This window comes from Chenopodium quinoa, unplaced genomic scaffold (assembly GCF_001683475.1).
Source record: "Chenopodium quinoa cultivar QQ74 unplaced genomic scaffold, ASM168347v1, whole genome shotgun sequence".
Lineage (NCBI taxonomy): Eukaryota > Viridiplantae > Streptophyta > Magnoliopsida > Caryophyllales > Amaranthaceae > Chenopodium > Chenopodium quinoa.
This window is the reverse complement of record NW_018743292.1, coordinates 11,163,299-11,235,387: the sequence shown is the minus strand read 5'-3', so window position 1 is coordinate 11,235,387 and position 72,089 is coordinate 11,163,299. Positions and strand designations below refer to the sequence as shown.

General features: G+C 34.1%; 4 protein-coding genes across 5 annotated transcripts in view; 3 read left to right on the top strand and 1 right to left on the bottom strand.

The window, feature by feature from the left end:
* The window catches only part of LOC110737019 (probable nucleolar protein 5-2), a 4,378-nt gene extending 3,738 nt beyond the window's left edge, over positions 1-640 (top strand). Inside the window, exon 9 of the mRNA XM_021917367.1 lies at positions 1-640. This exon is cut by the window's left edge and continues 101 nt beyond it. Within this exon, the coding sequence (XP_021773059.1) occupies positions 1-337 (337 nt within the window). The 3' untranslated portion in view covers positions 338-640.
* A 21,051-nt stretch (positions 641-21,691) lies between these two features.
* LOC110737018 (probable serine/threonine-protein kinase At1g54610) lies at positions 21,692-29,650 on the top strand. 2 transcript variants are annotated; one of them, XM_021917364.1, is made up of 8 exons: positions 21,692-22,107; positions 22,214-22,751; positions 22,872-23,156; positions 23,273-23,590; positions 23,992-24,219; positions 25,830-25,930; positions 27,200-27,314; positions 28,967-29,650. In XM_021917364.1, the coding sequence occupies exons 2-8, from the start codon at positions 22,332-22,334 to the stop codon at positions 29,282-29,284; spliced, it is 1,785 nt and encodes a 594-aa protein (XP_021773056.1). In that variant the 5' UTR covers positions 21,692-22,107; positions 22,214-22,331; the 3' UTR covers positions 29,285-29,650. The 2 variants fall into 2 exon arrangements, with proteins under 2 accessions (XP_021773056.1, XP_021773057.1); XM_021917365.1 differs by having other exon boundaries at positions 21,704-22,107; positions 28,970-29,650.
* Positions 29,651-33,070: 3,420 nt separating this feature from the next.
* On the top strand, positions 33,071-46,956 carry LOC110737017 (protein HASTY 1-like). Its single transcript, XM_021917363.1, has 22 exons — positions 33,071-33,862; positions 34,641-34,742; positions 36,502-36,645; positions 36,727-36,807; positions 36,938-37,007; positions 37,390-37,460; positions 37,563-37,726; positions 37,805-37,876; positions 37,966-38,206; positions 38,965-39,027; positions 39,111-39,389; positions 40,862-40,975; positions 41,188-41,314; positions 41,406-41,575; positions 41,681-41,782; positions 42,563-42,666; positions 42,754-43,036; positions 43,421-43,665; positions 44,373-44,876; positions 45,108-45,402; positions 45,521-45,704; positions 46,385-46,956. The coding sequence occupies exons 1-22, from the start codon at positions 33,752-33,754 to the stop codon at positions 46,462-46,464; spliced, it is 3,606 nt and encodes a 1,201-aa protein (XP_021773055.1). The 5' UTR covers positions 33,071-33,751; the 3' UTR covers positions 46,465-46,956.
* An 11,913-nt stretch (positions 46,957-58,869) lies between these two features.
* LOC110737015 (protein TRANSPORT INHIBITOR RESPONSE 1-like) lies at positions 58,870-63,571 on the bottom strand. The gene is made up of 3 exons (XM_021917362.1): positions 62,759-63,571; positions 60,286-60,778; positions 58,870-59,988 (listed from the first exon to the last, which is right to left on the bottom strand). Exons 1-3 carry the CDS (start codon positions 63,280-63,282, stop codon positions 59,131-59,133), a joined length of 1,875 nt encoding a protein of 624 aa, XP_021773054.1. The 5' UTR covers positions 63,283-63,571; the 3' UTR covers positions 58,870-59,130.
* Between the last annotated feature and the right edge of the window lie 8,518 nt (positions 63,572-72,089).

Sequence of the window (72,089 nt, the reverse complement as noted above, 5' to 3'; positions counted from 1 at the left end):
GAAAGAAAAGAAGAAAAAGAAGGATGCCGTTTTGGAAGACAGTGTTGCTAATGGTGAAGATGAAAATGTGGAACCTGAAGTTGAAATAAAATCCAAGAAAGAGAAGAAGAAAAAGAAGCAGCAGGTAGAGAATGGAGACAAAGAAGCAGATGATGAAGAGACGACGAAAAAGGAAAAGAAGAAGAAGAAGAAGCAGGCGGAGGATGAGGAAGCTGTTGAGGCAGGAGAGAAGGATAAGAAAAAGAAGAGAAAGCATGCTGATGCTAGTGAGGAAGCTGAACCTGTGAGCGAGAAGAAAGAAAAGAAAAAGAAGAAGAAGAAGAGCAGTGAGGATTGATTGAGGTATTTGTAGTAATTCGGGCAAATCAAACAATTTTGGCCATCTTTGACAATGGATAATATTTTTCGTTTCTGTATAATTTGCTCTTTGCTGGGGTTTTGTTATAGGAGTATTTCTTGTTAGAGTTAGTCTAGTAATCTTATGCCTCATGTATGTGACTGAATGTTTGTTCAAGGATTATAGCTGCAAATCTTGTTCAAGATATTTTATCTTTGATTTCAGCCATTGTGATGAATTACATGGCTGAGTACTGGCTGACTTGAAAAAAGTTATTTATTTATTGGTTCTGATGTTTATTGAGTTCTGGTTACAGATTGAAAATTCACTTACTGAAGCTAATAGATACTAGTAGTATCCTGTACATACGCTTGAGCAAGTCTAGTAAGTTATTGTACTATTGTTTCATGCAAGATTTTGCCTTCAAGGAAAACTTGTATAGAATTTCTATGGGTCAATCTAAGTCCCATCATCTTCATGGTGATAGATCTAGTAGGAGATTCTTAAGGAGAGTAGAGCTCCAAATTTTCGCCCAATTACTTTTCAGTTGACATGGAAATAGGCTGGATCTGGCCCAAGCCTGACAGACACATACCCACTTACCCAGTCCTACTTTGTAAGTGGACCTAGATTCAACCCGTATATGTTGAGTCTTAGGTCTTGTTTGGTTGAATGTGAAAAATGCAAATTTCTTGAAAATGTATATTCCCAATTAGAAATTCCTAAACACCAAAAAAAAAAAAAAAAAAATTCCTAGGAAATGCTAAATTGTGTTTGGTTAATCATGAGAAGTGGAAATTTCCAAGGGAAATTCCACTTACCTAAGTCTCCCTAGGTAATTAAATACCTCCATTTTGTGGGAAGTGAAAATTCATGGGAATTTCTACTTCCCATGATTTTGTCAACCTAACAATTCCAAAGAATTTCAATTCCTAGTAATTTCAACTTTCCATGTTTTTATTTGTCAACCAAACGAGGCCTTAGAAATTCAGACCCACACCCAAGTTATTGTGTCTATCAGGTTTAGGGTTCTAAATGGGTCTAGATCTTTTATTTCTGGGAATACATTTAATCGCTCAAATAGGGGGTTCAAAAACTGATCTTTATCAAATTGAATTAACCAATCCGGTCTCCGAGTCGAGAAATTAATATTTTCAGTTTTTGGTAATATTTGAAATCCTTTAAATACCAATATTAGACCGGGGTGGCTTTTTTTTTTTTTCCCTTAAAAGTACACCTAAAATCTTTAAAAGTGATTAAGATTATCCTTAATAAGTTTGGAAAACGTTAATCATGTGAGTTTTTTAGATTGTACTTGGAAAAATGCCATATAAAAAAATGTTTTCGTTTAAAATATTTGAGTTTCATTTTTTTTTTTTTTTTTTTTGAAAACAAAAATATTCGAGTTTCATAATAAAATAGAAAAAATGTTTTTTGTTTAAAATATTCGAGTTTCATAATTGTCCTTAAATTATTTTTTTTGTGAATAGTAACATGAACCTTTTTTTTCCTGAGTAAAGATGCTCTTAAAATGAAATCTATATCTATATTAATATTTTAAAATAGGAACTTTTGCATGTCATACAAAGTGCCACGTGGCATTTCTCGAATATCAATTTGTAGTTAAATCTTTTTATATTTTTTTATTACTTTAAATGAAACCTTTTCATTCATGCCTTTTCATCATATAGTTTTTGATTTCCTTAGATAAATATTCTCTTTCAAAGCTTATTATGAATCTTGATGGCCTCCAATAATAGTTACTAAAAACTTCAATTTCTAAATCATACTCATTATAAATTAGAAATTCTCTTCCTTTTCCCCATTTTATTTTCATGTCTAAAATTTATTTTCCTTCCTATTTTTCTATTTTGAATTATTACACCGCAATTGAGTTGATTTCATTCCGTCATACGAAGTATTTCTCTAATTTGATTTATACAACCTTACACCGCAATTGAGTCCGGCCATTTCATAATTTTGTAAGATAATTTGGCCAAATTTAGTATTGATCAGTTTCATACTTTCATCAAATTTGTCACAAAAAGGTTTGTTTTCTCTAAGTTTAACTCCCTCTTTTTTTTCAATTTGCAATTTTACAATTTTGATCTCAATTATAAATATTGTGATAAATTAAACAATATGTATGGATATTCAAAATTTATGACCAAATGATGTTATAGTTTTATAAAAACTGAATATTTATTGGGTCTTTAAAATCAGTGAATATTATTTTTGCAAAATCAATCATGTGCATTGTTTTTTTTTTGGAAAATTCCTATATACTAATTCGTATATAGCCAGACTCCTAAATACTACTTCATATATAGAAGTTGGTCAAATCTATTCATCCTTCTTTTGTAATTTGAAATTTTAAAATTTGTGGGTTTTGAAGTTTCTTGTACTCGTATTTATTTTATTGGTTGTTGGATTTTTTGTGTTTTTGGAGTTCAAATTTGCTAACTATTGAATTTTAATTTTATGTTTCAAATTTCTTTTCTATTCATAATTCTACATTATTCGAGCTAATTAAAAAAATTAAATAAAATAAAATCTCCCAAACTTTTTCAATCTCCTAATAAATGACCAATTTTCATTTGTGTCTCTTCTTGGTTTTCCTTTATGTCCCAAACGTTTTGATTTTTAGTGTTTTTAAATACTTATTATTTTTGCTAAAATTTGAAATAAAATGGCAAAACAAAATTTTATTTATTGGCAGAGTTATTTTTTTGCTTGATGCAATTTATTACTTAATGTTACATATAATATGATGTATTTCTTAAATGTTAAGAATATATTGCATTACATTTATGTACGTAGTATTACATTTTAGTTTGCTAAAAAAAGTGCAGTTTATATTTACAAATGTTTTTTATTTTCTTTCAAAAAAGAAGTTTTTAATTAAAAAAAAAAAAGTCAAAATACATGTTTAGATAAAAAGATTCTTCCGTATATCGTACGGGGTCAATACTAGTTACTAATAAATGAAATACCTCGCCGGTAATCATGCGGAAATTTAGGCAGACCCATATCAACAGTGGATGTGGTAAAAATGGTAAAATTACATCTGGACCCTCATTTAGAAAAGAGTATACGTGTTAGCATCTGGTAACTGAATTACTGAAACAAGAATATTGGGATTCGGAAGTCGGGACCCTGCACAGTAGACTGTGCCGCACTCGTCAAATGGAGCGGGTCAATAATATCGAGTTAATTTAAATAAAAAAAATAAAATAAAAAAAGAAGAAGGGGACAAAAAAGCAGCATAACATGTGACGTTTCAGATGGAAAAGTAAATTACAGACACAGTAAAATAAAGTAAACCCAGAATCTATTTCTATAGAGTGCCAACCAGCTTCCATACATTTTTCTCAGTTATTTGAATTATAGAGTTTAATGAGAGTAAGAGATAGTTTAAATAGTTAGCATTTTTTTTTTTTTTTCGATTTTAAGAGATTTTGGTGTCGATTTTCATTACCTGTCCTTATGGCTCTCTAAACACTAAAAAATTAAAATTATAAAGATTTAGATATTTGTTAAAAATATACTCATAGTCATATTGATATATTCTTTTTAAAACGATAAGGAGAACGACTCTGACCGTACTTTAATCCTTATTGTTTTTTTTAACCATTATTTACGGGTTAGACACTTAAAGTGTGAGGGAAAACCGGGAAAGGGTAAAGGATCCCCACCCTTTAAGTGTCTCTAGTGATAGTTGAACCCCTAACTTCAAGGTTGGAAGGTGTAATCTTTTCTACTAAACCAACCTTAGTTTGGTATATAGTCATATTGATATACTTAGCTCACATAGTTTCATGTACGAGTAAATGATATAACTGGTACCTGTTGTATGCAATTATATACGTGCAATAGCATATTAACACAACTTGATACAATCCGAACTGAAAAGTAACCAGATTCAAAGACAACTTGATACCACCTAAAGTCCTAAACCTAAAAGTTAGCCGAAAGGGTAAACGACCTAATATAACTTAGACCGAACTTGATTCAATTCAAACCTAAACTACATGATCTGAATGCTAGATTTACCCAACTTGACCCAATTTAAGTTCGACCTTACTTAAACTTGACTTTAAAATTCGAATTAACACCTCTATTTGCACCTATAGAATTGGAATTATTTATATTTTAAGATATCCGTATCTCAAATAATGTGAATAGTCAAACGTAACAAATAAACAGTGATAAGGAGAACATTTTTTTTTTTTGGTGTTTCATCCGGCTCACACTTTGGGCTAATCCGAATTCGGAAATCAGATATAGGTGGTTAGATTCCAATCCCCTCTCAATTGTTGTTGCGGGGGATCGAACGCACGGTCCTTCTTATCAAGTGCAGTTCCAATCACCAATAATCCACTACACCAACATCTAATTGGCAGATAAAGAGAACATTAAATAATTTGAACGTGTTGATTCAAATTTTAACACTCCTTACAAAGAACAAGAGATCAAAATATTTAATTCCTATATTTTTTTAAAAAAAATTCCTAAATAATATTATTCCTCAATAAATTTGATTATGAGTATAAGATTCATTAGAATCATTCCTATCTGATTAAAAGTACGAGTATAAAGAAGGTTAGTGGGAGAGAGAAATATGGAGTAAAAGGTATTGGTTCCAAATTAAGAAGTCATGTTGTAATTATTATTCCGTATGAAAGTGATGTAAAAAAAAAGTGTTGTAATTATTACGAAACAGATAAAGTAATACAGTGTATTAGGTACTTGATATTATAATAGGAAACCAAAAGATTGGTATGAACCAGAACCACTCATCTATGATCCACTTTAATACCATTAAATACACAATTAACCAAGGTAGACTAATCAACCCCCACTCTCTTTTATCTCTTGACACAGTATAACTTTAGGGTTATATGCAGAGTATAACATGACTTTAGGGTTATTATATAGACACATACATTCACTCATTCCCTACATATATATATATAGACATCACCATAACCTCACTCTCAGTCTCACTCATTCTGTAATATCTTTTTCTTGGTATTTTAGGGTTTCATTTCTTCCTACAAATAAACAAAAAACTTTTATTGTAAGATGATACAAAGCAAATCTTATTATGATAATAATCTCGCGTTCGTGTTCGTGTTGAAGTTAAGGCGGAGTTGGGTAAAAGTAGAGCTCCTTGAAGTCCAAAAGAAGGCCTAACTAGGGCATAATACTGCTGTTGATATATGGTTATCCATAGTCCTATCCATTTCTTTTAATTGATGATAGGCCTTTGGTTTTGCATATCTCAGGAGCTGTCATTTGCCCTTTTTCAGGTTTGGTCATTTTTTGGATTGAAGGGAGCTCTACATCCCCCTACTTTCTTTCTCTCTCTAAACTTGTCTTAATCTTTTTTTTTTTTTTATTTAAAAAAAAATCATTTTATTAGTAATTTATTTGGCATTTTTTGTGATTTTTTTTTTCTTAATTATTGTAGCAAAATATTGGGTGGTTTTGATACATGATTTTAATTCTTCAAAATTTCTCCTTCTTTTTCTAAACTTGTTTATTTTCCATAATATTTGTTACATTTTATAGTTTTTATTATGTGATCCCTTTTTTTTTTACAACTATTATATGATCCTTAAGTAAAGACATTTGGTGTTAAAATTTATGACTTTGACTAATTTGGGTTTTAGATCTAAACATTTGTTTTTCTTATATATCTATTACATAAGATAGGCCAATTCAAAATTATGTAATAGATCTACCTTTGTACACCTTGTATCTTATGAGATCATGTTTGAAGTTTTGTTTTTTGTCAGGATGAAGCTGTGTACCATGATTCCATGAGTTCAGGAATGAAAAATATTCTTTCCTTTTAGCTTTAATTGTAAGCTAATTCTTGTAATTATGAGATTCGTCTTAATTCTACTACTATGTAAAATTATACACGACAGGTATTTTGAATTGAATCCGGATTAGTCAGAGTTTAACATGTGTCCGAATTACAATTGGAAATAATATAAAGATATAAATTTTGTAATTTTTTTAGTTTGGAATGATGAAAAAATTTATCAGTATTGAGTCTTGAGCATGTAGCTAGATCTAAGAAATATAATAGTTCTGACATATTTACTTGTTATAGTTTATTTTTGTTAGATATTCTTGAAAAAAGTTGAAAGAACATAAATGGTTGAGCAGTTTATGGGTAACCCGTGTCTCTGTCTCTTTATCTTTCTCTTTCACTCTCGGTTATCAACAATTGGACAACTTTTATGACTTAACCATAGTTAGTTGAATCTGGTTGGGTTTAACTTTTTTTGTGAACGGTAGTTAAATATGGACAACTAAATTATTCATGGTAGATGAAATTTTGGAGGAAAAATTATGTTAGTTATGTAACGTAATTGAGCTAATGGTCAAAACGTAAATGAGGCAAGTAAAATGGAATAGAGAGAGTTGGTAAGATAATTCTTTAGTTGCCCATGAATTCTCATCAAGGCAATCAAAGAACGTTGAGAATATGTTTTGATTATTGTAAAATTTAAATGTTTCAATTATTCGGAGACTCAAGGAGTAGGATATAACGACTAAATGAGTCCGTTTATAATTTTTTAGAAACGGACTGAAGTGAAAAATGTTGAGATTAAATAGAAACAGACCATTATGTTATGGGCCAGGTTACAGCCTTTCTGGAATCCCAATTTGAATTAAGGTATTAAATGCTGGGCTTTTTAGGCGGGTCACAGACTAAAACAATTCAAAGCTTAGCCTGAAAATCAGCCCTGAAAGTTTTTGCACAAACATGCGAGTGATGAGAATCGATAAACTCTAACTGCCTTACTCTCAAATTGATTGTAAATTGTAAATTTAAATACATACAAGTAATTTGTTTATTTGATTGCAACATCAAGTGTAACCAACTTTTAAAAGTTACCCAAAAACCTTCAAAGCTATGCACAATACTTTTGTATAAATAAATGGCTTAATTCATAAACATTGATTTAAAAAAATATACTCTGTGCTAAAAACTTGCTTTACTAGCTTTTGTAAAACACTACTCCAAAAGTTATGTTTAAATGTTGTAAATAAATCGTAGTATTTGAAGATTTGAAATGAATAATACAATTTGTAGTGGATATTCAGGTTGTCCCATTATGGCATTATAATTGATTGTAGGGTCACAAGCTCACAAGGTACACTTTTGCTAATATTGTAAATTTGAAATTGAAACTAATTTCCTTTATTCCTTCTCCATGCAAGATTGCAAGATGATGAATTGTAGTCCAAATGAATGAAACAATTTTATAACGCAAAGGTCTTGTCTCTCCTCTTCAATATCAACTCAAAACTTTTTTTGAGATGTATTTTATCAATTTAATTTAAAAAAAAAAAAAAAAAAACAAAATCGTCTCGTTTGGATTATACATACATATTATAAAGTTCTTACAAACCTTATTGGTTTCGTAGAATGAATTTTTTCTATTTCGTAATAGATAAACCTATTCAACAAGTAGATACTCGTCCAGGTTTTTTTTAAAGATGAAACTAGTTTAGTTCGGAGAATTAATTTGAATCTATAGGTTCAAAATAACAAAAGAAGAGTTTCTTTTTCTTTTTCTTTTTTTTTTTTCATCTTCCACAATATGGGCCTTGGGCCACACACAAGGCCCGTTTGTTTCATGGATATTTGATTATTGTTCAAGCATAGTAACACCCAAATTAATAACTAAATTCAAATGGTAGAAAGAGACCATCAACGTCACTTTTAAATGCTGTGATGTATTGCAGTGAATTTGGTGATATGTGTTGCTTCAACTGATCTGTTCTTTAGTCTTTCACCTGTGCTGACAAATATAGTTGAAGATTTCATGGCTGAAATAATGTTATTTGGTCAATATACTCAATATATTGTTCAACTACCAAAAACTTCTTAAATGCTTGCTAGTTTGTCTTTCCAAGTAAACTGTATCTTCAACAAGAAATTAGCTAAAATATTTAAAATTACCTCGGATGTGTTGGAATGAAAGTCAACAAAATTAGATTAGCCGAGAAAATTAAAAATTTATATAAGTAAATAATATAAACTTTCACTCATATTACTCGATCTAATTGAGATTCTTTTGTATAAGCTAAACCAATCGCATAATACATTAGTTTTACGGTGCTCAATGTGACAACTTATTCCGAATTTGTAAAAGTTTTTTTTTCTCTAGACCAAGTGTTTACTAGAAAAATAGGAACTAGCTAATATACAATAGTGAATAAATTGCAATGGTTATTTTGTTTAATAGAAGAAGTACTCCCTCCATTTATTAAAACACTTTGATTTATACACTATTTACATTTTTTTTTACTTAATCTTTTGACTACTATAAAATGAATAATATTACAAGTATTATGTAATACATCATTAGATTAGTTACAATATCTATTTTTATAATTTAATTTAGAAATTTTAGAAAATAACACCACAAATTTTTCAAAAATTGGATTATAACACCATAAAATCTCAAACTTTTATTATAACACCACAAAAACTGAAAATTTGGATTTTACCACCACTTAACGGATTCTTGGATGGAATTCGTTAGTGGGACCCACTCTGGACACGTGTCAATAAGCGATTGGTTTAAAAAATATAAATTAAAATAAAAACAAAAATTTAAAAAAAAACGTAAACCTTAACCCAGCCACTAGCCCATCACCAGAGCCGTGACCCCACCGCCGGAAACCCTAGCTTTTGCCGGCAACCCTAGCTTACCGCCGACAACCCTAGCATACCGCCGGCACCAACCCACATCTCCACCCCCAACACCCTCTCCAGCGTGCCTAACCACCGAATCCAGCACCCAGACGCAACCCACACAACTCTACCTCATCGGCGACGATGAACCACCCTATTCCTACCCACGAATCCATCCGGCGAACCAACCCCAGCCCCGCACATAGACCCAAAAACCCTCCTCCCCCTCTCACTCTTACCCTCACCCCTTAACCCACCCAAATCCGTACCCAAAAACCGAAACCCAAACCAAATCGGGGCTAGGGCTTAGGTGTTTCAAGGTTGGGAGCGTTGCTGGTGGTCGACTATGACGGCTAGGCTGATTTTGACGGTTTACGAAGGGGCAGGGGGTGCCGACGGCGAGGGTTGGACTGTCGCCGGTGTGGGTTAGTGTTGCCGGCGGTGTGGGTGGTGGCTGGGTTAGGATTTTAGGGGTTTTCCTTTCTTTTTTTTTTTTTTTTTTAATTTTTCTATTTTTTTAACCAATATATTAGTGACACGTGTTTAGAGTGGGCCCCACTAACTGATTCCATCCAAGAATCCGTTAGGTGGTGGTATAATTCAATTTTTCGGTTTTTTTGTGGTATTATAATAAAAGTTTAAGATTTTGTGGCGTTATAATCCAATTTTGATAAATTTGTGGTGTTATTTTCTAAAAATAACCTTCAATTTATTTAAGGGATTGTTAAACGACGCCCTCATTTTATCCGGTAATGCCCGCATTTAAACATGAATGGACGAACATACCCTCGCCTGTATTCCACGTTTTTCTCATCCAAAGTGGTTTGTTAGCATGAGAGAATGTTAAAATATTGAGTTAGAGGGAAGAAAAATGAGGTATATATGCGAGGTTATGTTCGCCCATTCATATTTAAATGCGGGCGTTACCCGATAAAATGAGGGCGTCATTTTGCTTTTTACTTTATATTTTATAATTTTAACTAATAAACAATTACGGAGTAAAATATTAATAATCAATATTATAATGATACAAATTACGTAGTACATATTTTCTCTTTTCTTCCAACCAGTTAATGATAATAGACTTCATAGTCATATAGTTGTTCAAGTCTGTCCAAATAGAAGAACAGCTGAATGGCCCACTAATATAATCCACAGTAAGCAGTCAACAATTAGTTAATAAAGCAGTCCAACTTAGCTTTCAATTGCTTAGAATTTGTGATTTGCTAGTAAATCAGCTTAAGACCAAGCATATTAATAATTTATTAATATTGGTAGTTTGGTATTGGTCGATTGTAAGCTTATAATGTACTGATTAGTATAGCTTTGTTTGGCAAATGGCTATTGGCGGTTGATTGGTTTACTTGGCTTGTTTGATCAGATGGAATGTTTGACTTTTTATAATGGCTTTTGAAATTGGTTGTTTAAGCTGGTTGTTTAGAAAAGTGTTTGGTAAATTTAATTGTTGGCTATTTATTAGCTAATTTGTGGGCCAACAAGCCAAAAGCCAACAAAAAAAGCTACTCAAAGCAGCTTTTCATTTTGGCTTAAAAGCCAGCTTTTTCGCTGAATGAAAAGCCAATTAGGCAATTACCAAACACTTTTTTTGGCTGTTTGACCACATAAAAAAGCCAAAAGCTAACCAAAAAGTCATTTACCAAATATGGCCTATATCTTGTACTTGTATATATTAACACATACTCCCTACATCTCTATTTACTAATTTACTTACTTTATTTCTCGGTGTAAGAAAATGAGACTTACATATTAATCTCATAAGTTCTTTTTAAGTGCTTTAATTTGACTTTTGCATTATTTATATATGAATACATTAGTTTGGCTTTGGCCTGACAAATGTTGGCACCTGTAATACTCCGTATTTATATATATAAAAATTATTTATTTTATTTATTTTTATACATCAAAATGATTTATTTCATTTAAAAAGAAATTAATTATTTAAATATTATGTAATTGTATATAAAATAATATGAGTAATTAATTGAGGCAATAAAAGTGTTTTGAATTGAGTCATCTTTATTTAAATAGTTAGATCAACTTGTTGGGAAATTGAGGACACTTAAGAGCACTACAAGTTGGCCCCAAAGGAAGAAGTTAAAGGGAGTAGGATTTAGTAATGACAATCTTGTAATTATGAGTTTTTGTTTTAAAAGGGGAGTATAAATACTTCAAAACCCCAAGGTTTTTCACTCAAAAATCATAATTGTCATATTTTACAAAAATCCCAAAAGTTTTTCTTTATTTTCTCTCTCCTTTTTCTCTTTCTTTTTCCTTTCTTTTTCTCTCTCTTTCCATGCCTCTCTCTCTCCTCTTTTCTCTCCCACCGGCGCAACCACCGTCCACTGACGGCTAGCAGTAGCAGTCGGTTCTCTCTCCTCCTTCCCCCTCTTTTCGGTTTGGTACACAAAAAAAAAAAAAAAAAAAAAAAAAAAAAACTCTTTTCTCTTTCTAATTTAATTCTATTGTTTTGTATTTTTCAAAGCATGATTATGTCATTTTGATTGTGTTTTGGTATTAATTTTGGGTATTTGGTGTTGTTAAATTATTCATATAATTTTCAGATTTTAATTAAATCAAAAACCCTAATTTACAAACCCTAGAATTTGGGAATTTATTGTTTATGGTTAGAGTTTGATCCTAGGTTGTTGTTATTGTTTAATTAATGGTTAAAGCCCTCAAATTAATGCTGAAATTTATTTATGCACACTACTTTTTAATTATTGAGTTAGGGTTTGATTACCCATAAAAGGGAAAAAGGTTTTAATGATTTAATTATGATTTCTTAGTCTATTAGTAATGTTTTATATTAAATAAGTATGCTGTAATTTTATTTAAGTCATAAAAACTAAGTCTTTTTGAAAGGATTTGAAATACCCATTTAAAGAAAGGGTTTAATGGCTTTTATGTCATTAAATTGGGTTAATTAGCAAGGTTTAAAATGTATTATAGTTGCTGAAAATTTGTGAGAATAGTAGATTAATTACAGTTATGTATTCTTATTTGTAGGAAGCTTCGAGCTAGGTGATTTCTAGCGAGTGTGGTCGAGTTTAGGCATTATTCAAGGTATGTATGTACACAAGAATATTTGTGTATGCGTAGTATCATGCTAGGATTGTAAAGTATGATTTAAGTGATGAGCATGAATTGTTGTGCAGGTATGTGAATATGTTATTTGAGGCATGATACAAGTTAAATATGTATGAATTATGGAAGTATGTTTTATTTTCAATTATCAAGGAAGCATAAATTTAATAAGCAAAGCTTATGTATATTTAAAGGAGCTAAAATTAGAATTATTGAGCATGATTCATGAATTTATTTCTCACCCATTTCTTATTGGTGTTGAGTCAAGAAGTTAGTTTATTTATTTACTCACTCATGTAAGTTGAGTTTGAGTCAAGGAAGCTTAGTAGTGCATCTTATGCACCAAGGTAGTAATTGTGCAATTTTGTGCACAAATCTAGGCAAGAGGAACCCTAATTAAAATAAATAATATGTGCTCACTAATTAATTCAAGAATAAATTGGAGTATGTGTTGATGATTGTTATGTTGTATTCTTGATTGATTGGTTGGAGTCATCACAAGTTAAATTGGTAAATCACGTAAAGTGTAAGAAGATACGCACCAAAACTTTTGAAATGTATATACCTGGAGTATGAACATATGGGGGGAGTTATGGGGTTTTATATTTAACCATAGCTTCTACAAAGGTACAGGCGCTGTACTTTTTTTTATTATTAATGCGCTTGAATTCCGTCACAAGTGTGACATTGTAGGTGCCAATTGGGGTAGCTTTCTGATTGGAAGCTCAATATTTAAATGGGCTATTTTCAAGGAAGGAAACCCGTTCGATGCGTAATCCAAAATTATTATTAATAATTAATATTGCTAGTTATGAGTCAAAGGTAAGTTGACTTGTAATTGTATGGCGAGTATGTTTTAATTATTTTATTTTGATGCTAGGATATTCATGTTAGTGTGGTGCATATGTACTCAGCTTTTGCTGATTCGTACTTTTGTGTTTGTGTTTGGCTTTCCTTTGGATTGACCCAACTATGACCCATTTATATGGTGAGTAGAAGGTTGAAATAAAGAGAAAGTAACAGGTAGTTGAAGTATGAAGAGCATGAAGGGAAAGAGTGCAGAGAGTTACTTGTTATGTTTTTTAGTTTTGATATTTTTGAATTATTGGTTTGTTATGGACTAACGATGTTGTGTTTATTTTTAATTGGTTTTTAAGAAGAACCATGTTTGAATTGGTTCCAACTTGTGAATGTTTTATTCTACTTTTGTTTTGAGGTTGTGAACTCAAGTTTTATTTTGGAAGTTGGTTTTTATTTTTTTACTTCCGCTGTGTGACTTTGAAAATTTAGCCTTAGCCGTTATCACGGTGGTGGTAATATTTTGGTTATTTCCTAAAAAGGGTTTTATTTAGATTAGAATGAGTATTTTTAAAAGAAGGAAATTTTCAGGGTATTACAGCACCTAATGCATAAGATTAAATATAGTTTTCTTTTAGGTCTTAAACGTCATTCCTTTAGAAACTCATTAGCTAGCAAAGTAGTCGTGGGTGAATAGAGTTCTTTAGATTGGGTTTGCACTTTTCATTGTTAAGAAATTATGGTCGAAGCCATTGACTTTAGTTCGGTTGCAGCTACATTGCTTTCGTTTCGTTGAATTCCTGGGAACGCCGGAGAAAAAGAAGTAAAAGACGAATTGTTGCATGTTCGTTCGTATCACTTCGAAGATTTACTTGTATTTACAACAATATTTTTTCGAAAAAATGAACATAACAAAAAGTAACTGTGACTTAGTTAACATGAGAAAATTACCTCGATAAGTTTGACTTACCTTGTAAGTGCTTTCCAAAATCTCCCTGCCCAACATAAGAATATCTCTAAATCATCCATACAAGCATACATCATCTTCCAATAACTAGTGATGAAATTTGTCGTAAAAGACAAGCTATAATAATTACGGAGTAAATAAGTCTAGAGTGTAGATAATTCTGTATAGTAAATTTGTGATCATCAAGCTTATGTTAACCCAAATCCCTACCTTTTTAAAAATACGAGTAAACTCTTATAAATAGTGTTGAGACGATTATATCCTTAAAAAAATTTATTTATGTATTTACCCCTTTTAAAAGTATGACCACACTTTTATGAATAGTGTTGAGACGATTATGTCCCTAAAATGTTTATTTACATATTTGCCCTCATTAATGTCAATTGTTTTTTTTTTTGGGAACTCTTAAGAAATAGTGTGTGGACATTTATACCCCTAAAAATATGTGTTAAGTGGTGGATCCAAGATTTTCAATTAGGGGTAACATGTAGTCGTTTAAAAAAATTTTAAACCCAAAATAATATTGAATAATTGAAAAATCAGACTTCATAGGTGGTTATATATAAAAATTTCGCCAAAAAAGGTTAACAAAATAACATACTGAGTTACTGATGTAATGTAATGTGATGTTAATTGACTGAGAACTTATTCAAAAAAAAACTGTGAACGGGATATTAAATTTGTATTTTTTTTTTTTATAATTAATGCTAGTAGTTTTCAAATGTAGCTAATTACCATTACAGTTAACAAAATATTTCATACTCTTAAAATAATTAAAGTGTGAAAACGGAAAAAAAAAAAGACTTAGAAAGGAAAAAGTCAATGAAGAAAATGGAAATTGAGTGGGTCAAACCCCGATGTGCCACACAATACCCAAAACTTAACTAAAAGCCCATTTACCACTGCAGCAAGCATTGAGATTAGTTCTAATTAAGCAGTTTTGAAATTTTATGCCAAATTAGTTACTTCGTAGATCCGCCAATGTATGTGTTTACATATTCTCCCTTATAAAGCTATTAACAACTAAAATTATAACATAACGCCAAATCGAAAGAACTTCTCGTGTATAGCCAGCTATGCGCGCGTTAGCCGCCCTAATATAGAAATAAGTACAATTTATTACAATCATCTACTAAGTCACCAACCTATATAAAACAAAATAATGCTCAGTTTCCAGACATCATTGAATATCTAAATAAAAATCTAAAATATGACACTCTGATCTTCAACCTAATCATTATCATGATTGATAGTGCCATTAAATTGACGATCAAGCATGAAAGAAATCGTTGACATCATACAAGAAACGGCCAACTTTAGTCATCAATACGATATCAAGATGAATAATTCGTTACATGCATTAAATAATACTTGTACTTGTATGAAGTTTGGTTTCAGTGTTTGATTGCATATGAATGAACCAAACCCAATACAAATTTAAAGATTACGGTTTAGCTTATACGAAGTATAATAGAGATATTACTCGATAAAATTGGGGTCATTTAAGTTTAATTGTTCAATAAGAAGCAATAAGTCCTTGACAAAAATGTGATAATGATGACCATAGTTCACCAAAAGCAAATTTACACCAAAATATGTTTGTTTTACCATTACATTTTTCTAATCTAATATTTACGGGTTAAGTATTTGGGACTTTGAGAGTAGGGCCGGGGGAAATGAAGGTGAAGAAATCTCCACCCCAAACACTCTCACTTAGCGAAATTCAAACCCTATATTATTACTCTTATGTTGTTATACAATCTATTAACTATTAATAAAACAGAGTATGCTGACGTCATCACTGCTTACATGTTGCTCTCTTAATAAAAAAAATTCCCGTTTAAGTGCTAGGATGATGTCATCTTTTTTTTTTCTTTTTTTTTTTTGGAGAGCTATCATATTTAACATTTTTGAAATTTAAATATTAGAAGCTTATACATTACTACTAAAACCTATCACTTTATCCTAGGAAATTGAAATAATTTTGAATTATATACTAATAAATTGCCTTCTACATTGAAATATGTTTTAAGTGACGTTGAATTGGTTTTATATCATAATTTTGATGAAAATCTAAAATTTTAAAATTACTCATTTTTTTCGTACAAGGTGCATAATTCTTATATAGATTTTATATAAACCGTGCATCGCACGGGTTCTAACCTAGTTCTAATACAAAGTATAAGTAATAAAGGATGGGTTTCCATACTGTTGTAAATTTTATACTACTATACTGTTTGTTTGTTTTTTATTTTTTTCCTTTTGTTATGCAAATACTATATTGTGTTTGTGCTTGTACATCACCTTGCTTAACAAAGAAAATAAAATAATGATTTGAATTGAACAATAGTAATAAGGAGTGTGTTAGACTGTTAGTAGCAAATTATTGTCGAAAATGATCAATGCTTTATTCTTAGGTCTTGTTTAAAGCTTAATTTACATTTCACTTAGTAAAAAAAATCCATATAAATACTAGAAATTTAATGTGAGCAGCTTCAATCCCCCCCTCCCCCCCTCCTACTAACCTAACAAACACACAAAACAAAACAAAACAAAGCCCTATAATTATCATCTTAAAGGCATTAAAAAAAAATAGAAAAAGCATCCATTTATAATTGAATAATATTTCGCTTAACACATCAATTGACATTGACCATTGTACACCCGAGTGTACATGCAATGCATTTGAGAATGGAAGTGTGCTACAATCAATTGTGAGCGGCCAAATTTTGAGTTTGAGGTAGCAATTAGTCAATTCACACCAGTCATTACCATGCATTCATGACACATGACAAATTAAAATGAAGGATTTATACAATCGTAAAATCATAGCAATTAACCCAGCTTAAACATATCTGAAATTTTTATAGCTGTTCTCTAAGCGTTTTCTATCATTCTTATATCCTTTTTTAATCATATATAAAATAAATGAATTTTAGATGATACATAAAAAATAAAATAAATAAAAAAATAAAAAATAAAAAAAGATTTTACAAAGAATATTCCTTGGAATATTTTTTCATTGATCAACGCTATTACTTATTCCTTAATTAAATTATATAGCAATAATGGTTCAATATCCAAAATTCCTTATTGTTATGATTGTGTTTCAATAAATTTGATCATTTTTTTTTCTTTCGAAAAAAAAAAAAAAATGATCATTTTTTTTAACAGTCCATAAATATGTTACAAAAAATTACTTACTAGAAAAAGGGGATTCGAACCTTTGACTTATATTATACATAAGTATTAAATATACACTAAAAAATCGTATAAATTTAGAAAATCATAAAAATATAAATATTAATTACACTGATTTACGTGTATTTTTGTCATGAATTTCTAATTTTATACAATTTTCAAGAGTGTATTTAATGCTTATATATAGCCCTAAGAGCTACATATAGCATTACCCTTACAAGAATTACAACATAAGAAAATTAAGGGTTTAGTGCTTTAATGTTTGTTTTTGAGGCTGCTGCTTTTTTTTTTGGTTTTGTGTAGCTTGAGTGTTTTAAGCTGCGCTTGTCTGTTGACCATATTGTACGTACTTTAATTAAACTCTTTGGTATTATTATAACTTCTATTTCCCCCCCCCCCCAAAAAAAAAAAAAAAATTAAGAATTTGAGATTTTAAAAATAATGGTGAAGAAAGTTGACAAAGGGAAGAATTAATTAAGTAAATAAACTATGGGTTAAGTACATTATTTCATTTATAAATACTTTGAGACAGAAGAGTTGAGCTTTTGAGTTTTAATAATAAATCACACATTTCTTCCATTCTCATTATTAAAACCATGTCAATACTCGTTTATTAAAATAATGAACAAACGTGAACAAAAAAAAATGATTAAGCTCGCTAAATATATGTGTCAAACTCAAGCAACTTCATATGGACTTGTCACTTATGAATGTTTGTGAACTCATTTACATACATTTGATTTGTATATTGTTCTGTATAGCTCATTCAAAACTGGTTCAAACTTAAAACAAAATCTCTTGCAAATGTAGCACTTAAGTACCTTAGACTATCTAATACGGGCGAAAAAACTTTTACTCCGTATCAGATTGAATGGATGCATGCATAAGATCTTTTAAAAAATAGTTTGTACTCCGTATCATTTTATAAAGATAAGTCAAACTAAGATTTGTTTGTTCTAATTTTAACTTAATTTGAATAATAATTTTACATAATTTCAAATAAAATAAGTTCTGAAAATAATTTCATATTAAACAAGTTCAAAAAAATATTTTTAGATAAATAAGTTATCTAGGAAAAATAATTTCACATAAAATAATGAAAATTTTACAGTAGTCATTTGAAATATGACTACCATAATATTTTAATGATTATATAATTCATAATTGACATATTTTTTCCAATAATTAATTATATTACTTTATTAATGGTATTACATAGTATTATCAACATTTTTTTGTTTTATCAAATTTTTAGTTTCATTTATGTAATTTTTATTCTTATTTTAAGTTTCTCAAAAAAAAAAAATATTTTTATTAGATTAAAATTTTCAAAATTTATATTTACATTGTAGATATTATAAGACTAATTGTGGTCATTTTATAACGTGAAAAAATGAACAGATCATATTATATATCATTAAAATAATATGGTAGTCAAACCGCGGTAAAATCATCAATAAAATAAACTCAGATAAGTTAAAATAAGTTCGGCTAAAAAAAATAAGCACATATAAAATAAAATAAGTCATATAAAATAATTTCAGACAAAATTAGATGAACCAAACAGAGCCTTAAACTCAATAGGCAAACTAGCTCATTCACAAGCTAAACTTGAACAAGTCAAACACTTTATTATCTAATCAAACAATAATCTAAAAAAAATCATTAAAGATAGAGATAGTTCGAAAATATTATTTTTATCAAGTTTAAGTTAACCAAGACATTACTCAACTTGTTTTTATTGAGATAGGAATGTGTACGTTGATATGATATTTCATATGAGAATAAAAATATTATTGTGATGGTATGTTGTGTCATATCAACATATACATTCCTATCTCAATATGTTTGCACACCTGCATTCAAATCTTGATCCAAAAGAGATCTATCATTTAATTAGGATATGTCTTTTTATTTATTTTATTTTTTTTTGAAAGAAGTCCTAAAAGACGCTATATACGACATCTACAATTGACAATTAACGATAATAAAAACAGATCTAACAAATTTAAACAAGGATTAATCAGGAAAGGGCTAAAAATCCAAATACATAAATATAACAATTCGGCACATTCTCGATTTTTTGTCTTATACAACTTTTTAAGTGGATCCGTCGCCGCTTCATAATTTTGTGAAAAAATAAATTCTTGTGCTGATTTTGTACCCTAAATCCGAGCAATAATCAATCGTAGCCCCACACAACTGGAGACCAAATTAAACGCAAATAACATCTTGTCTTTCGAAGGAGTTCGAAAAACAAGATCGAAAAAACCTTGTCTTTCGAAAAAGATAAACCCTTTCTTTCAAGAGAGACATTATTATAACCTAAGAAACAAGAAAAAAAAAATTAAAGGAAACAAAGATTGGGGCTTTCCACCAATGAAATCCGATGGAAGCCCCTTTGAAATTAACAATAAAGGCTAGAGTTTAGAAGAGAGAAGAGAGAGAGAGGAGGCTAGGGTTTTTTTTATAGACTCTATGTCTTTTAAAATTTTCATCTATATATATTTAGATAAAATAAGTTCAGGTTGAAAAAATAGGTTAATGTAAGTTGAAAAATGTTACTCCATACCTCCTAATTCGTTGAAGATGATGACCAATTGACCAATCTTGCATCAGTTGCATGACTTGCCTGCCTGACAACAAAAGTCCAAAGCAAATATTTGTAGAATACTTTGTGAGGATGACATGGTATATTGGTAATTTGGTATGGGTCTATATAAACGACTAAAACTTCATAAACTAGTTTTTCATATTTCTATAATAGACAAAGTGGGGGTGAAGGGAAGTTGGAATTTGAAAGTGACAAAACAGGAGTCAAATCCCATTCAAGGCTTCAACTTCAATTTTAGGGTGTGTTCTTCCCATTTTACTTAGAGTTGTTACTTAATAAGTTAATATAAGTTAAAATATGTTTAGACAAATTTACTTATTCAATCAAAATTATTTAATAAGATTGTAATTTTGTTTTTTTTCGGAAGATCAAGATGATATCTACAACCCATAATGGCTAGAATGTTAGTCATCAAGAAACTATCAAATCAGTTTTTTTATAATAGTAGCTTAGAACTTCATTCTTTTATTCACTTGAAATAAAGTGTTTTAGTATGATTTTCATTACTTTTGGTCTGAATTTCTTAGTGTGATCTATCTAATGTGTTATTATAAACTATTAGCCATATTTTTACTCAAATGTATCAGAAAAACGTTATCTTGTGGTGCCTTGTTAGATTCAATTAATGTCTACTTTTCAAATATTGGTATGTAACTTGCAAGGTTTATATTACTCCGTAATACACAATTAAATATATTATAAATAAGAATTACATGTTTTTGTTTGATTTGAGTTGAATAATGTGATTTGGTTAGATTTTGACAAAAAAAGTAACATGTTTCTTAAATAAGTTGAAAAGAGCATGTTCTTACACTAATGAGAATGAAGGATTAAATGTTTACAAATAATTGAATCGAGTGAATTTGATTTACCGTGAGTTTACTCACCCAAAGACTAATATACATGACAAATGACTTATATGAATAAAAAAAACTTATAGAAAATGTCCAAAAATTTGTATCTAAATTTTAAAGATTGAGATGTTAAAAAACTTGTATGATATGAAAGTAATTTATGTTAGTCTCTTCGTGAATTCAGATGTCTAGTTATTAGAGGTTAGCTGATTACTAAGAGTTGGTTGCATTAACTGACTTAATTAGCTGATTGCATTAGATGCTTTGATTAGGTAATTTTATTAAGTGTGTTAAAAAATGTCTGATAAAAATTATTTGATCACCTGTATAGTTGTATCTATTTTGTTACTGAAACATGTAAAATGAAAATAAATACTATATTGAGGTTATAAATTGGGCTAAAATTTCTTTAGTACAAATTTGTCATTTAAGTAATACATTTTACAATACAACTAGCTAACATTAAAAATAAAACCTCATTTTCCCAATTTTATAGAACTTAGAAATTTGAATGAATACATGCAACAAACTCATCAAATCAACTCTTTATCAAGCAATCAAAATAATGGATTTACAGAGTCAAGCCTATCAATCGATTAACATATCATCAAAACTCTCTCTAACAAACAAGACTATCTTAATGCATATACAGATATACTAGACAATAGTCACGATACCAGCCTCAAACCTTTACCACCAAGAGTCGATGTAGTATACTTCCTTCGTTCTTTTTTTTATTGCATTATAGGGGTTTTGGAGGCAAAATTTGGTAATGGAAAAAAGTAATAGAGGGAAACGTATAAATACAAAATTGTCCATGTAATGTAAAGATAAAATAAAAAGTAAGTGTGAAAAAGTAAAAGAATATTGGGTATTTGTAGTATGAACATAGATATTTTTTGTCCTAAAATAGAAGTGATATAATATTTGTGAAACTTGCCTAAAAAATAAGTGATGCGATATTAAAAGAACGAAGGAAAGTAATAATTTTACCATCCCATAAAATTGTCCACAATTGAAGAGAAGAAGATTTGGGATTGGTAAAAAGGAGCAACCAAACCATTAGCCAAAAGGCTACCCCACAAGCTGTGAGATCATTCAAGTGTGGGCTACTACAACCACTGTGTTCAACCCAGGAGGAGAGAGAAACAAAGCAAAGCAAAGCAAAAGCGAAAATCAAAAAAGGCGAGAGAAAAGAAATTTGTTTTTGACTTAGCTGCTGTTCGAAAAACTAACAACAACCCATTTCATCCTTCAACAACCCCAACAATCCCATCAATTTTCTCCGGCAAATCTTCTTCTCCGGCGCCGGAAAACCCCTTCAATTCCGCCGCTTTCGGAGAAAAGTTAGGGAGAATTTGAATAAAGAAAAACAGCTCCTTATCAGTCTTTGACAACCCCTTTTGCTAGTTGTACAGAGGGGCCCATTGTTTTGTATCAATCAAACAAAATCTCCGAGAAAAATGGTCAATTAATTTGTCTCTTTACTGCCCAATTTTTGCTAAAGTAAGTCATTTTTTTCTTGATTATTTGATAAATCCATGTTTTTGTATGTTGGTTTTGATTGTATGTTAGTGGGGTTTAATGATTTGGCATTGTATGGTTGTTTCAGTTGTTGATTTTTGAAGATTTTAGGGGATTAGGGTTTCTGGGTAGTGATTAATTAGGGGTTACTTGGAGTAGATCGTTGGATTATGGTGAGATATGAGGGTTTTTAGGGTTAATAGAAGATGGGTTGTGTTTTTGGGAAAGAGATAGCAGCACCTGAGGGGAGGGAGAGAGGTGGGAGGAGAGAGAAAGAGAATTTGGGGGTTGAATCTGGTAGGAAGGTTGATTTGCCTGTTGCAGATGTTGTGTCTGGTTGGGAAGTAGGGAAAGAGGGGGAAAATGGGGGTGTTGAGTTGAATGATGGTGGAAGGAAGGAGGAAGAGAAGAAGGGGGAAGAGGATGGGGAAGGGAAAGGTAGAAGTCAGAAGCCGAGGGGCGAGAGGCGGCGATCAAAGCCGAATCCTAGGTTGAGTAATCCTCCTAAGAATGTACATGGTGAGCAGGTGGCTGCTGGATGGCCTTCTTGGCTTTCCGCCGTTGCTGGTGAAGCTATTGATGGGTGGGTTCCGAGGCGAGCTGATACTTTCGAAAAGATTGATAAGGTGAGGGTGTTATCTGTTACGCTTCACTTTTGTTTGCTGGTTGGAGTTTGGCTTGAACCTTTTGTAATTTGTCGAAGTTGTTTGTGATTGCTGCTTATTGTGTTTTCTTTGTTGATATAGATTGGGCAAGGAACATATAGTAATGTATATAAAGCCAGAGATTCGTTAACCGGGAAGATAGTTGCACTTAAGAAGGTCCGGTTTGATAATTTGGAGCCCGAGAGTGTTAAGTTCATGGCTAGAGAGATTTTGATCTTACGCAGATTAGACCATCCCAATGTTGTGAAACTTGAAGGGTTGGTTACTTCAAGGATGTCCTGTAGTTTGTATTTGGTGTTTGAGTACATGGAGCATGATCTAGCTGGACTTGCTGCCAGTCCAGATATTAAGTTTACGGAGCCACAGGTTTGTGACGATCCATCTTTGTACATAAGTATGCTATTCATCTGGTGTAAAACCTGCTGAGCTTGTTGTTTCATTCCAGCTCTTTGTTTAGTAATTAGCAGTATTCATAATTGCAGGTAAAATGTTATATGCACCAGCTGATTTCTGGACTAGAGCACTGTCATAATCGCGGTGTTCTTCACCGTGATATCAAGGGATCAAATCTTCTGCTTGACAATGGAGGAATACTTAAGATAGCTGATTTTGGATTGGCTACCTTTTTTGATCCAAACAAGAAGCATCCTATGACCAGTCGTGTTGTCACTCTATGGTACCGAGCCCCAGAACTCCTTCTTGGGGCTACTGATTATAGTGTTGGCATTGATTTGTGGAGTGCTGGCTGCATTTTGGCCGAGTTATTGGCTGGGAGGCCTATCATGCCTGGTCGCACTGAGGTACTAATCTGATTTTCTAGTCTGTTAACTTCACTGACCTATACTAAGAACTTTGAATTGACACACCGACTTCGTATATTTCTCGTGCACATATGTCTATAGAAGATCATACAAGTCAGTCCTTTTTATCTTGTTTTAATCCTGGTCAGCGTTGCTGACAATTATGTTCACCTGTACTCACTTCAGTATTTAGTGTAACTTAGTAACTTGTTGACTATTGTTTTCATGTATTATGGAGCTCTTTTCGTTTTAATAATTGAATCGTGTTGTCATGGTACTTCAGCTATGATGTGAACCACGTTTGTATTGTTCATTTTTTTTTTTTTTTTTGGCAAACTGTTGTTGGGCCTGGTCTGTTATCTACTGCTACGCATATCTGTTAATCTTCTTTGCTTTCTTAGGTGGAGCAATTACATAAGATATACAAGTTATGTGGTTCACCTTCTGATGAATACTGGAAAAAATCAAAGTTGCCAAATGCAACAATATTCAAGCCACGAGAGCCGTACAAAAGATGTATAAGAGAGACCTTTAGAGATTTCCCGCCCTCAGCATTGTCGTTAATTGATACGCTTCTTGCAATTGATCCAGCCGAACGCAAAACTGCCACAGATGCTTTAAATAGTGATGTAAGTTTGTCACTGTCTTACGTAGCAAAGTTTACTTCCAATTTCTGTAGCACTGCCTTAGGTGGAGTGGAAATTTATATTGTTTTTTATTCTTTGCGGATGTTAAATTGCAAAGTTTTGAATGGATGGATACCCATCTTAGGAAAAAATAGATTACAAAGGCATGATTACACGACTCATATTTCCTAGTTCCCCCCTTCTTTCACTTTGAGTGTTGTTTTCTTTTGGTGTATGCCTTATTGTGAAGTGAGCTGTCTTATTTTACTATTCATATTGCAATTGGCTGTTGTCTTTGGTGTCACATATTATCTCTATGTTCTGCACTTACTGGAAAATAAGTAGTTTTTCACAAAGTATGACTGAATCTTGAACACCTTGGTATTGTATCTTGGTTGTATCACCATTCACCGAATTGCAAAGGTTTTTGAACTTACTGCGACCGATACTTTAGGCTGCAAAAGCTGCTGGTTCTGTGACCATTTCAGTGGTTGCATCTGAAATTTGAATCATGTTAAACTCTTCCTTTTCTGGTATGTTGTGTGCTCAGATAACCTTTGTTTTATTACTCTGAAAGAATATAAATGTTACCTTGAAACCTTTTGTATGTGAATCTTCTTAGTTCTTACTACTTCCCCTGCCCCTAAATAGTGGTCTAGATTTTATTTGGGGTCGTTTTAAAGGAATTAAGCTAATATACAGTGTCTATCCTTCAATTTTATATTTTTTACATCTCAACCCTACCAATGTAGTCTATGTATAAAATTCTTACCTGTGACTATGGGGCACTATGGGCAAGCCTAGATTATTACAAACCCGTCTTAGAAAGTGGCCTATTCTTTTGGAATAGAGAGAGTGCAATTTCATAGTATGAGAGTCTTCAAGGCATAAACTCTTCTTAATTTCCTTCATTTTAATTTCTCTTGGTCTAATCTTCCTTTCTTATGGCTTATTATAATCTCTTTTGAAACATGATTTCTTATATATGTGAAATTAGTTTGATGTATGTCAACCAATGGGAGCATCTTTTAAATTTATTATTCTACAATCTACATGAGCTAATTTAAGCTTTGAGTTGATCGTCTCCTTTTCCTGTGCCCTTAGGTTTTCTTTTTCTAATTTTCTTAACTTTTGATTGCTTTTATGCTTATTTATTTCTTGATAGTTGGACTGCTGGGTTCAGTCTCATAAGATTATACTTTTCTTGTGTATTCTTTCAATATGTTATTTTCGCCCTTTTATATTATAAATTTAACTTCATGCTTTTGTTGTCCGATTATTTGCACATGCTGGTTTATAGTTGAGCATAAGATCCTTTCATTTCCTTGTGTTAAGGTGATGTTTGATTTGCCTGTGTCCATCATCATTAATTTTTTATTGCTGACATCATCCATGTGAAAGTTTGTTTATCATTTATGAAACATCTTATGCTAGCTTTCTCGATTGAAAATTTCTATGTGTTGGGAACTAAAGCATTGAAGCTCCACATTTTCTTAAAAATATGTACAACCATTGTTGATTGTTGGAAGGTTTTTTTTTATGGTGTTAAACTACTGAACACATGGTTTGTTTTCTTTGAATTGATGTTGGTTCTTCTTATTTGTTCTCTGCAGTTCTTCAGTACTGAACCTCTTGCTTGTGATCCATCAACGCTTCCAAAATATCCACCAACCAAGGAGATGGATGCCAAACGGCGTGATGACGAAGCGCGAAGGTAAGTAGTTTGTGTGGTTTATAATTTTTATGATTGGCCCGAATGTCTGAAGAATTTTGCATGGCAATCTTTGTACCTTTTCTTTTCACATTTTTATTGGAAAGAGTGGTCATAAATTCTTCTGTTAAGAAGTTTTTTTTTTTTTTTTTTTTTTTTTTTTTTTTTTTTTTTTTTTTTTCTTTAAAGTTTCTGGAAAAGGGGTTTATTTTATTTTTTCTTGGCCATTTGCAAAATTATCATAGACTACTTTCCCCACTTAAAAAGTTACATTAGTTTTACTACTTCTAGCTCTACTCATGTTATTTCTGGCACCAAATGGGTATAGCTTATGAAATGTTGGGTCATCAGATGATCAGATAGATTCCTGTCCATGAATACTACTACATCAAGTGTGTTTTGTGAATTCATTCAGATATTATAACTCAACCTTTATTGTTAACTTCAATCCTTAATTTCTTGGGCATTAGTGCATATGCTTGTGTATAAACCGTCTATCCTATTTTTTCTCATTTCACAAGATCTTTTTCTTGTAACCACAATACCACATCATTATTTCACTGCCCTAAGACTCATAATTCCCACTGATATGTTTTAGGAAAGGATAATGTTTTCTTTAGAGTGACTGGACATCAAGCTCCACAATGAACATTTATTTGAAGTGGAATCACTTGCTTTTCACTCCCTTCCCCCTATTGATTATTTATTTTAGAGAGGCATGAATTTGTTAATTTAGGGTTCATGGTAAACCTTGATCTATGGGGGTTAGCTGTTTACATTTGATTATTTGAGGGAAGAGTTCATGTGAATGGGAATATTGACATAGAACAGTAAAAATTTACTCTAGATTTTCTTGGTGATTTGATAAATTCTGACCTTAGCTAAGGCATTATTGGATCATGAGGTAGGGCAGCTAAGATCGTGAGTCTCTTGGTAGGGTATTGGGAGGAGTTTGGATACATGGCTTACTTTGAATGATAGAGAGAGGATGTATCATGGCGACCTTGCAGAATTTATTCATCTAATGCTTGCAAAATTCTGCTTGCACAAATATGCATCCATTATTGCAATTTAACAAATGCTATGCCTAGAATCAAGGTAGGAGTATATATTGTGTTTTGTGCTTGTGTCCTGTAAATCTTTTTATATATCCTTTCCAGTGTCTTCCAGCTAGCCATCAATTCACCTTATACTGCTTTTCATTTTAAATTGTAGCCTAGAATCTCTCTTTTATAATTTGAGTTTAATGATGCTTTACCTTTCTGTGTGTAGGCTAAGAGCTGCCAGTAAAGCGCAAGGAGATGCAACAAAGAAAAGTCGAACACGTGATCGTCAACGGGCTATGCCAGCCCCTGAAGCTAATGCAGAGCTTCAGGCCAATCTTGATGTATGTTATGTTGCTTTTTCTGTCATCTTATATCATAACCCCTGTGTTCTATCTAAGATTTTCACATTTGGGTTGGGCATGAATATATATAAGGGCATGCTTGGATTGGGGGAGATGTATTACTAGGGTAATTAAGTCAAACTAAGCAAAATGAAAGTGAATATAGGGAAGGAGGAGATAGTGATGAGGTGAAGAAAGAAGAACTATTACCCTCATTTTGGGGTTAATAGTTACATTAGGGGGAGGGTGGGTAACTATTACTCTCATTTAAGGGTTCCATCTCTATCTTTTTCTCATGGCACTACTACCTTATTTCATTTGTAAATACCTTATCTCCTACAACACCTCTAATTACTTATGTTTTTTCAAGTTTGATTTTTATTACCCCCTTAATATATTACCTCCAATCTAAGCAAGGCCTAAATGTTTAAAGCACAGTAAAGGCAGTTAAAGAAGTATTGGGAACGAGAAAAGAAGATTGATGGAGTAAAGATAGGGAAAAGTAATAATTAAATTGTTTACTAAACTTAAAAAGGAAGTGTGAATTGTGAAGTTTTGTTTTGGGACATCCCAAAATGGCTAGCTTAAAAATTCATATCGGATGGAAGGTGTATATGAACATTCTGCCAAAGGAATGCCATCCTGCCAGATCCCATTTCGACTCCACACCATCTCACTCTTCTTTTATGAATTCTAAAATTGGTGGATTGGGTGTCCACTCTAGTGTGGAACAGACCTAGGTCTACACAAATAGCCAAATTTATGTAAGGAAATGTTCGTGGTTTCCGTGAAATGGTTGGACTATACAGTGAAAAATTTAGCTTGCAGATTATTGCAGGACTAGTAAAATCAGATGGAAGGAAACAGAATTGAGTAGAGTTCAGAACTCTTTGTTATAATGACCTTTCTGGCATCCACATGCAGCTCAAAAAATATTTTCGGCTGTTATAATTTTGGACTGAGAAATTTGTTTAGTTGATAATAGGCTAATAGCTCTGTATTCTGGATTTAAGTAAGAAAACAGGCAAAGTTGCTCTTTTAGCTCAATTGTAAATGGATGATGACACCCTGTGGAAATTTATAAGTTTACTTTATTAAATTAAAAAAAAGGTATAATGGCTTTGCATTTGCAATCTTAAACTTGTTACATGGGCGCTGATACCTTTTACATAATATCTCCTTTTTTAAATATGTAGTAATTTTTTTTTAATCATTGCAACATGTAAGAGATGAACAAATTTTATGAGGAACTCATGTTAGAGGAGAGAGAGAGATATATAAAGAGAGACCCATGTGATAAGGAGAGAGAGAGAGAGAGAGAGAGACTCCATAGCCAAATTTAGTAATGTTGCAGTTAATATGCAACTCTTTCTTATGGTCTGCAACTTCTAACAAGGGAAGTGTTGTTAAAAAAAACACTGGGGAAGCATCATGCCCTTCTGTCCAATTAGTATCAAAGTTATGTCAAGATTTTTTTGAAAGGAAACTAATGTGAAGTTTTAAGTTAAGATATTACGTAGTAATGTTTATGGTTTGCGTAGAAGTAAAAGAAAAAGGATTTGAAACTGCTGTGGTTCTTTCAACTGATAAAATTTCTGTTTTAAATTGTTCTTTCTACTATTATTGTTTTTAAATGTATTTATGTCTTGAAGCAGAGGCGGCGCATAATTACGCATGCAAATGCAAAGAGTAAGAGTGAGAAGTTCCCTCCACCACACCAGGATGGAGGGCTCGGATACCCCTTGGGTGCTTCGCAGCACATTGATCCTGCAAACATCCCAGCTGATATTCCTTACAGTTCCACATCATTTACATACTCTAAAGGGGCAGGGCAACATTGGTCCGGTCCATTGGTGGACCCTGCTTCTGCTGGGGGCCCAAGGCGAAAGAAAAAGAATGTTGTTGAGGGTAATGAACCCAAGTCAACAGGCCGAAGAGATATCAGTAGTTCTCGAGCTCGAGGAAAATGAGTCCAGGATAGTGAGAACACATTCAGCCCTAGTTCTTGAAGCTTGAAACTGGACCCTTTATTCTGAGGTTTTTCAGTGGCCAAGCTTTTTTAAGGTGCAAACATATATGTTCATCATGAGAAGGCTGGTGAAGTGTATTTAGAGGTATAATTGATTTTTATTTCTTTTTTTGAAGTTTTTTTGTTAAAAGAAAAAAAAAAAAACTTCCCCAATGTTAAAAGAAATTTTCCGTGTACTATGTGCTGGAATGCGGGGAAGTTCCCTCCTCATGTGTAATTTTACCCTCCTTTTATTATAGAGAGATCTCTATTCTTTGAGAACTGATGTGCGTTGATTGTTTTGGATATTACAGTACAATTTTTGCCACCCTCTGTCAGCCATGTTATTTTTCCAAGTTTCTTATTATCGGGTTTCTTGTTCCTCTTGTAGCTAAGGCGAAATTGTATAAATGACTGAATTATACATGGACTACTCTTTAATCTCTATGGCGACAGCGACTATATCTCCAGACATGTATATTGAGAATTTGTAGGGGTTTGCATTGTACGTGGCTTAATCATATAAGTAACTGAATAACTCACATTTGTAACATACCAAAATAAAATGTGTTTGCTCGTGTTGGTTGACATTTGCCAAACTCTAGTTGAGCACTTGAGTAATGCATGCACGTTGATGTTGCAACAATAAAATTATTTTTGTGTGCTTGTGAAATAGCGTTGAGAAGAGTACATTTTAAATCTGTGTTTTTGAATTTCCTTAGGAATTTCATGGCACTTGAACTTTCTAATAGTATAGAGCAGATCAAGTTAGTTGCTATCATCACATTTGTCACGAAACATGATCGTATGTCATTTTTGTTCAGTATTAGATGCTTAATCGTTGACATGATCACTAGTTTTATCTTACATAGAGAATAGTTGATTTCTCATAAATACCCTACTTTATTTTCTGGTTATCTATAAATTTTAATTTTGATCGACTAGTGTTTAACTTTTGATAGGTGGCTATAATCAACAAATTCCTACCACACCCGTCCTAGTTGGAGTTGAAATGGGTATGACATTGGTGGGTAGTGTGTGAGCGGTGGATTCGAAGTTATACTCGCTCATGTCCACCCACCCACTCGCCACTATGAATTCACAATTATCTTATAATTAAGTAAAAATACTCTCAAGTGTATATACGAGGGTAATAAGTGGGTTATATAAAATATTGAAAAATGTACTTTATTTACATTTATGCCATTAGAGAAACATCTCATGTTTCTCAATTGAGAAACTAGAGATCCCTCGTGATTATCGGGTGATGGAGTGAGGTTATCTTGGATAAAATTGTTTATGATTTGTTGCAAATATTTGAAATTAATTGAATTTATTTTTTTTCCTTTTTCAAATCTTATACTCATATGATATTTGGAATTTTATGTAATTTATATAGGAAATATGGTATGATTAAAGAAAGTCATTTGCATCTCATATTAGAGGCAAATGTGCATCCTCATGCAAGGATGTGTTAAGCATTATTTCTCCTTTTGAAGAATGCTAAACATGATTGAGGTTATATAATCCCTAAAACTAAGTTGGGTCACTGGCTTCAGATAGAATTTTTTTTGTTGTAATAATGACAAATACAACTATGACTTACAAATGAGGATGATGACACCTACATCCATCTTCTTTTGAAAAGTTTAGTTGGAGTCTCTCTGATGAAAGTGATTTTACTTTTGTTTGTATGAAAAGGGGAGTAGTTATTCAATCCTTGCACCCCAAGCACAAGTCAAGCTATATTTCTACCAATCTACCCCTGTAACAAATAACCTAAAGAATTGACACTTACGCCAGAGATTGACCATTTGAGAACTAGACTTCATATTACCCTAATATGATTTCCGCACACAATTTCGGAAAGGATCTTCAAACTTCGTCCCACTGTTAGCGAGGGGTTGCTTCCAATACCTCCTTTATGCATCTACAAGATATAAGCGTGGTAGATGAGTTACTTTAAGCAAAAAATCTAATTTCTAAGAAGGATGCATCTTTATCAAAGATCAACTTCAAACAATATAAAGAAGATTATGAATTCAATATAGCTATAAGTCTATAATATTGAGTACAAGGGCCTCCATACTACTAAAAAAAATTGAATTGATATCGAAGTTCCTTCTTTCATAGAAGCATATATACAAAATTTCAAAGTCTTTTTCTAATGCAAGATAGTAACCTTGGTAGATCCTAGATTTTCATTTATGCTAAGCACTACACAATGAATTATTCATAAATACTTTGATCATGGTTTGAACAAAAGTAAGGGATCAAAGAGGAAGTTCATACAACTAAACATGTGATTAATCAAATAAAAAAATTCCTAGTAATAATGAAATAATAATGTTAGAAAGATAGAATCACCATTTGTGCCTTAATGTTAGTTACATCCGCCAATGCAACAACTTATGGATTTATAGCAGTAGAATAGTAATTAATCTTTCACATCGTTAGTTGTTTAAAATAGCTAGGATTAATATCGTTACCAAATCTTATTGGATTTAATTTTTAGGTTTGGAAACCGATCTCAAATTCTTAATGAATTGTGTGAAGCCTTAACAAGTTTATTTGGAATTAGGCCAAGTATTCAAGTTTTAGCTTAACTATACCCATTCCATTAATAATATTGCATTATTTAAGTTTTTTGTTTGTTTATAACTAGAATTATTTATTTAATATCTAATTAGAAAATTTTCAAAAACTCAATAATTGAAAATTTTCTGATTAGATATTAAAGGATGCTTAATATTCAACATGTTTAATATTTTGAACGTGAAAATTATTAATTTATTACTTCATATGTAACACATAGTCTTTTGGACAAATTTGTGACTAATACTTTTATTATCTAACACTACATTTTTTAATTTAACAGTATCTACACCATGATATGGACGTCAATACAAAAGTGGAAAAAAAAACTTGAAATAAAGGTAAAATTAGTCTATGCTTTAGTATTCAGAATATTGGATTCGAACATCAAATTAGATATCCAATATTTGATATGTGAATATCGTAGATAAACCTTGAATCATATCAATGGTCAAAATATTTTATGAATGTTTTAAATATCGGATATGGACACTGGATATCTAAATCCGATAGAATTTAAGATAATTTTCACATCGAATTAGATATCCAAATCGTATTGGATTTCTCATATTTTGGGTATATGAAAATACTAATATCGTATCGTATTTGATATCCAATTCCCCCTCCCCCTTTTTTTTGATTGGAGGCGAATCCATGATATTTGAAATTTATGTAATTTATCTTTGATGGGTGATAACTGATAAGCGAACTCAATTATTATAATTTTTTTCTTGATTTCTTTCCTTATGGAGTGATCTTATTCACATTTCCTAACAATATAAATTTAATGCAGTTAACTCATAATTATTGTAATTACACAAAAGTATATCACAATTATTGCTTAATTATATACCATTATGGAGAAGTGAGATGATATCATATTTATGACCATAGAGAAATCCGTCCAATAATTTTGGTAATTTCACGTTTTTTATGCTGAACAAACATACTTATATGAAATTGAATGAGGTATAAGAACACAACTCTCAATGTTAACCATTAGGTCAAGACCTCAATAAATCGTCGGTATTGACGAGAGTATATTATAATTATACTCTCTTCGTCTCATAATACAATGTCTCTTTGTGTTTTTACATGGAAATTAAGAAAGTTGTAAATTACTCAAAACTAATGATTAGAAGTACATATGTGCATGTGGGGTTAGAGAGATAGAGTGGAAGAAAAAGTAGTTGGGAATAATTGAAAAGATAAAGAGAAAATGTTGGAAATTGATGTTAAAAATACTAAAAAGAAAAGAAAAAAAGAAAACAACTCATAAAAAATATGATGGTAATAATGTCAAAAAGTAATACCAATAAATTGAAAGAGGCATCGTATTTAAGTTTACTCAAAAAGGAAAAGAGACACTGTATTATGAGACGAAATACTAATTTTTTTTTTTTTTTTTTTGAACAAAAGGGAGTACTAATCTAATGGTGCATTATGGAAACATATTGAGTTGTATTTTGGCCATAATTATTAAAATAATAATGTGCCGTTTCCTGAAAATAATGATAATTATCCTATAAAAAAAAATAATGATAATTATGAATGCTTTATTCACTTCAAAAACATTGTTAATTATAAACACCAAAATAAACCACTTTCTTTCACTTTCTCTCTCCTCCCTTGTTCTACTCCAAATTTGCAGACACTCTCTTTTCTCTCTTCTGTGTTTAAGGGTATTTGTGCTTTCTTTTGCGCCATATCAAAGCAAACTCTTCTACAAAAACCCTTTTTAATTTTCTACATAAAATTAATTTGGGTACCCAAAAACCTATTTGATTCTCTCAAAAATAACCCAAAAAAATACAAAAATAAAAAATAAATAATAATGGAAGAAAGTGGTAACATAGCAAACAATGTAGCTCAAGCCATAACAGCTGCTCTTGATTGGAGTTCTACCCCAGATACTCGCAGGGCTGCATTTGCTTACTTAGAATCTGTATTATCTCTTAACTTTGCTTTTTGAGTTGTCAAATTTGTTTTTTTTTTTTTTTTTGAATTTTTAATTATGTTTATGATCGAATTGTTGAATTTTGAATGTATGAACTGTTAGTTTTGATACCCATTGTTGTATATTGTAATTACCCATTTCAGTTTTCTTGGTGTGTTTGAGTGTCTTGATGAAATTGAATAAAGTTTGGTTATTTGATCAAATTTGTGGAACCCCTATTGTGCATTTTATGGGTATCATTCTAGCCCTAATTTGAGACTTTGATGGTTGAAGTTATGGTAGCTGATTGATAATTTAAGCATACTTTAAAATAAAAAATAAAAAAAAAGAATTTGGAGTATGCACTATATAAATGAATTAATGATTTCACTTAATATGGATTCAGAGATATTGAAACAAAGTTGTGGGTGGTATATTTTCTAGTTTTTGTTACAATCCTTCTTTGATGCTTAAATTTTGGTTTAAACCTTCAAACTGATGATATATGTGATGCATCATGTATAATTTATATTGCTTGGATCGAACTTCTATTTCGTGGAAAATTTGGAAGTCTCTGTAATGTTCCTTGTCCTTTTTTCGTGGAAAATTTTGCATATGCTAAAATTATATGACAATTTCTTTGAACTGTGGATTCGTCTTACTCTCTTGTAAGGATAAGATTAAATGTCTGTCCTCAATTGACCTCTTTTTAATATGTGCTGCTTGCTATTTTTGGAATTCTTTTCCTTGGTTGTGTAATAGACATGAACTGTTTCAATTTTTGCAGTTTAAAGCAGGGGATGTACGTATCTTGGCTAGTACGTCCATCATTTTAGTTAAGAAGGAGTGGTCTTCCGAAATACGGCTGCAGGCGTTCAAAATGCTTCAGGTTGTTGTTAGATTCTTTTCCACCTGTTTTTGTCTAGTTTATTTAATTTTAATCATCTCCTTCAGTTACGTCAACTTTGCAGTAGATGGAAGTCATTGTACAATGCTTACCTCCTTTAAGATCAATACTGTAGTGACATTAATTGTAGATGAATACAAAACCAAAGTTTGTCAATTGATTTTTTTCAAAACTTGTTGTATGTACCAAATGGTTATTCAACCTTATGCTAAAATTCGTAATACTACTCAAGCGTAATCTATAAGCTGGTATTGGCATCTTCAGCAGAGGGGGGAGCATTGAATTTTAAATGTTGATCTTGGAAAATAATAAGTCCAAATGATATGCTTACATCTATTCATCATGATGATAGTTTCTTCCTCATAATATCAGAGATACATGCAGGATTGTGGAAAGCACCACACCTATATATTATCAGCTTGTCTTCGAGAACAAAAGTCGTCATAATACATATATTGGAATATTGTTGCTGGCTTCACAATTTTGGTGATTACTTTTTGTGTAGCTAACTCAATAAGAAGTTTTTCTTTTATTTGGATTGGACAACTATAAATATATAAAGCAAATTAAGTCACCCTGTTAAAGAGATTAGCGACGTGGCCATAGTTTTGAACCTTTTGGTCTTTCTCTGTTCAGGGAAAAGAAGACATCTTTGCAATATCATGTACAGCATTGGATAAAGATATTATTCATAATATAGCATAAATAAGGAATAGCTGGTCCTGATGTCAAAGGTTTTCAGCTCATTGGGTTTGTAAATCTAGCTGGTCAGATATGGGATTAAAAAAAAAAGGCTGGAGTAGAACCTGATTGAGTTTCATTAATGATATGCAATTCATTACTTAGTCTAGAAATAAAGTAAGACTTTTATTTTTATACCTTATTTGTAGTTAACTAGTTACTCCGTAACATCCTATTAGAAGTCATGTCTAGGATAACATCCAATGATCCTGAAACTTGGCCTAAAGATATAACAACGAATTAACAGGTTTTCCAATATTCATTTCTGTATTTACCTAATGGGAAACCAATCTGGCTATTCTACTTTATGTTGCTGTATAGGTTGAAATATGAAGCTTATAATTAAACTTCCTGATCTGTCATATAAAGGATCTAACATGAATCTGGTAATGTGATTGATTGAATGGTATTAAGATAAGTTGAGATTTCAATAGCCTATATATTTTTGCTTGTTCCTACTGGCACCATACAAAAGAATATGTCAGTGAATAGGATGCAGTCACGGGATTTAAATGGTTACAGCTTACTCCTCTATCCTCTAATAGCTCTCAGAGTTCCCTTATTTTTGAATGCCCCTTTGTGCTTTTTTAAGTTTTTGTAGACTGGCTCTCTTGATAAGCCAGATTCAGTAAATGGATATTGGAAATTTTCCTTTTTGTTTTTATTTATTACATGCTAATAGCATTGGGGGGATACTGTATTGGTGTGCTTTCAGCAGTAGGAAATTTGATCATTTGTATTATGAAGATTGTATTCAACTTAACATGCTTAAGGTAGAAGTTGTTGACGCTAAATTTGGTGCAAGGGCTTATCAGTTGCAAGTTTTAAATAGAAGTTGATTTGTTGTTGTACTTCTGTTGCTAAGGGGCTTTCACTTTTGTTCATCTTATATGTGATTCTTGACCTTCCGAAAGATTTGACAGCCTAATCTTCTTTAAATCAAGTTTCCAAATACCAACGCGTATATGAACTTGATCTGATTTTGTTTGATGATCTGTAGCATCTGGTAAGGCTACGTTGGGAAGAATTGAATCCAATGGAACGTCGCAACTTTGCAAGCATCGCTGTTGACCTGATGTCTCAGGTTGCGGATCCATGCGAGGAGTGGGCTTTAAAAAGTCAGACAGCTGCTCTTGTGGCAGAGGTTTCAACTGAACTTTCTTTGATTTGTATTTGGTGCAGTCTGACTTGAGTGTAGTTGACTTATCCCATTTTCCATTTACAGATAGTAAGGAGAGAAGGCCCAAATATGTTGCAGGAGTTATTCCCCTCGGTTGCAGCCCTCTCTAACAGTGGCCCTTCTCAAGTGATTCTCCTGATAACTTTTGTCGTTTTTTAGCTCTTGTTTTAAATTTGGTTTTTTGTTCCTCACTCTTTCCTTTGTGAATAAAATTAGCGGTATGCACTAGTTATTAATTTATTTAATGTGTTTATAGGCCGAATTGGTGTCAATGATGCTAAGGTGGCTTCCTGAAGATATTACTGTTCATAATGAAGATTTAGAAGGTAATGACGGAGAAGCTCAATTTCTTTCCATTCATTCACTTCACCTGGGAACTACTTCTTTGTCAAATTTTAATATTGCTGATGGGTTAAGTTGGGCTGTGTTGGGGGGGGGGTGTGTGGTTACTCTGAAGTTAGATTCATGAATTCTGTCAAATAAGCAAATTGAAGTTGTTTGTGAATTAAATGATTAAGCAATATCTTCTGTTTCTTTTGGTATGTGAGCTACCAAAATCATCATGTCATATAGTATAGTTGTTTCTTTATTTGAAGTATTGGGTATTAATCATGCTTAATTCTTCTCATATATTGGAGCTTTTTTGCAGAATGTAAATTTAACTTGTACTTTTTTTTTCTTACTTGTTTTTGGACCAAAAATCAATAGGTGACCGGCGTAGGCTTTTGTTACGTGGATTGACTGAATCTCTGCCAGAAATCTTACCTTTGCTATACACAGTAAGTTTAATAAAAAGAATTAAGAAGTATACAACTTTTTTCTAGGGTCAAAGTACATAAGCATCACTTTGCAAGTTCCTCATTTTTATGATACTTGTGCAGTTGCTAGAGAGGCACTTTGGAGCTGCAGTAAATGAGGCTAATCAGCAGCATCTAGACATTGCAAAACAGCATGCAGCTACAGTTACAGCAACTTTGAATGCAATAAATGCTTATGCTGAGTGGGCTCCGTTGCCCGATCTTGCCAAATATGCCATAATCTACGGGTAAAGTAACTGAAGTTTTTCTTAACTAGCTTTGGCTGAGATTGATACCTTTTTCTTCTTACAAATTGTGTACTACAGGTGTGGCTGCTTGCTTACTTCTCCAGATTTTCGCCTTCATGCTTGTGAGTTCTTCAAACTTGTCTCTGCAAGGTATGCAGTGAGCTCCTTAATCGCTTTTAGGGCTAATCTATAATGTCACTAGGGTATCAATTGAATGTTAATAAGTCTGTGAATTGCAGGAAGAGACCAGCTGATGCACCTCCGGATTTTGATTCTGCAGTGCGCAGTATCTTTGAGACTATGATGAATGTTTCCAAAGATTTCCTTCACAAATCAAGCTTGGGTAGTGGGGCCGTTGATGACAGTGAATTTGAGTTTGCAGAGTTAATATGCGAGTGCATGGTTTCTCTGGGTTCAACAAATCTGATGTGCATCTCTAGCGATACAAAGACTAACATACTTTTTTTTTTTCTTCAACAGGTGAGCTGCTCTCTTGCTTGCCTAAGTTATAAGCTCCATATTTATTTTTGGGAAACAAAATTTATAATGCTTAAAAGTAATGGACAAATATGGTCAAATCTCCTTTGACTTTAAAAGTAATCAGGGGCTCAGCAGCTACATTCATATAGCCAGACTTTTTTTAGTCAAACAATTAGACTGTGTTAGTAAAATATATTAGTATCACAAGTATGATATTGGTATGAAGGGTAAAAATCCATCATACCCAGCAAGAAACCACACTAGAAAGAAAAAGAAAATGATAGTACTATGTTGCTGGTGCCTTATTCAATTTGTAAAAGCAGTTACTTGAATTGAAAGTGTCCCCAATATAATTATTATGTATTGCCTTTTTTATCTGTATATATTGAGACTTCATCCTGCTCTCTATAGGCACAAAAAACCTTGAGCCAGCTCTTTGATTTTTTTTATAAAAAATCTAATACTCCGATTTTATCTAATAATTTTTATTATATGATTTTTGAATTTGTTGCAATATATGTAAAGTATGTCAAAAAAAAAAAGAATCATGTTTTAGAAGTTGATGTTCTCCAAAGAGGATGATAAACAAGGGGAATTTAAAAACTGCATAAGAAACGAACAAAATTTGATTTATACATAATATATTGTTGCTTATCCATCATAGAGCATCATGATCTTTTGTAGTCATGTATTTTATATACTTGATACTTCTACTGTTTAATAGTTGATGCTTACATCAGACATTTTTATCTCTGCAGATGCTGGGGTACTTCCAACATTATAAGCTGGCCCTCCATTGTCAGTCACTGCCTTTCTGGCTGGTATGCTTAAAACTCGACCTCATCGTGTAATTTTCATTTTAGATCTTCACTCACCAAAAATCATGCTTCCTTCTATCTGGTAGGCATTAATGAGAGATCTACTGTCAAAGCCAAAAGCTCATGCAACTGGAGATGGTGCAGTAAACAGTTCTGCTGGCTCTGGACAGGCTGAAAGTGAGAAGAATAATATCTTAAATTTGATCAATGATGATTGCTGTGGTGCAATTCTAGACACATCCTTCCCACGTCTTCTTAGAAAAGAAAAGGTTCATCCCGAGACAGCACATTCTTTTGGACCTTTGGAAATGTGGAGTGATGATTTTGAGGGCAAAGGAGAATTTGGACAGTACCGTTCTAAGCTGGTATGTAATATGAAGCCTCATCTTTTTCCTTGATGATAAGTGTCTAATATCTTTTTTTGTTGAAAATTAATGATTGCCTTTTTATTTTTTTTACTCGTAGCATGTAGAGGAAACGGGTTCACTAGTTATCTGGAAGGCAGAACTGCTTTAGTTTTGCTTTTGAATTATATCTTCACAAAAGTTGATGTCATATATCCCTGGATCAAGGTATGAGCTTAGGGATATTAAAGTAATTGTAACAGAAACACAAATTCTTGAGACAATACTGTGAATAATTTGAAAGCATTTCGTTCCAATCATATGCTCTATCATTAACAAAGTTGTGTCATCTCTTATATGCGTATTTAGCCTTGGTGAATATATTACAAAATACACATTCTAAAAAACAATACTGTGAAATCTAATCCATAAAATTTTAGTTATTATTGGAAAATTATGCTGGATAGATAAATCTAACCCATAAGGCTGTGACAAGGAGCAGTGACTGAAAAAACAGAAATCTTTGATGAATAAAATATCACACCTCACCACAGGGCCTAGGATAGCTAACAGATTTTTATGGGAAGAAACTCCCAAAATCTCTGAATAACTTACGGTCTAAGAGCAAAAAAAAAACAAAGAGCTGTTGATGAGCATTGTTGTACATCTATATCAGCACGTAATGGGATTTCTTAATGTAAGCTATTTTATAATATATAGGCAAGCAGATGAAAAATTGTCTCTTGAGTTTCTCTCTTTTAATCCCAAATTTTGTTGACTGTAACATAATCCTCGTAGCTAGTGGCATCTATGAAATCGTCCGGTAGGAGCAGATTGCCCATGTAGCTCCTTATACTTGCATGTAACCTGAGCCACTTCATCACTATTGATAATCAAGAAATTTTAATTCTCCATGGGTTGTTGTCTTTACAAATCTGAAGTATGCGCGGAATTTTCAGCCTAATAAAAGAAGTGGTCAAGTTTGATGGGTGGGTATGTCTCACTGTTTGCTGTCTGCACTCACACCGACATTGTGGTATACGAGATAATGAAATAAAGCTGGAAACAGTGGTGGATTAAAAAATCTGAGACTGAATGACATTGGTATCTTTTAGCTCTATCTTGTTGAGATGTCCCTCAACTCAACAGTCATAGAGGTGTCCTTTACAGTATTATTAGGAGCTTTATCTTTACATATTTAAGTTAATGTAAAATAATAGAAGCATTTTACTCACTCAATTACTCTGTACATCCTAGTAGCATTTTGAGCCATGACACACACATGACCAAAATATGTATACACTAGAACCACTACTTTCTGGAAACTGTAATCTGAATTAAAGTTAACATGGGCCTTCTGTTTATTAAGGTTGCAACATGCAAGTTGATGGAGCGGTTCACTTATAATCTATGTTTCTTGTCTGTGGTTCATATTGCCCATTCAATCTTTTTGCAATTTCCTTTCTTCTGAATGACACCTTACCATTTGTCAGATGGAGCTAATACGGCTTGTTTCAAACCACAAGCCTATAGTTGCTGCTACAAGGGTGTCTGAGAGAACAATCATGATTATTCAGAGCTTAGTATCCTCTTCAGTGCCAACTCAGGTAGGTTGATATGTTTATATATATAACATTCTCCAAAATTTCATTTCTTAGTTGATTTTACTCATGGACAGTATCCTTGTATAGTATTCTTCTCTTTCTGACAAATGCATCTTCTATAGAAAGAAAACTTGGAGGAGCATTGTAGAACATGTGTCATAGTGTCTTTACAATAAGTATATTTAAAAATATTTTGCTGACTTTTCTTATTTCAGGATTTAGTCATACTGGAGAGCATGCAATTGGCTTTGGAAAACGTTGTTGTTGCGGTTTTTGGTGGGTCAGATGAATTTGCTAGTGGTAGCTCGGAAATTCAACTTGCATTGTGTAGGATATTTGAAGGTTATACTTCAACTCTTCAAATATTTACAGTTAATGCAATTTTAATCCTGCAATTTTTTTTCTAAAATTATCTAATTTTTGTAAATTAAAGGTCTCCTGCAGCAGCTGCTTACCTTACAGTGGACTGAACCTTCGTTTGTGGAAGTCCTTGGCCACTATATGCACTCATTGGGTCCATTTTTGAAAGTATACCCTAATGCAGCTGGTCCTGTAGTTAATAAGCTTTTTGAGCTTTTGACTTCCCTTCCTGTTATTGTTAAGGTTTTTCCTTTATCTTTTGGCTCCAACTATTGTGCTGGATTATTTTATATTCGGATTTTTTTTTTTTTTTTTTTAAATCTGGTAAGTGTTTTATAAATTTTGCAGGATCCTTCTACAAACAGTTCCCGACATGCTAGGCTGCAGATCTGTACATCTTTCATCCGAATTGCCAAAGTTGCTGACAAAAGTTTGCTGCCTCACATGAAGGTGATTCTTGGCCTGCTTTCTTTTTCAAATTAGGGACAGAGGAAATTTGGATTGGAAGTGAACCTCCCTAGAAAATTAGGCTTTATTCTCTTCACCTTAATCTTATTACTTACTCCATATTACTTATTCTAAATCAAACCACATCAGAAAATTTCAGACAAGATCAGATTATATCTTCTTAATACTGTTTTGATTTTGTAATTGTAAAAATAATGAAATTTATATATTTGGAAAAATACACGTTGAGATGAATCTAACAAGATTTCACTTGATAATGTTTTTTCTTATACATCGATGTACAATCAAGGTCAAAGTTTAGTTAGATTAAACCAGATCAAATCAGAAAAAATAAGACCAGACCAGACCAGACTTTAGAAAATTCAGACCAAAACTCCTTATTTCAGGCTGAGAGAACAAAGCCTTGATCATGTTGGGTTTTGATGACACTGCATTCCTTGTAAGACCCCACTTTTTTGTTCGGATTTGGTTTAGGTTACTGCTAAAATACATGTGTATTCTTCGTATTTCCTAATGGATTTTGTAATTACATTTTTCCTACATTATTTTTTTTGGCAGTAACTATAATTCTTCAAGCATGCTATTTTTTTTTGGCAGTAACTATAACTCTTCAAGCATGCTACTCTTCAAGCATGCTTTTCCCAGTGATTTTTTCAAGTGTATTATAGTTTATAATCATTTGTCAATCGGGAGGCAAACATCTTTGTAAGTCTTAGAAAATATATGCTGTATTTGAACAAGATAGATATTGCTTTCTTACAGGGGATAGCAGACATGATGGGACAGTTGCAAAATGAGGGACGTCTGCTTCGTGGAGAACATAATCTTCTTGGTGAAGCATTTCTTATTATGGCTTCTGCTGCTGGGTAATTACTTCATCTGCATTTAACTTAATATATGAAGTTGTTGTGTAATTTTCTGTATTGATGTGTAAAGTATTATATTTGCTACAGTGTTCAACAGCAGCAAGAAGTTTTAGCTTGGTTACTTGAACCTTTGAGTAAACAGTGGATCCAGCAAGATTGGCAAAATGCTTATTTGTCTGATCCATCTGGTTTTGTTCGTTTGTGTGCGGATACACCATTAATGTGGTCCATTTTCCATACGGTAACTTTCTTTGAGAGGGCACTTAAGAGATCTGGAATCCGGAAGAATAATTTGCAGAATATCTCAGCAGGAACACCTGTGCAACCAATGGCTCCTCATTTGACATGGATGTTGCCGCCTCTTCTAAAAGTATGTACTCCCACATGATTTGAACTCAAGTGGATCTTCATGTATTCATTTTTCTGTAAATATTAAATTGTGGCCTCATAAAATAAAAAAAAAAAAAAATAAATAAATAAAAACTGCTCCCTTTCACAAATAATAATCCATTGCTATTTGGGGGGCTTTAGAAAAAGATTGAAAAATATTTGAAATAGTAATTGCAGACAGTTACTGTGCAACAGTATTTTGTAAGTTGTGTCTAGTTCTTAAGAATCTAATTCAGGGGTTGAGAATTATATTTATTCATGTATTGCATCTGTTTTTTTTTTTTTTTTTTTTTTTTTAATTTTTATTTTTATTTTTATAATCTACATGATCTAATTAATGCATGGAAATTTTGTCTTGCTGCAGCTTCTCCGTGCTATGCATTCACTTTGGTCTCCTGCCGTTGTCCAATCATTACCAGGAGAAGTGAAAGCTGCACTTACCATGAGTGATATAGAACGTATTAGTCTTCTTGGAGAAGTGAACACAAAAGCACAAAAAGCTCCTTTGGGCTTTGCTGATGGATCATTGACAGATATGAGCAAGGATTCCTATGGAGAGCCAAATGAAAAAGACATACGTAATTGGTTAAGAGGTATCAGAGACAGTGGGTATGTTTGCACACTGAAGTTTATGCATAATCTTTAATTTTGGGGTTTTTCCTAGGTGACCCTGTTTTGTTACTGCATTTTCTAAGCATCGTCCTCATTGTTTACTAATCAGTGATAGAGGCGTTTTTTACTTCATCGAAACAGAAAATGCCCACTCATATGTACCCTCTCTGTCCGTTTTTGTTTGTCCCATTGGGATTTTGTTAGTTATTTTATTTTTGGCTGAGTGGAGACGTGGAGTTGATGAGAGATAAAAATGGTGGGACTTAATGTAGTGGATGAATGTGAGAATGAAGTTGTGGTCCCTCACAGCTATTCATAGTATGTGGCACACTCAAAGGGACAAACTAAAAAGGAAACTAGGGCAAACTATAAGGGACGGAGGGAGTATTAAATAAGGAAAGGATGTCTATATACTCTCTGCCGTCATTTTCAGGAGACTTTGATGTTGTTATCACTAACCATGCTATATAGTCATTTGACATCATGGAGAAAGTCAACTTTTGTTTAAACTTAAAACCAGGGAAACTATTATTATTGGGTATGTATTGTAGTAGATTTTACTTGGAGTCCAATGTGCATATACTGCATACATATTTGTCTATTTGATATACCCAATCAATATTCTTCCAACGTTATCAACTTTCACATGCATACATTTCATGATTTTGAAGTTATTCCTAACCTATAACCCTTGCCATCTTTAGGTATGATGTTGTGGGCTTATCTACTACTGTAGGAGATGCTTTTTTCAGAAGTTTGGATGTCGATTCCGTGGTTCAAGCTCTGATGGAGAATCTGCAGTCAATGGAATACAGGCATTTGAAGCAGCTCATTCATTTGGTCATCATCCCTTTAATCAAGTCTTGCCCTCCGGAGTTATGGGGGACATGGCTGGAAAAACTTCTACACCCAATACTTCATTATGCTCAGCCATCTCTGAGCTCCTCATGGTCAAGTCTTTTAAATGAAGGTAGGGCAAAGGTTCCAGATGTTTGCAATGTACTTGGAGGATCAGATCTGAAAGTAGAAGTAATGGAGGAGAAGCTGCTTCGTGATGTAACTCGTGAAGTATGTGGGCTATTGTCAGCGTTGGCTTCTCCTGCACTTAATGTTGGTCTTCCTTCTTTGGATCATTCAGGCCATATTACTCGTTTCGATACTTCCTCTTTGAAGGATTTAGATGTATTAGCCTCCTCTTCCGCTGTTAGGTATGCAATATTTTAATTTTTGTACAATATCAGTAATATATTGCTCAATGAAATGGAACTATAGTATATATGCAATATTTGTATTTGTCTCAATGCTTCTAGTCAATGATTGGAAGCGTTATTGGGCACCTAATAAAATGTTATAATTGTTCTCAGCTCCACAGAGTTCACAACTTAAGGCTCTTTACTTCTTATTATTTTGACATGCCTCTCATCTTTTGTTACATGCAGTTTTCTATTGAAGCACCAAACCTTAGCCGTCCCAGGCCTGCATTTATGTCTGGATGCTTTTAAATGGACAGATAGTGAAGCTATGGCAAAACTTTGTTCATTCTGTGGTGTTATTGTTGTTTTGTGTATTTCAACAAATAATGGGGAACTTCGAGATTTTGTTTCCAAAGACTTGTTCTATGCAGCTATCCAAGGTTTGGCCCTTGAATCAAATGCTTTCGTAAGCTCGGATCTGGTTAGTCTATGTCGTGAGATTTATTTCTATCTAGCAGATAGAAACCCCGCGCCTAGGCAGGTGGGTTGAGATCATAAATAATTCTCTGGTGCTTTGGTGAAGTAATTTAATTTAAAAACACCTGCCTTAATACCAACAAACTTTGTTGATCTCTCTCTCTCTCTCTGGCTTTCTTCAGATTTTGTCGACGCTTCCTTGCATTAACCCTCAAGATTTAGCTGCTTTTGAGGAAGCTTTGGCCAAGACAGCAAGCCCCAAGGAGCAAAAACAGCATATGAAAAACTTGCTTTTACTGGGAACTGGAAACAAGTTAAAAGCACTTGGTGCTCAAAAGAGTGTCAATGTTATCACAAACGTGACAGGTAATTCGGTGCTTCCCATTCCCTCTCCTCTTATCCCCCACCCCCCTGCTTTGTGCTCGCCTTTATTCATATTCAATTGGACCATCTCTTTGAAGTTAGAAAAATAGAAAAGAAGGGGAAGAAAGGATCCACGGAGTAACCTTATGATTTTGCACAGATGTGCCCGTATTGGCTGTATGTAAAGGGCTTGCTGTCTATTCAAGATGACAAGGTCAAACATAGCAGATACTTTATTACAAATGTGGGGTATAATTCGTAGTTTTAGCCTGCATGAGATATTGTTTAGGTGCACTTGGGGTTTATACATAAGAAAATTGATTGAAATCCACCTCCTACCATGAAATATTATCATTAGTTATATCTTCACTTAAGGGAATTATTTGAATTTAACAACCAAGGGGAGATCAAAACTTAAGGAGGAGGAGGGGGGGGGGGGGGGGTGGGGTGTAATGCGAAACTTAGGGGCATTTTTGGTTGACTGGATACAAAGTAAAATTGAACGGCGGATTAATTAATTTAGTGACAGGTTTTCAGAATAGACTCCTCACTTGTGTGGTTTTCAGAAAATCTTTGTGCATAAGTGCTATTATAAATTTTAATTTGTATTGCAATGAACTTGTTTTCTCTGAGAAACCCATATTGTCAGTTGAAGTGATTATCTGCTTAAAACTATTTTTCAGTGAGATCTCGGGCAGCCAGTAGCACTTTCGATACCAGTACTGAAGATGGGGATGCTATAGGACTGGCCGCAATCATGTGAGTGCTAGTTATAAATTATTATCCCTGTACAGAAGAACTTCATCCGTTTAAGTCAGAATTTACAGAATACAGTATAGAGAAGTCGAGTTTTGAGCACATGTTGGGGCATCATATATCATCTTTTTTGACATCAGAAGGCACATACTGTAGGCTCTGATGTGAATTCTTGCGACATCTAAACCCTGCTTGTGCAATCTTCTATAACTGTTCATCTTGATGATCAGTTTTAAACGGACCTTATTATCACATTTTTTACCTCACAGTAGAGTTTTGATGTATGTTGTAATTTCATAGTACATAAAGTCTTTTGAGCTTATTCCTTAGAAAGAGTATAAGTGTAGGCTAACTTAATTTAGGTTTTTGAACAAGGGATTGGATAATTGGCATCTGAGCTTAGAACTGTCCTAGCGTAGTGTAATTGCAGGGCCTTATTTTGTTTATTTTATCATATGTAAAGTTGATAATTTGAATTATCTCGAGTATTTAACCTTCATGGTGTGGTCTGTTTTACGGTCATAGGTATTGTCGATGAAAATATGTGGAGGGAAGGCTTGTAATTAGAGAGAGCATGTTTGGTGCAAAGATTTTTAGGGATGGAAATGGGATGGGTTAGATACTTAGATATAATAGTAAATGAAATACTACTTGTCAATTTGATTTGAGGACGGAAAATTGTATTTTTAGAATGTTAGAAATTCTAAAAATTTAGAATTTCTGAACTTTTAGAGGTTTAGGCAATCTAATATATGAAATCTATATTTATAATATGTCGCCTTAAATTTTTTTAGGGTAAGAAGAATAAGTACTAGGAATCTCTCTTCATTAAACATTAATTTGCCACGCCTCACCCTCATAAAATGGAATTATGTACTCATGATCCCCCAATTGATTATGTGATGATTTTTATAGTCTATAATTACATTGTAATATACAAATGGTAAATGGTTGAGGTTACAATCTTGAGATTGTTATCCATACAATAATTTGACTTCATAAACCTATCTTTCAATTACACCCCTTTCAATACTAGTGACTTTACCTAATATCACTGTTATGAATTTGTTCATTACTTGGCACATTGCCTCCCACCATACATCATAATAATTACAATATAATAAACAATCAATCAAAGTCTTAATCTCATAAATGGAGTCAGCTATATGAACCAAAAGAGTATTACGAATACACGAAAACCAAGGAACATCTAAAAAAAATTTAAAATTCGGCTTGTAAAACCGTCCTTCCAAAAAATTATTTGAATTCTAACATACTAACATGCATTTCTTTGTGTCACCGCTTCATATGGTGGTAAGTCATATTGTTAGAATCCGACTCCTTTTGATGTATTAGATGCCTTTTAGAGGCTTTCCTAGAGTTTACTTTATATTTTCTAGGCCTGAGATCCCATTATTGTGTTACTGTCAGTGCAGTGTTCACTAGGTATTCTCCTTGTAATCAAATTAACGCTCTTTAGAGGGCGAATGATGAATGAAATCTTAAAGCCTTCTACCAAGTGTTGCCTTGAATTTATGTTTGTTTGTTGTTAGACCTTTATAGATATTGTGTCTTACTTGCATAATAACTCTCCTCCACACTAACTTGATGCACTAAGAACTCGTGGTTCAGACCCGCTTGTGCCCGCCTTGAAGTATCGGCCGTCACAAGCCCCGACCACTCGCACTCCGTCGCCCAAATAGATGTGAGGTGCTCTTGTGATTCAATTGCCCGCTTGTGTTGATTCGTGCTCACAAGCCCCTCTTTCGCACAAGGCTAACGTTCTTGTAGCCAAAAGGCTAGAGCGCGTCGCACGTTTCGGGGCCTAAACTCCCGGACCATGACACATATTCATTGTCACATCACTTAAAAACTCTTGCTAAAAAACTAGTTTCTTATACTACGTATGAATGAAGATTGGATGTGTCTACAAAGATCTTGCTAACCATTACACTTACAAAAGTTACAATGAAAAAATGGGTATATCCTTTTTTCTTTTTTTTTTTGATAAGAAAGTATATCCTTAATTAAATGAGCTGAAACCCAACAAAGTCTATCCTAACGTGTTAGTAGGCCTCCTAAATTATTTATTCGTAAGGAGTAAGATTGAACACGTTTACATCCATATCTTATATCTTTTTACTTGAATTAGCTCTACTTTTCTTTTTGGCAAGAAAGCAAAGTACCTTTTTAAAATAATTTATGGTATAAAATAATCAATAGCACAATCAAAAGAGTTCTATTTGGATTGCACCCAAAAAAAAAAATTATTTAAATATATATAATATTTAAATGTACTCGAGTGTATAATAGAAAATTAATTTGTGCTATTTAGATAAATACCTTGTATAAATGTCATGTATGTGATTAATAAGATGTCTTTAATTCAATATTCAAAACAATCATAGCCTTTACTTAGAGTATTTCTTAATTTCTTTTCACTTTTTCCGTTATAAATGTAGATATGACTTTTATCTATTGATTAACATCAACAATAATGAAACTAAGACTTTCTGAAAAAACTAATCATAGAAATCAAAGTTAGTAATTACATATTGGTGCTCATTCTATTAATTCAATCATTAAAAGAAAACATATTAATATGTTTAATTTACTTAGAAATTCTACATCACAGATTTTGATAACATAATGATGAAAGTTTTTGTAACTTGACTTCTCCTTTTAACATTACCTACTAATTTTGATGGCATTTGTTTTCCTAATAAATTGTGATTATAATCGATTCGTTTATAATTTATATGTGTTAAAAGTGCCAAGTAGATGCTCCACATTCTATTATAGATAACTTTGGGTCTTTGATAGGATAACCTAAGCATATGCACTCTAATACTTCCATAAGATGTTTTATACCCTATCAATGATGGCTATTTTATAACACCATAAAACTACCCTGAATTTACTATGTGGTATAATTTACTTCGTATTATTTTATCATGTACCATGACTCCATAAATTGGCTAAAAATACTTTATTATAGGGTAATAAATTGATTTTCTTTGCGTTTATGAGCTTTACTTGACATTTTAATCAACCTACAGTCATAAGTGTCAACTTCCAATCGATTTACATCAACAATAAATCATTGTACATCCCTATAATTGTTATGAGTAGATTATTAATTAATAGTGCAACTATGCAGGTACATCGATCAACAAATTTTACACAACACAAGAAAAAAAAAAAGCGACATATTGAACTACAATACTATAATTATTGTAGATACTCATTAATAAACACTTATTATAGCCACATTTGTATGTTCCTCTCATCATTTACACATTTTAAAACTATTTGACAAATGGGTCCTAAGGGTTGTCCAATTACCCTTGCCCATGCACATTATGCAACAAAAATTCAATCCAAGTTTTTGTTTCTTTGAAGCAAAATTAATTCAGGTCAGTCTCCTAATAATCACTTAATAGACCGTAAATCTTTGCTAAACACTAAAAATGTTAATCTTTCTCGAATTTTTATTTTTATCTTTTGACAGGAATAAATACTTAAAATCACTCTAAATAAAAAAGAAACGTTTGAAAGAACAACATTTAATCAAACCTTGTTATCAATGGTCATTTAATGCTAGTAAGTGCACCCATATTTTCCCCGAAAAAATGCTACCGAGTTGTATTAATTGGTAAATTTTTTCATAAAATGGAGAGTTTTGCAAACAAGGGCGGATCTACGTTCAAGGTCCACTTATTTTTGTAAAAAAATTGTTATTACAAGTATTTGAAACATGAAGAAATAATAAGTTGTTTAACATAAAATTATTTAATATGAGAAAAGTGATATAAAATTATGACCAATCTATCAATAGTTATGTGTGAATATTGTGTAATCTAATATATACCTAGTTTCATGTAATTTGTTAATTTATAAATAATTATAATGTAATTTATTTAATTTTGACTTCACTTTGTACTCCCTCTGTAAAGGTTAAACAACGTAAGGAAATGGTTATTTTAGCTACACTAGAGAATTTGTTGATTTCATCTTGATTCGCAATTTGTACAAGAGAAACAAAGCAGCATCGAACTTAAGGAAATTGTACCCACAGAAAACACATTTTCAATTCCATTAGACATAGCCCTGGCAAAACACACCTTCACCGCCGACAAGTTTTCGAAATGCAATTTTACAGCAGCAATCTCATCCTTAGTTGCATCGTATTCGAAATATAGCAGAATGGGAGTTTCCTTGGGAAGATTAGGCAAGGTAGCCAAGAAATCACGATCGTTGGGATCTACGATCCTAAAATACTTAAAATCTGCCATTGAAGAGAGAGGAAATTAAAGAGAGAATGAATTTAATTTGATTTGATTTTTTTCGGAGGGAATGATTTTATTTTATTTTTAGGATAGAGAAGAGAGAGTGAATGATTTTATTTCACTAATTAAAAACTACTTCAGTTTCCCCGTAATAAGAACCTTTGTATTTGACAAATGGGTCCTAAGTAGACCTGTCAATTTACGACCCGACTCGCAAACCCGATCAGATTACGACACTTTTTTGTGGGTCTTGAATACTATTTTTTTGACACGTAAACTGATCTAACTCGAACTCATTTAATTTGTAAATTTGTGAGTCAAACCTGACCCTAACCCAAACCCATCCCACCCACCCGTTTTTATGGTTTTTTTTTTTTTTTTAAAAATACATTCATTTGAAAATTAATACAAGTATTTAGTTTATTGGTTGAGTTTGATCATTTATTTAGCATCCAACATTCATTTCTCTGTCTCATTTATCCATTTTATATAATTGTTGCTCAGATCCACACTAACAACCTCCTACATCAACTATCGACTCACACCAATTGCATCTGCATAGCTTACATCACCGTTGGCCTGACCTCTTTCTTTAATTTTGTAACGTTTAAAAGCTAGTTGTTTTTTTTTTTTTTTTTAATTTTATTAATTAGAAATTAGTGTGCTTTGGTGACAATTTAAATTATGTAGTAGTCATGTGATGACTAAAAATAATATTGGTGAGAATTTTCGATAAAAACTTGAAAAAAATAGAAAAGTAAGCTTGAAAAATCATAAATATTTAAATATAAGTTAAATAAAAAATTGTTTCAAACCCATTGGGTTGACCCGAACCCGAAACCTTGGGTTAGGGTTGAGCATTTCTCGACCTGTGATCCGAAGTTACCCGACCCAAAATGACACGTGACCCGACCAGAACCCGACTTGACCGACCCAATTGACAGGTCTAGTCCTAAGGGTTGTCCAATTGCCCTTGCCCATGCACATTATGCAACAAAAATTCAATCCAAGTTTTTGTTTTCTTTGAAGCAAAATTAATCCAGGTTAGTCTCCTAATAATCACTTAATAGCCCGTAAGTCATTGTTAAACACTAAAAATGCTAATTTGTCTCATACTTTTTATTTTTATCTTTTGACAGGAATAAATACTTAAAATTATTCTAAAAACAAAAAAAACGCATAAAATAACAACATTTAATCTAACTTTGAGCGTCTATATCTATGGTCATTTAATAATAGTAAGTAGTAGCTATACTTATTTCAAAAAAATATGCTATGGAGTTGTATTTATGGGCAAATTCTTTCATAAAAAGGGGAAATCTTTGCAAATGTGGAATGTTTAACATTCCACATGATTACCCTAAGGCCGCAACTATTAAGGGCTCATATCTAAACTCCAAGGGCCGTATATTTCAAATTCCAAATATTCGGGTGATATAGATTTTGGGTTGACTATCGGATTTATATCATGTTTAATTCCAAGATTATTTGAGTCAAATTTTCTCTCTCTCTCTCTTCTTTTTTTTTTTTTTTTTTTTTTTTTAAGCAGTAGAGGGGCAAGCCCTTAAGAAAAAAAAAACAACAGAAAAAAAAAACACGAAAAAAAAACAGAAAGTAAACTACCCAACCAGCCCAAAACAAACCCACAGACTACCCCTCTAGGCAGGCTTCCTAGATCAGCATCCGAGGGATCATACGTGCTCGCGAGACACCACTAAGGTCCTTCAATAAAACCGCAAGAAGATCCTTAGAGATCGCCTCAAAAATTGCCAACTTTAGCTCCATCCGCAGCCTTGTTCGCAGCAGTGACTTAAAGAGACCTACCACCCCTCTCTAGCTATCAGTGCTCTACACTCAATTGTTGGTTCTTACACCCAGGTGTACCTTACGCATGGTACACCCAAATTAAAGCGGAAAGAACATAGTATATAATTATAAAGAACATCATGAATTTAAAAAGGAACATATTACCGAAATATAAAGTACATAGTAATTTCCTGAGAACAGTTTTATTAAAAAAGATAAAAGATAATTACTAATGATTTTTACCAAAAATTTGATGTTAAATAATTTCAAAATATTCAAATATCAATAATTCTTCTATTTACAATTATTTTCACACAAATATAATTCAAAATTTTCATTATTAAATTTCAAAAATTCAAAATTCAAAATTTAGGAACATACCATTCAAGTAAAAGAACATATTTGTATTATTGATACCCAAAGAACATGATCAATTTATAGACATATATAGTTTAGACTCAAAGAACATATTGATCAAACTCCATAAACATATTTCATTCCAATTAAAAAGTGATTAAAGAACATTTATCAAAATATAAAGAACATCATCTTCAACCTTTGAAAATAACACCAAAATAGAGAAGTAGCTAAAAAAATTGAAAAATACCTTTTCTCTCAACAATGAATTCGTCAATTACATCTTTCAATTAAAAGATTCATCGAAACGATATAATCAACTTCGTAATAACATTAAAGCACTTCAAAATTCAAAATTTACCATGATTTCTCTTTATATAAACTCAATTTCTCTCTCTTTACCGAAAATGAAATATTGTTTATCAATAGTAATATAGAAAATAAATAATAAATCAATTCCATGAATCAAGGAATAAAAATAACAAATCAATCCCTTAAATCAAGGAGAGAATCATTTTGATTTTTTTTTTTTTTTTTTTTGGCTCATGTACTTTGTAGTTGTACACAATCTTCTTTCCGCGTTTTTATAACTCTTGTATTTTGACAGGGTGGGTGTATGATAAAATTTTTACTCTACACTTACGAATGATGTGAGAATATGGAGATTTAGCCGGCTCTCCATCTACCAGAAGTGGAAGCACTACCTCTGAATCAACAGCTAGCTGAACCTTTTTATGTCCCTTATTCCACGCAATAGCCAATCCTCTCAGCACACCCAAAAGCTCTGCCTTAGTGTTAGAACAAACACCACAACTCACCGCAAAAAACTCAAACAACTCACCTCGATGTCCTCGAATAATTCCCCCTGCTCCAGCCGCACCTGGATTACCTTTTGCTGCACCAGCGGTGTTTAATTTCACCCATCCCTCTCTTGGAAACGACCACTTGATATAAGCTTCTTCTCTTTGTCTTGGTTGCTTCCTTAGCCTCAACACATTACATTCTTAGGCTCTATTAATGTCACCAACCCTGGCTAGAATGAAGCTACCCTGATCGAAAGGTATCTTAGCTACTTGATCAAATGCACGAGCACACCTCCACTTCCAAATCCACCAGCAAGCCACACTAAAGATTGTAGGCTAATCCTCACTAACATGCCTGTTACTATCATCAATATTCTCTAGAATCCACTCATGAAAAGGGCTGCTCAACAGGTCTGAGTTACTTGTCCATCCTAGGCTATGCCACACTAGAATAGCAAGAGGACATTTGCGGATAATATGTTCTGTATCTTCTTCCCCTGCACCACAAACCTGACAGCTAGGATTAGCAGCAATTTTCCTCACAAATCTATTGCAATTTGTCATAATACGATCTTGGATAGCAAGCCAAAGAAACATTCGCATTCTTTGGGGCGCTTTCACCTTCCAAATTAGCTTCCAACCCCTTATTTGTTCAATAGGGAGGTTGGGGCTATTACGCACAATTTGTATTGCCGAGCCTAAGGTGAATCTACCAGATGTCGAACCATTCCAATAAATATCATCAATTGCCTCCTCATCTTCAACTAAATCAAAAGAAGAAATTTCAGCAAGCACACTCGCTGGTAGATAAGCCGCAAATTCTTCAAATTTTCAGCCTACGTTCTCATCCCACATATCCTTGACCTTAGCTTCTTGTAGCTCTATAGGTGGGGGAGGATCCGCAAGAGAGATAAGTGGCTCCTTCGTATCCCAGTGATGCAGCCAGAACATGGTAGATAAACCATTACCCACCACCATGTTAATCCCCTTTTTGAGTACATCAATACTACTCATAATGCCTTGCCAAGCATTGGAGGCACCTCTTCATTCTCGAAACACATCAACATCGCACCGGCCATCACAATATTTGTGTCTCAGCACCCTTAACCAAAGCACTTCCGGTTCTGCCAACATACGCCATCCTAATTTAGCTAGGAAGGCAGTATTGGCTTGCCTCATAGATTTTAGCCCCAATCCTCCTTCCGATTTCGGCTTAGTAATCCTTTTCCATGCCACTATGTGCACCTTTCTCTCATCATCCTTTTCACCCCACAAAAAAATTTCCGCTTTCCGATCAACATCATCACAAACTGACCTGGGAAGCTTCGTAGATTGCATTGTGCAGAAGGGAACCGATGCAAGTGAGGCTTGCACCAAAGTAGCTCGCCCAGCCATAGAGAGCGCCTTCGACTTCCAGCCCGCAAGCTTTGAGTTAATACGATCAAGAATATATTGGTAATTCTGTTTCGAAGTCCTCCCATTAATTGTAGGCACCCCCAAATATTTACCAAAATCATCCGCCTCATCCATACCCATCTCCCTGCAAATAGCCTTGCGTAATTCTCCATTGGTATTACTCGAAAAATACACCCGAGACTTATCATTACTCACCTTACTGCCTGAAACATCACAAATTTGTCCAAGCAACTCTTCATTACACTTGCTTGATCTACAGTCGCTTCACAGAACAAAATAAGATCATCGGCAAATGCAATATTAGAAATTTGAGGGCCATTCCTACTAGCTCGAACTGGTTTCCAAGCTCCCATTCTAATCTCAAAATCTATCAAGTGAGCAAGTCTCTCCATACAAATAACATATAAATATGGAGATAGAGGCCAGGGTCACTTTGTCGGATCCCCCGACTCGGATTAAAACTCTCTATTGGCTCCCCATTCCATAAGATTTGCAACCTTGCCGAATTGATACATTTCATTATGATCTCAACCACCAATTGGGGCAATCTGAACTCCATCAAGGATTCTCTAATAAAGCTCCAACGCAATCTATCATACGACTTTCTCAAAATCTATCTTCATCTATCGCCATATAACCCTTTCCACTTTGCTTCCTTCTCATTGTATGCATCATCTCTTGGACAATAATAACATTGTCGGTGATTTGACGTTTCGGCACAAAGCTACATTGAGTCAGAGAAATCAATTTTGGTAGAAGGGGTTTTAGTCGATTGACAATCACCTTGGTAACTAACTTGTACACAATATTGCACAACCCAATTGGACGAAATTGATTAGCTCTTTGAGGTGTCTCCACCTTCGGGATCAAGACTAGAAATGCATCATTCAACCCTGCTAGAAACTCTTTACCTTCTAGGATATCACGCACAAGATTATTCACACTCGGTTGCACAATATCCCAATACCTTTGATAAAACAAAGGCTGAAAACCATCCGGCCCGGGAGCTTTGCAGGCTTTCATACTCATGAGTGCTTTTTTAATCTCACAATCAGCAAAGGCTCTCGTAATATCCCTCCACCCCTACTCATCGATTTTGGGGAAATAATCATCCAGTAATTTAGTACCGGTGAAGCAAGTACTTTTCTCTTGAAAAAGGTGTCTCCAGTAGCTTAACACCATACTTTTCACTCGATCTTGATCAGTAACCCACTCGCCAGTGCTATCTTGCAAAGTTTCAATCCTGTTTCTTCGCCTACTGATGATAGTTGAGACATGAAAATATCTCGTATTCCTATCTCCTTCACACAATGCCTATAATCTGGATTTTGGAACCATAAAGTTTCCTCTTGGTCCAAAACATCGCTCAATTGTCTTCACAGGTTCGCCTCCAGCTTTATTAAATATGAATTGCGCCCCTTAGAAAGCTCACGCTGAATTCCTGCCATCCTTGCAATTAATTCCTCCTTCTTCCGAAAAATATTGTGGAAAATTTCCTTATTCCACCTACTTAATTTTTCAGCAAAGGTTCGTGAAAAAGGAATAATAGGCTCACTATTTTTCCAGTTCGACACCACAAATTCCTCAAATTTTTCATGATGGATCCAGGCAGCTTGAAATCGGAAAGGTTTAGAACTTGATGGAATTGGAGCAAAACCATTAGTACTAGTTAAAATTGGGCATTGATCAGAGGCAGTTCTAGGTAAGTTACAAAGCGCCCCCTCCTCAAAACGCATCCTCCAGTCTTCATTAACTAAACCCCTATCGAGTCTAGCCGATTTGAAGGTGTCAATCGAGGTCCCTCTAAAGCATGTATGATCGGGGCCTGAACACCCCCAAATCAATAAAATTATTATTCTCGATCCAATTCGCGAACTCGTTACATCTCCTTTGCATCTCCGAACCTCCACACCTATTTCATTCCGAGTCCTTCGAAGTTTCATTAAAATCACCAGCCCCTTATACCTCCCTTTGATAAGTTCTAACTCAGCCCAAATCTCTTTTCTCAAAGTGCTGTTAGGACTTGCATAGATAGCAGAAAAAAGCCATGGGTCTTCTCCTATCTTCTTCACCAAAATCGTGACATGTTGAGTATGCGAATCATAAGGGGTAAGGAAAAATTAGATTTTTTATTATCTTTTTTCATAAAATTCTTAGCACCACTCCCTGTTACTCTGGTATACAAAGTAAGGGGAGATCTTATCATATCTTTTTCCCTAATATTTCCAGAGGAAATACTTTCATTTTCCTGAATAACATTGCCAATCTTTTTACTGTGATTTTCCATCTTTATCTTTTAAAGATTCACCCAAAATCAACAGTTGATTGAATTTCCATATTTTCTTGAGTATTATCACTATGATCTTTCTCCAAGACACTAGGCCTGTTACCCTGATTATGAGTGTCCTCTGCCAAGTTAACAGCTTTTTCCTCTGCCATCCCAACAGTTTGGTATCTACTCATGGGTTTCCAACTCTAGCACCGCAAATCTGGAACCATCATTATTTTTCTTATCACCTCTTGGGCTATTGCCACTGCCTTTTTTTACTAGCACTCTGTTGTGCCTTCCCAGCCTTATTTTGTTGCCAGTTATTTTCTCCTATTGTTTTCTAAGCAGTATGTCTAGCTGGGCGTTGAACCAGCATTTAGGATCTAGCATGCTGAGTTTTCACTAAATTCCCTTCTGCAACTTTCTTAATGGCATCTACTTCTCCACCTTGATCATTCGCAATCACTGGCTTGGCGAAAGTGTCACACTCTCCTTCCTTATGCCCTAGCTTTCCACATTTGAAGCAAATTTGTCTCAACCCTTCCTATTGAATTTTCCAAACCCTTCCATTCATTCTAAATTTTGACAAAAGTGGCTTAGTTAAATCAACTTCGATACCAAATCTTACATACTGACCTCTGTCCTTGGACTCAGTTTTTTTTATCGATTCTCACCACTTTGCCAATTTTCAATCCAATTTTATGCAAGAACTGTTTATCACAGTATTCCACAGAGAGTTGTGGTATTCTAACCCAAGCAGTAAGGCTTTTGATTGGTTCATTATCCGCCACAAATCCCTTTACGGATTGTTAAGTAGCTATCACCAATAATCCATGGCCCTTGTGACATGACAAATTCATAATCAGCCAGATTATTAAATGGCCTACATCAGTTAGGGCAATATCACCCTTCAAACACCATTTCATCCGAGGCTTCTTAACCAGAAGGTCATAGCTTAGTCTCCTATCAAACAACTTGATTATGATTGCATCCTTCCACGGCTGCCGGAGGTGTCTCTTCTCTTCCTTCGTCAGCAGGATAGTAGGGCAACTTTCGTCATCTGAGGCTAGATCTTCCTCTTCATTTCCAGAGTCGAACAAAGGATTCATCCTTTGCCCTAAACCCCCCGCCGCTTGTACATATGAAATAGATTTCAATGGACCAGGATTACCATCATTTGCCTGAATATCAGTCTCCATCTCAACATCCTCCCCTGTATGATGAGTTGGGGAATTATTTGCCCATTTGAATTTCTTACAACCCTAGTTCAAATGGGCAAAAAGCTTTACAACATTTTATGCTTTAAAAGATAGTTTATTACAACGTTTTTTACAAAAAACCAATTTTTATAAGGTAGTTTCCCACACGACTTCCTAAATGTATCCAAGGATCAAAATTATTAATGCTCGATTTGCGGATACTGTTCTTATATGAAGAAAAGGCATCTTCTGTTCAAGATTTAGCAAAAGTCTTGCTTAAAAAACCAAGGAATAATTTGCATACTTTGCAAAAGTTATTGAAGATTGAATTATTCAGTTACATTGAATAATGAAATGAAATGAATGTGATCACCATGAGCCCTAGTATACATACAAATTTTAAAGGTTTCGCTGATCAACAAGATGAAACCGCGTCCTCTATCCTAGCTACACCATACTAGTACACAAACAATCAATAAACATACATCCCTACCCTCCCAGATATATCTTCCCAATCGGCACTAAAACATCCGATTAGCCATCTGAAGTGGCGTGCAGCCACTCTAAACCTGATTCAACAAGGGCCGAGACCCTCATTGCTGATGCTGAGTCTTCTTCTTCACCCATAGTCCAAACAAATTCCGGAGAGTCCAATCTGGGTCCAACAACTGACCGGTAGATGTAAAGCTTCTCAACGGGGGATTCATCAGGCCTTGATTCAGGGTGCCCCCTTTCATCCATAACCTCCACATTCAACCTCGGCATCTTCTGGCCAAGCAGTTTACAATCCCCGTAGCTCACTTGGCACGAAGACATCCAAAGGGATCGCATTGTCTCCAACTTGGCTGCATTCGCCACAAGCGCTCTTCCACCAAATGGGCAATCCCTAATCTCGAGCTTCCTAAGGTCCTTGCACCCTGATAAAACATGATGTAAACCCACATCACTGTCTCCGGCAAATGCCAAGGAAAGCATCTCGAGTTTCTTGGCATGGGTCCCCATGAGCTCAAAAACACGATCAGTGAGGAGACCAGACAATGAAAGGCGGCGGAGGTCCTTGCAGTGCTCGACAATGGCCCCAAAACCCTCGTCTAGTGGTTGGTTTGTTAAGTAGTCTGGGCACTGGGGCTCAATGATGCATAGACGGAAGCGGGTAAGGTTGGGGCGATTTTTCGCAATGGTGAATAATGCTTCGTTGGACATTTGACGGCAAAAATAAAGAACAGATTGCAGTTGAGGACAACCCATGGCGACTGATACCAGGCCTTGCTCTGTTAGGCAAACATTTGGTTCTTGAACATAAGGCTCGGAAGGGAAGACGCGTAGCTCCCGCAGATCCTTACATGATTCTGCAAGCACTTCAAGGCCACTATCTTCAATGTAATCAAGTACCTGCATTGATCATAGATTAGAGAGTATCCAAATAATGTCCTTTATGTTCCTGATAGTAAAAAGAGGTATCATGATGCATAATGTCTTTTTTTTTTATGATTATTAAAATCTTGCCTAAACCCACCCCATATTTTTAGCCACTTGCAATATTCTACCTCCTTAATTTTTAAGAAAACTAAAGTGAAGGGTGGATTCAATTCCATTTCAGCAGCTTTGAAAACATGAGTTGCAATCAGCCAATAAGTCACAACAATGATTCCAAAATACATAAAAAGATGTTATCAAGTTAAAATATACCCAAAGACGTTGAAGACTCTGACAGTGACTGAGAAGTTTGATCAGATCAGGGGAGTGAATAGTGGCGTAACTCAGATTCAAAGAAGTGAGCCCCGAGCAGACAGGATATAGGGCGGGAAGATAAGTAGGGACGACATCAAAGAGCCCAGATAGCCCCTTCAGCCCTTTACATCCTGCAAAAGCCCTAGTAATTTTATCATGGCCTTCAGTGTTGAGCTCAGTCAAAAATGAACCAGAGCCAAAGTCAACCAACTGAGGAGCCTTCTCCAAAAGAACTGAGAGCTTGTCCAGAGGCACTGCACGATTGAGCCTGAGCGATTTGAGGTTTGGGCATCTGCTCACCAAACGCTCAAGAGAAGAGAATCGCAGCTCTGAGATGAGGCAGGCGACATTCAGAGATTCTAATGAGGTATAAGTATCCGGAAAATGGCTTATCCAATTCCCACTTGAATCATCAACTTCACTTTCGCATAAGTCCAGAGTTTTCAAATTCCTGTAAATATTAGACAAGTCACAAAAACAATCATTAGATCTCAATATTCAAGCTTATTATATAAAGTTAGAATAAGAGGAAACACAACAATCTGCAAGCTTAAGCTAGCGGTTAAAAGAAGCATAGCATAATTATTGGATATTATATCATCATCAAGAATGAAGATAGGAGATATTCACACAGCCTAGGAATCAGCAGCAGAATCCGATCGACTTCATGGGCAGATGTTGTGATACATCAGCAAGAAAAGCAACTCCACAAAGTTCAAGCAATTACATATTATTTTTTAGAATCCATAGAAAAGATAAAGGAACCCAAAGGCAAAAACAAATAAATAAAAATAAACCCAGCATCTCAAAGGGGACCTGCAGTGTCCAAAATACAACCATCCAAAACTGAAAACAAACCACATAATATAGTGGACCATAAAACAAAGAAAAAGAAGCCAAAGTAAAGGCAATATCAGATAGTGACTTTCCATGCAGACCCAACTCAGATAACCCAAAGCTTAAATATAAATTCAAAATCTTAAGAATCACCCATGCATAGATATTCTATATTCTTATTGCATTTAGACATAAGAAACCAACCAAAATAAAAAAAAATAGTTTATCAGATACCGAAAGATCCCACAAAAAATGTAGAAGAAAAATAATCCCACCATGTAACAAATTTAATAGTCATGATAATAATGTAATAACATGAACGACTGATGTGACAGTTAAATCGGACAGAAGGTATAGCAATTTCGGATAACTGAAAAGGAGCATGAGACTTCCTCTTCACAAGTATTGTAGGCATTGTAGCATAGAGAAAGAATACACATAGTAATTAACACGCATGAAATCGCGCATTGATCAAACATAGCAATCACCCCCATCCAAAATAGAAAGCAACTATGCTTGCCCAGAGAGATAGAGAAAGAGATATACTGTGTGGTCCAACCCCATAAACATCCAAATCTTTCTTCACGCCATTATTGAAGGTACCACATTAGACAATGATACCAACGGATGATGACTCACCTTTTTCTTTTTTCAGCCTTAGATCAGTGGTACTAGTACAGAACCACAAAATCTTTTATAAAGATAATTATAGAGCTTCTGAAAGCCGCACAAAATTCAGCAGATAAAGCAGTAAAATTCAAGTTATATGTATACTGAATAATTAAGTATAAATATACTTAACAACTAATTAAACAGAACCAAGGAGCTTAATTTATACCAATAGCCAAAATATCAAGTCTCCTAATCAGCATTTAAGATCCAAAAATGCTTCATTTCCACAAATTTCGCCGAAAAACAAAGCCAGGGGTTGGACCAGGAAGCTATAATTGATATCAACAACAAAATCAGATCTTAAGTGATAATTAAGGAACAAAAAACTGATTTATTTCCTGCATAATCAAGGAGACAGCGATTTCGATAATCCAAGCCTGAAACAGAAGCTATGTAATTATATCAACAGCTACAATCTTGGAAATGGTCTTCTTCTCTGAATAATCCACTACAATAAAGTCCAAATATAACCAAAATAGCATAATCTCATTTGAAGATAATCACTAAACCAACCATGAATTTCAACAGAAGCAACAAATCTAGCAGCTAAAGTTGACATTAAAAAAAGCTCAAAGTCAAATCTTAAATCCATATACAATACACAAAAGAACCCAATTCAACAGCAATAGTCAATTACTTGAAATGATGAAAAAAATATAAAGTAAACAAATACCAAAAGTATACTCAACTGAACTAAAGTACTGCAAATTAAAACTAAATCATCAAAAAAATCCACCAAATTAAAACACCCAGATAAAATTAAACAAAACCCACAAACTAAAATCACACAATTAATTCTAACTAATCAATTAATTAAAGTAAAATTAACAGTCAAACCCAGAAATGACCGTTAAAAATGCAGAAAACTTTAAACAAATCAGCAAAAATTAGGAAAACCCAGAAAGATCTAACAAAAACCCACCTGCAATTAGCAGCAATAGAAGCTAAACCATCAGTAGAAAACCCTTCACAAGAGCACAAAACCAAAACCTTAAAATTCCGCCATTTTTTCCCAATCAACTCAAGAGCTTCATCAGTAACAACCATCCTCTTCATCCGAAGCTCCTCCAACGCCGGAAAAGCGTCCGAAAACGCAGCGATCCACGGCAAAGCGTGACCACCCCAACCTTCAGGAACAAGATTAAAGTCAGCAAAATGAGGCTTTCCTTTAATAGTAACAGATCGGATGTCTCTGAACCGTCGGATTACAATCGAAGGGCTAACAGCGTAGCAATTTCCGATGAAGATCCGACGACGACACCATCGTTCGATCTCATACCAAGCTTTGCAAACGAGTGAGACAGAGTTTAGGTCGGAGTGTGACTCAATGAAGGAGAGAACATGTTCGAGAACTTCTTCTGGGAAGGAAGAGGAGCAAAGGGTGGAAAATGGGGTGGTTTTTAAGGTGGATTTGAGGTGGGTTTTTGCTGGGGATTCTTGCTCCATTGTTAGATCTGAGAAAAAGTTGCAGAAGATTGAAGATCTGAAGAAGAAGAGAGTGAAAATGGAGGAGAGAGAAAGATGGGATCTGAGTCAAAAGATTAGGAAGAGGAGGAAGAAGATGAAGAGAAAGAGGTTGAGTTTTAGAGAGAGAAAATTTTAGAGAGAGAAGATAAGGGGAAAAGATGATTGGGTGAGGAGTGAGTGGGTCAATATTTTTCACTATTTATTGGGTGGATTTTTTATTTTTTTTTCTTTTCTTCACCCACTCACAAAAAAGGAAAAAAAAAAAAAAAAATTATGTAATGTAATGAATTATTTAGGGGCTGTAGTACAATTAGATTATAATATCAACTTTTTCCTTTTTTTTTTCACTTTGATTTGGTATCTTATGGTATTGATTTTTATTATTGCTTATGGAATGAGATTTGGTTTTATGGGGTTTAGAGGGGTCAAATAATGATTAGAGTTTTGATAATTTAGTTAGTTTCTTTTTTGTTGCCAAATATAGTGTTTTCAATTTGTGAGTATATATGCATATTGTGTAGTAAAGTTTTATGTTAAAAGTCAAATTAGTTGATAGCTTTGTGGAAGTATTTTACTCCTCATATCTTGTTCTCTACCTAACTTTAATATAAAAGGTTTTTTTTTTTTTTTTTTTTTTTTTTTTTTGACAATAACTAACTTTAATATGTTGGTGTATATGCATTTGATATGTTCATTATTTTATTGCATAAATATAAGTTCTTAAGAAAAAAAAATATGTGATTATATTTCCTTTGTTATCTCTATTAGTTGACACTTTATTTAAGTGTACTTGAGTATTTATTATTTAAAATCACAATACTCCATCTCTTTCATTATTAATAAGAAAAAAATTTATATTTTGAAAACATATTTCAACAAATGTAACATGAACTCATATGATTTTGAATTTTCTTAAGCATAAATCAAAAAAGAAGCTCAAGGTAATTTATGTGAATAGTATTCAAATCCAAAATGTAGCAACTAGAAATAAATGGGGGAATTATTTGTATATTATCTTTCATAAAATGATTAGATTTGGTACAGTAAACAATTATGTTTGTTTTGTGGGAATGATAATAATATTTCACCTTTTTAAAAAATGTAGGACTTTAAAACTTCCATTTATATAATATATAAGGTAGCTTAATTCATAATTCAAATATTAACGATTTATTTCTTATATTACAATGAATAACTAGTTTACTACGATTACTTTAATTTTGTAAAGTATTATAATGTGGTTTATTATTTTTAGCCTGTGATAATCTTAATTCCTAAGATTGGTGTTCAACGTGACTAATTGTGTATTCTTTGTGAGAAAGAGGCTGAAACCATCAAGCATTTGTTCTTTCAATGTGAATTCTTTTCTGCTATTTGATCAACTATTCTGCAATGGATAGGAATTCAACAATTTCCTAGTAACTATGACTCAAAGTTGTGAATTCTAATTTCTTAGTATCATTCTAATGCTAAAAGTCAACTTTTTTCAGGATGAGTGTCACCATTGCTTATCTAATTTGGAGAGAAAGAAAGATATCAAACTGTGAAGAATTCTGCAACAGAGATTATTAGGGATTATTGAAAAATGATTGTCAGGGTTAGATGTTTAAATTTGGTTAATAAGTTGTGTTTGATTTATTTATTCATTTTTTTTTATTGATTCTATGTAATTTGTTCTGAATTGTTTTTTCTTTTTGTTATTATAAAATTAAAGTTTTTTTTTTTACCACAAAACAAATAGTACAGTATGTATTGTTATAAAAAAGAATAATATGAAAGAGTAAAATTCAAAAAAGAAAAATAGAAAAGAAAAAGAACGGATGAAAATGTGGATAGAACTCACAATGTTGGGGATTAATACGATTTATCGCATTTAAGTTATGCCAAGCTTGGGCAACGAAGGCGCTTCGCAGGGTCCAACAACTAGTAAAAAAAATAAAAAATTATAAAATTATACTATGTACATCATCAATTCTTTTTTTATTTGCAACGTTTGAAGTTTCATGCTAACCAATGCATATTTTATACTACTAATATTTTTTATATACTAATAAAAATTCTAAGTACTTAATGATTTATCATAATATCACACGACTATTTTTTCTTAACATATAAATCACAAGTGTGCATATGCTTTTCTTTTTAAAACTTCATTTTTGTACTAAATATATAGATTAAGATTTACCTTGCTACTCCATTTATCCCACTTAGCCTGTCCCATGCCTTTTTTGGGATGCATATAAGGGGCATATGTCATTTAGAGGGAAATTTAGACTTGAAATAAGTAAACAATAAGGCGAGGGGAAAAACATCATCTATTTATACATGCAAGGTTTCTTATTTGGAAAAATACACTTTAATAATCCCAACTATGGCAGATTTACTTCTAATAATCCCAACTAAGGTTTATTATCTAATAATCCCAACTATGGGGTCACTTTGCCTCTAGTAGCCCCAATTACCAGTAGCCTGCTAAAAGGGTAATTTAAAAAAAATAAAAATAAAAAAATTTTCCACATGTCAACATGTAATTGCTCCAAAATTAAAAAAATTAATTTTTTTTTTAAATTTTTTTTTAAAAAAAACCCCAAAACACCTTCCCAGGCTAAGTGGGCCCTAGGGCCCAACCCTAAACACTGTAATACCCCAAAATACTGTAAAAAAAACCCCAAAACACGGTAATACCCTAGGGCCCAAAACACCATAATACCCTAGGGCCCAACTCTAGGCCACCGAGAACTGGCTAGCGACTTCCCCTAACCCCTAGAACTCATCGGCGGGCACTTCCTACTCCCAAAATAACCTAGCCCGTCCATCCCCACCCCCAAAACCACCCCCTCCCATCCCGACCCTGCCGGAAAATAGAAAAAAAAAAAAAACCTTAATTGTCGATCTCCCTCGCTTCCCCCACCCACAAAACCGCCCAGGGGGCCGTTTTTGGGTGTTGGGGAAGGGAGGGAGAGCGATTTTGACGGTAAGGGAAGCGAGTGGAGTTGTTTTCGAGGGCCGGGAAAGGGATGAGGGTGGTTTGGGGGGTGCGGGTGGGCCGGCTAAGGTGGTTTTGGGGGTTGGGAGGGGTTGGCCGGCCGTTTTCGTGGGTTAGCGCAGGCGGCTGGCCGTTTTCCGATAAGCTAGGGTTTGAGCTTTGGGTGCCATGGTGGCGGAAGGGAGGAAACTGTTAGGATTTTTGGGTTTTTTTTTCTTATTTAATTTTTTTTTCTTTTTTTTTATTTTTATTTTTTAATTTTAGACCAATCACGTGTCTTGGTAACCTATAATAGAAGGTTGTTGACCACTTGTTGACCGGTTGGGACTATTAATAGCAAAGTGACCCCATAGTTGGGATTATTAGATAATAAATCTTAGTTGGGATTATTAGAAATAAATCACCCATAGTTGGGATTATTAAAGTGTATTTTTCCTTCTTATTTTACATTGTTGCTTTTAAAATTCATAAATATAGCTATAAGTTTGTTTTAGAAGCATTATAATATAAACTTCTTTGGCTCTATTTATTAAGACTCCATGTATGGTCTCTATTTATAATTAAAGAATCCACGTATGACATTAACTAGGGGTGGCAATGGATCGGAGGCGGTTCGGGTGATGCTCGTCCGCTAATGATCCATCCGTCACCCAATCCATCCATCATTGATCTAATTTGCCTTCATCCACATCCAATCCATCCATCATTCATGGATGAATTAGGTGAAGTAAAAGTATATAATACATTTTTCACATTCATAATTAAATTCTAGATTAAAAAAATATTTCAACGAATGGATGGATGGGGCGAATGATGGGTTGGATGAATCTTCACCCAAATTCGACTCAATCCATCCATCATTCGTATAACATGCATCCACTTAAGTTTGGGTTTTCATCCATATATTTGGATTGGGTGGACGATTATCCATCGGGTTTAGGGTGATATTGTCACCCATAGCATTAGCATCTATAAGTCTTATTATGTTCAACTTATTTTCACTTATTTCATGAAAAAACAATTTAAATTAGAATAAGCTTAAATAGTTAGGTTGAGAAAAACTATTCAATTTCAATTTATAGCTAAAATAAATTTAGATAATTTCAGTTGAGTTAACATATGTATGTTTTAAAATTTATTACCCACGTTAGGTACATCTTTGATTTTTTTGTTTTAAATTTTATTTTTTCTATCTATTGTAACACAATAAATTAATGAACATAGATAATTAGTGAAAACAAAAGTTAGTGAATACAGAAATAAATATATTTTCATAAAAATAATAAATAAAACAAAAGTAAGAAAATTAATAAAAACACAGTTATATAAATAATAAAAAGAATTGAATGAAAAAGAACGGAAGAAGAGAGTAATTCTATTTTACGTCATATATACAAAATACTCTTTAGAAGCCAACTTTGTAATTCGTACTTTCAACAACTTAAACATGATGAGAATAAGGGATAGCTCAGGTGATTAGAGTTTCTCTTCTAATTTAAGATGATATTGGAATCAATTTCACCACCCGCCCTTATTGTTATGCTTGATGATCCTCAGTGTGAGCTGTCGTTACTTAGGGCATGTACTGGAGTTTTTTTTACTTTGCATTGCGTACTTGTCCTCCTAGTACTTTTGAGGCGGCTCGGCGCACATTGTTACTGCTTCGGGACCTGGTTTTGGCGATTGACAGTGGCGGCTTGCCACCTTACCATTTGCGTTTGGAGGGCTTGGTGTTTATTCCGCAGGTGATGTTTGTCATTATGCTTTTATCTGCTGGGTTGCAGACAAAGCTTTTACGTCATGCTAACATTGTTGATCTTGGACGAGCCTTTGAAGACGCGTTGAGTCTGTTTAATGGAATGGTGGAGTCTGATGAGTAATCCTAGTGAGGTTGCTGCCCCTAAACTCATGAAGAAATTGGCAGATATATATTTCACAAAGGTTACCACTTCTGCAGAATTCGCTTATTCGTTATCTCCTGGGCAATCAGCATTGTGGAAATCACAGCAGGGAGATCACACCTCTGCTTGGCTTCGAGCGGTCCCTATTTCAGGATTGGGTCAGACGATGAACTCTAAGACATACTGATGTGTGTTGTGCTACCGGCTAGGTGTTCCATTGTTCTTTGTCTCGACGCCGTGCTCTGCTTGTTCAAGGGTTTTTCCTGGGGATATTTTCGGTGATCACGCGGTGTCGTGTGCTGGTATCGTGGGTATTAAACATCGGCATAATGTTGTTCGGGATACCCTTTTTGATGATTGCTATTGTTCGGGGATTTCAGCAAGGAAAGAGGTTGACATTGGGTTGTCTGGAGGGAACGACGAGGCCCTCAGACCTGTAGATGTGTTACTTTATTTTTGGGACCGTGGACGGGATGTATGTGTTGATTTGACAAGGTCTTCTCCTTTGACACATTTTGGGCTATCTGACTTTATTCTTGGACGAGTTGTGCCTGATGCGGCTCATCAAAAGCGGGTCAAGTATGAAGCTCGTTGTCAGGCGATTGGATATGGTTTTATTCCCTTCTCCTTTTCTTCACTTGGGGAATTAGAGAAGGAGGCTATTGCATTGCTGAAGCAGGTTCAGAAGTTTTCGACGACACAAGACATTGGGGCACGTGCTGCTGCTCATATCTTTACTAGGATAGGCTTTGTTATAGCTAAAGGAGTGGGGGCCCAGATTATTTCTCGGCTTCCCACTAATTTTTTGCAGGTTGTATGACTTTGTCTGTTTTTGAGATATAACATTGACTTGAAATTTCAATTAATACCATTCATTGTATTGATATGCGTCCTATATGATATTCGGTCTCTTAAGATTTCTTCTCCCAGAACACTCCCTAAGGTTGCCATCCTTTTTTGGAGCATATGGAAATGTCGTAATGCTATCATTTTTAAAAATACTACAGCCAATACTAATAGTATTTATATTCGCGCCTTCTCTTTGTTTCAGGAATGACAAGCTCGTTCTATCTTGGATGATGTCCATCTTCCAAGCAATAAGTCTATTCATACTACTGCTCAACCCTCCACTGCTATTATATCTTGGTCCCCTCCCCCGGTGGGCTACTGTAAGCTCAATTTTGATGGTTCTTCTCTTAGCAATTCAGCATCTGCTGGTGTTGTTATTAGAGACCATTTAGGGAATCATATTGCTAGCCAGTCATATACTAAAAAATGCCGAGTTGAGGTATCCCTTAGTGGAGAAGTTTGGTCTCGCACTCTTCATGGCCGTCAAAAAATTGAAGCCCTACTTTTTGGCACATGCAGTCGTTGTGTATACAGATCAACCTATCAAGCGGCCACTGACCACCATGGAGTCGTCAGGCCGGATGATCAAATGGGCCATTGAAATTCAGAGCCTCGAAGTTACATTCGAGCCTAGGAAAGCAGTGAAGGGGCAGGCCTTTGCTGATTTTATTGTTGAGATGACTCGTCCCCCTGATTCTCAAGTCCCAGACCAAGTCTGGAAGGTATATGTGGACGGAAGCTCTACTTCAAATGGTTGTGGAGCAGGCGTCATATGTCAGTCGCCAGAGGGCGACAGGTACGAGTATACGAAGCTTTACTAGCCGGAATCCGCATGTGCAAAGCGGCTGGGGCAAGAAAGATAGACGCCTGTTCTGATTCACAACTGATAGTGAATCAGTACAATGGTGAATACGAAGCGACCCATCCGGCAATGATCAAGTATTTACAGGCGGTACGACAAGCAGTCGGATCTCTGGAAGATTTTCATTTGATTCAAGTACCAAGGTCTGAAAACAATCAGGCGGATGCTCTTTCAAAGTTAGCATCCTCGGCCTCTTGTGATACTCCACGAACTATTTTCTGGGAGGTGATGGAGAAAAGAAGCATCGAGGAAGACACTATTGGAATCTTAGACAGAAGTTCAACCTGGATGGATCCAATCCGGGCATATTTGACAGACGGCACCTTGCCGGATGATCATCACCAGGCGGCTGCACTGAAAAAGCGAGCAGCCAACTTTGAAATGATAAAGGGAGAACTTCACAAAAGAGGGTATCTTCAACCCTTCTTAAAGTGTGTTACCCCAGAAAAAGGACGAGAGATCCTAGAAAATCTCCACTCTGGTTACTGCGCTTCCCATGTAGGCGGCAGGTCGCTTACCCAACGGACAAGGCGGCAGGGCTACTTTTGGCCTACTTTAGAAGCAGATGCAATGGAGATGGTGAAGAAATGTGACAAGTGTCAAAAGTTTGGCAAGCTAATTCACCGTCCGGCTACCGACCTCACTACCATTCATAGCCCACTACCGTTTGCTAAGTGGGGCATGGATATTCTGGGTCCCTATACGCCTGCTACAGGCGGTAGGAAGTACATACTTGTTGCAGTCGACTAATTCACTAAATGGGTGGAGGCGAAGGCTGTTAAGGGAATCAAGACGAACGATGTAATTTCATTCATCTGGAAAAATATCATCACTTGGTTCGGGGTTCCCATGTCTATGGTTTTTGATAATGGTCCCTAATTTGAGACGCCTGTTCTCAAAAACTGGTTGGGTGGCCAAGGTATTTCATATTATTTTGCATCAGTCGGCCGTCCACAAGCAAACGGCCAAGTAGAAGCCTTTAATAAAATCATCTCAGACGGTCTCAAGAAAAAGATTGAACGAGCAGGCGCCTATGGGCAGATGAACTATCACATGTTCTCTGGGCCATTAGGACGACTGAAAAAGGGGCGACTGGAGAGACTCCATTCCTCCCAACCTATGGTGCGGAAGCTGTTCTTCCAATTGAACACTACGAGCCGACTCTTCGAGTAATGTTATACGACGAAGAGGCGAATTGGGAATCCATACGCCTGGCCTTGGACTCACTCCCAGAAAGGAGGGGCAATGCCGCCTTGCGCAATGAAATTTACCGCCTGAGAATGACCAGATCATACAACAAAAAAGTACACAGGCGTCCTCTAAAAGTGGGGGACTTTGTACTAAGAAAAATGGAAGCAGTCGGTAGGGCTAATGAGTCTGGCAAATTAACTCCCAACTGGGAAGGACCCTACCGAATCTATGAAGAGGTCAGGGACGGTACCTACCGTCTGGAAACACCAGACGGCCAACCGTTGCCTCGAACCTGGAATGTAGATAATCTTAAGAAATATTATTTTTGAATGATGTAAATAGCCGAGAGCGACTTAATAAAAGTTTGCTGTTTCATTCAATTTTGTATTAAGAGGGGCATGCCTACTGACAAACAGTCGGCTACTCTCCATGTTTTATTTTTCATTCTTACTTAAGAGGGGCATGCCGCTTGTTCCACACAACCGGCTACTCTCCCATAACATAGTTCACCAAGAACTATCAAAGGCTCATGGCCGAAATGATCAGACCAGGCGCCATGCCAACTGATTCAAATATTAAACTAATCCGACCTGTCCCAACATCATAGCAGGCGTCCGGCGGCATCCATTCGGATGAAATTCGTCGCAGAGAGCAGCTCCCTTTTGGGTGGAATACTGTTCTATAAGATAATTACACGGCACCTATACGACTGTCTAACCAAGACAACCACGTAGCCGTTTCTCAGACAAGGATACCTCTCACTTAACCGACTAGTCGGGACCAACAAGTGTTTGCAGTAACCATCCGAGTCAAATAACCGGCTGAACTACTTGGGATAAGAACAGCCGGTACCTTATGAGTTAATAGCCAACAAACATGGGCGAATAAAGGGGAACAATCGGTACCCACCGCTTGAAACCTCTACTACTCAGTCATTCGGCGACTAAGTAACAATCATGTTTACTTAGTCACTCCTTAAAACTTGGTGTGAAACTAA

Excerpts from the sequence above, each read along its gene's own strand:
- LOC110737017 (XM_021917363.1), top strand. The coding sequence starts at position 33,752 with ATGGAAGAAAGTGGTAACATAGCAAACAATGTAGCTCAAGCCATAACA. Across the intron at positions 36,808-36,937 it reads CTAACAGTGGCCCTTCTCAA|GCCGAATTGGTGTCAATGAT; the intron begins GTGATTCTCCTG and ends ATGTGTTTATAG. Across the intron at positions 40,976-41,187 it reads CCTCTTCAGTGCCAACTCAG|GATTTAGTCATACTGGAGAG; the intron begins GTAGGTTGATAT and ends TTCTTATTTCAG.
- LOC110737015 (XM_021917362.1), bottom strand. The coding sequence starts at position 63,282 with ATGGAGCAAGAATCCCCAGCAAAAACCCACCTCAAATCCACCTTAAAA. Across the intron at positions 60,779-62,758 it reads TCTATTGCTGCTAATTGCAG|GAATTTGAAAACTCTGGACT; the intron begins GTGGGTTTTTGT and ends TAATATTTACAG. Across the intron at positions 59,989-60,285 it reads AGAGTCTTCAACGTCTTTGG|GTACTTGATTACATTGAAGA; the intron begins GTATATTTTAAC and ends TGATCAATGCAG.
- LOC110737018 (XM_021917364.1), top strand. The coding sequence starts at position 22,332 with ATGGGTTGTGTTTTTGGGAAAGAGATAGCAGCACCTGAGGGGAGGGAG. Across the intron at positions 25,931-27,199 it reads CGTGATGACGAAGCGCGAAG|GCTAAGAGCTGCCAGTAAAG; the intron begins GTAAGTAGTTTG and ends TTCTGTGTGTAG. Across the intron at positions 27,315-28,966 it reads AGCTTCAGGCCAATCTTGAT|CAGAGGCGGCGCATAATTAC; the intron begins GTATGTTATGTT and ends TATGTCTTGAAG.